Source organism: Gallinula chloropus (genome assembly GCF_964237585.1).
Source record: "Gallinula chloropus genome assembly, chromosome: 26".
Taxonomy (NCBI): Eukaryota; Metazoa; Chordata; class Aves; order Gruiformes; family Rallidae; genus Gallinula; species Gallinula chloropus.
The window spans coordinates 4,100,145-4,158,326 of NC_140111.1; the positions used below are offsets into that span (position 1 = coordinate 4,100,145).

General features: G+C 56.3%; 8 protein-coding genes across 8 annotated transcripts; all 8 read left to right on the forward strand.

The window, feature by feature from the left end:
* Positions 1-1,217: 1,217 nt before the first annotated feature.
* Positions 1,218-2,447, forward strand: LOC311201100 (feather keratin Cos1-2-like; the record flags this gene model as incomplete). Its single annotated transcript, XM_084275403.1, has 2 exons — positions 1,218-1,507; positions 2,399-2,447. The coding sequence occupies 2 exons, from the start codon at positions 1,218-1,220 to the stop codon at positions 2,445-2,447; spliced, it is 339 nt and encodes a 112-aa protein (XP_084131529.1).
* Positions 2,448-7,706: 5,259 nt separating this feature from the next.
* On the forward strand, positions 7,707-13,973 carry LOC311201028 (feather keratin Cos1-1/Cos1-3/Cos2-1-like; the record flags this gene model as incomplete). Its single annotated transcript, XM_084275332.1, has 2 exons — positions 7,707-7,752; positions 13,666-13,973. The coding sequence occupies exon 2, from the start codon at positions 13,668-13,670 to the stop codon at positions 13,971-13,973; it is 306 nt and encodes a 101-aa protein (XP_084131458.1). The 5' UTR covers positions 7,707-7,752; positions 13,666-13,667.
* On the forward strand, positions 8,151-8,459 carry LOC311201027 (feather keratin Cos2-3-like; the record flags this gene model as incomplete). Its single annotated transcript, XM_084275331.1, has 1 exon — positions 8,151-8,459. The coding sequence occupies one exon, from the start codon at positions 8,151-8,153 to the stop codon at positions 8,457-8,459; it is 309 nt and encodes a 102-aa protein (XP_084131457.1).
* Positions 13,974-21,131: 7,158 nt separating the features above from the next.
* On the forward strand, positions 21,132-21,437 carry LOC311201101 (feather keratin Cos1-2-like; the record flags this gene model as incomplete). The annotated part of the gene is made up of 1 exon (XM_084275404.1): positions 21,132-21,437. The coding sequence occupies one exon, from the start codon at positions 21,132-21,134 to the stop codon at positions 21,435-21,437; it is 306 nt and encodes a 101-aa protein (XP_084131530.1).
* A 7,495-nt stretch (positions 21,438-28,932) lies between these two features.
* Positions 28,933-29,238, forward strand: LOC311201102 (feather keratin Cos1-2-like; the record flags this gene model as incomplete). Its single annotated transcript, XM_084275405.1, has 1 exon — positions 28,933-29,238. One exon carries the CDS (start codon positions 28,933-28,935, stop codon positions 29,236-29,238), a length of 306 nt encoding a protein of 101 aa, XP_084131531.1.
* Positions 29,239-36,325: 7,087 nt separating this feature from the next.
* Positions 36,326-36,631, forward strand: LOC311201103 (feather keratin Cos1-2-like; the record flags this gene model as incomplete). The annotated part of the gene is made up of 1 exon (XM_084275406.1): positions 36,326-36,631. The coding sequence occupies one exon, from the start codon at positions 36,326-36,328 to the stop codon at positions 36,629-36,631; it is 306 nt and encodes a 101-aa protein (XP_084131532.1).
* Positions 36,632-43,022: 6,391 nt separating this feature from the next.
* LOC311201253 (feather keratin Cos2-3-like) lies at positions 43,023-43,331 on the forward strand (the record flags this gene model as incomplete). The annotated part of the gene is made up of 1 exon (XM_084275608.1): positions 43,023-43,331. The coding sequence occupies one exon, from the start codon at positions 43,023-43,025 to the stop codon at positions 43,329-43,331; it is 309 nt and encodes a 102-aa protein (XP_084131734.1).
* A 4,696-nt stretch (positions 43,332-48,027) lies between these two features.
* On the forward strand, positions 48,028-48,333 carry LOC311201104 (feather keratin Cos1-1/Cos1-3/Cos2-1-like; the record flags this gene model as incomplete). The annotated part of the gene is made up of 1 exon (XM_084275407.1): positions 48,028-48,333. One exon carries the CDS (start codon positions 48,028-48,030, stop codon positions 48,331-48,333), a length of 306 nt encoding a protein of 101 aa, XP_084131533.1.
* Positions 48,334-58,182: the final 9,849 nt, after the last annotated feature.

The following is a 58,182-nucleotide window of genomic DNA, read 5'->3' on the forward strand; positions in this document are numbered from 1 at the left end:
TGACCCATATGCAGGACCTTGCATTTGGTCTTCTTGGTCTCTTTTGGAGAAGGACTGTCTCCTGTGGGTCGGACCACACGGTGCATCAGGGGAAGAGTGTGTGGAATGAATGTTCCCATGGCCAAGAAGGAAACCAACTTGTGAGCAACTAATTGAAACCCCAATTCCCCAGTCCCTGCCCTTCCCCGTGCCACAGTGGGGTGGAAGAAGGGAGTGAAATCCTGACTAGATTGAAGTCTGCTAAGAAGGGAGAGGTGGGGGAAGGTAATTTAAGATCTGTTCGTGCTTCTCATTATCTGCCTCTGGTGTCACTGGGTGTGTAATAAATTAGAGAGTTTTCTTTCCATCACTCTGTGCTGAGTCTGTTTTGCCCATGACGTTGATTTCAGGATGATCTCTCCCTGTCCTTACATTGACTTCTAAGCTTCCCAATGTCTATTTTCACTCCTGTCCAGATGAAAAGGGGAGTGACAGAGCAACTTTGGTGGGTGTCTGTTTTCAAGCCAGGGTCAAACCAACACAGGCTGCTGTTCAGTGTTTAGTATCTCAGGTCTGGGAGTGATGGCCAGGTTGGGGCAGTGTTGGCAACAGCTCAGCTGAATCTTCTGCCCACACTGCTGCATTCCTGCCCTAGAAACCTGCAAATGAAAAGGCAGCAGTGCTGGAAAATACAGCCCAGCCCGTACCATCAGTAGCGATGGTTTGCATGCAAGAGGAGATGGTCAGAAAATTGGTACCTCTGCAAAGGGGCCTCATGTCCTGAGGCAATGCAGGACAGGTATAAAAGCCAGCACAAGTCCCTGCTCTCTCACACAGCTCTCTTGCCTCCTTCTCTTTGGGAAACAGGTGAGTGCTGAGCCCCTTCTCCTCTTCTTCCAGAGGGAGATGTCCAATGGATGGGCATCTTAGATGATCTTGGCTCTGGCCTTCCCTGTGCTTTGGATCTTCATGTCATGACAAAGTAGAGAGAAGGTTCCTGGGACAGAGACTGGATTGGGGCTGAGGAAGGGTTTGATTACAGATTGGGAGGGACCCTCTGTAAGCCAGGCTGCTCTTTATAGGATGATGTGGACCATGTGGCTTCTGGTGGAGTTTCCAGCTCCCCAGGACCGCTTGGGTCCTTTCTGAGACAGAAAAACCCCAGGCTGCTCCTCACTCACCCTGGTGCTCTGCTTTCTCCCTGCTTCTCTCCCAGGTGCAGCTCCAGCCTTAGAAACATGTCCTGCTATAGACAGTGCCTGCCTTGCCGGCCCTGCGGCCCGACCCCGCTGGCCAACAGCTGCAATGAGCCCTGTGTCAGGCAGTGCCAGAGCTCCACTGTGGCCATCGAGCCCCCTGCTGTGGTGGTGACCCTGCCCGGCCCCATCCTCAGCTCCTTCCCACAGAACACCGTCGTGGGCTCCTCCACCTCCGCTGCTGTTGGCAGCATCCTCAGCTGTGATGGAGTGCCCATCAGCTCTGGGGGCTTGGACCTCTCCTGCATCACCAGCCGCTACGGTGGCAGAAGGTGCCTCCCCTGCTAAAGATGCTGGAAAAACCCCACAGAAACACTTTAAGGAACTCAGAAGATGATGATGGACACAGGATCGATCTTTAGGATGTTGTTCCAGGGTAGCTGAATGGCTATGCTTCTCTCTCCTGCTTCCTTGTCTGCTTCTGCTCCACTTGGGATTAAGGATCCCTAGACCAGCCTGGTGGGGACGATGTCTTCTGTCTCTTTGGGTCGTAGATAAACAGCATGCAGGAATGTCCCCACAGGCAGGGATTCTTGGGTACCCCCTGGGACTCCCTGCACTGCTGTCCTCCACTTGGAGTGACTTTGTTTCCCTCTTCTGGTTCATTAAAGTTCTGCTGCATTCAAGCCTGGTCTCCTTGTGTTCATTCCCTCCATGGACACTCACTTCGCTGCTCTTTGTTGCTCTGGGGTGGAAGGGGGTGAGGGCACAAGGACACCCTTCTCCATTCCCAGAGGAATTTTGGCCACTGTCACTTGCAGCCAAGGAACAAATCTGTGGATGTTCTGCTGCCAGTTACCATCAGGCCTTTCCTTGCTATATCTCTACATACCTAGGGTAGCAGCCCCATGAGCTCTTGGCGAAAAGTGTTCACCTCATTATGGCTAGATATGTACTGCAGTGGCGGGGGCGTGGAGGGGGGGGTGTCTGTTGGGCTGCTTGATATGTAATAATACTGGATATAGTGATATAGATCTAGTTGAAGAGACAATTAATTGATACAGCTTTAATCTAAGGAGAATTTGTGCTTTTTAGGAATAGAAAGTATTTGCTTTACACAATGGCAGCAGTGGTAAAGCAGGGAACACTCTCACAAAACATAAAACCTGCTTCATTAAACCCAGTGTAGTGTGGGTAATGGGTTCGTGGTCATCTTCACCCAGGTGGCTCTACCACTGCATGGCCACTTTGCATCAAGAAACCCACTGCTGATCCTGAGCCAGCACCCACTCCAGTGGACACGTCAAAAATCACCAAAGGGCTGGAGAACCTGTCTTGTGAGAAGAGAAGGCTCAGGGCAGACCTCATCACAGTATTAGAGTACTTAAAGGGTGGCTAGAGAGAGGACAGAGGCACAGTACATATTTCAACTACCTGTGCCCATGTCAAAAGCCATGGACACTAGACCATGTCATGGAGCAGAGTGGAAGGGGAAGGCAAGGCTGTAAGTTATCCTCAGGCATTGTTGTTTCCCATCCCTGCACCTCACACCCTTTGGAGCCATCCTCTTGCTGATGCCCACTGATTGTCCTGTAACCAGAGATGTCAACCTCAGGTTCAATGGAGACAGCACCACTGCAGCGACTCCCACCCTCTCCTTCCTTCCTCCACCTCTTTCCTTGAGCAGACTGGGAGAATTGCCACAAAAGGAAGGAGGACTCGAAGACCCAGGTTTGGATGCAACACAACTTTAATGAGTATAAAGGAGAAAGGGAGGTGGTTCACAGGGAGCAACAGCCCCTAAGATGCAGTCGAGCTCCTGCAGGGTGTTGTCTGTCTGCCCGCCCTGCCGAGGGAGGGAGGCCAACAGGTGCCTGCAAGGGCAGGGTTGAAAGATGGAGACAGCACAGGAAATAGAGAGAGGAGAGTGGAAGAAGGAAACAGCTCTACATTTAATGCCCTGAATCTCTATCTCCTCCCCAGCACCACGTTCTCAGGCCACGGGAGGTTCTTGCCAGGGGAGGCTGCCTGCAGCTTTAGCAGGGTTGGCATCTGTTGCCACAGTAGCGGCTGGTGATGCAGGAGAGGTCGAAGCCCCCAGAGCAGATGGGCACTCCATCACAGCTGAGGATGCTGCCAACAGCAGCGGAGGTGGAGGAGCCCACGATGGTGTTCTGTGGGAAGGAGCTGAGGATGGGGCCGGGCAGGGTCACCACCACAGCAGGGGGCTCGATGACCACGGTGGAGCTCTGGCACTGCCTGCAACAGGCCTCATTGCAGCTGCTGGCCAGAGGGGTCGGGCCGCAGGGCTGGCAAGGAGGGCAGCAGGGCTGGCAAGGAGGGCAGCAAGGCTGGCAGGGCTCACAGCAGGGACGGCACTTCTCGGAGCAGGACATGGCTCTGGGTCAGAGGATCACCTGGGAGAAAGGGTCAGGAGAGGGAGCAAACCAAGACACATAAGAAGCAGCACTGCACCCAACCACCAGGGAGGCAAGGCACCTGCTTGGCCCAGCATATGCTGCCCAGCTCAAGTCCCAGGAGCCACCTCAACTAAGGCCCAGCCCCTCTCTGGGCAAGACTCTCTCTCCCCGTCCCTCTCCCATGTGAAGCAGCTCCCAGCCGTGGGCTAGGACACACCGTATCATCGGCGACATACATCCAGGAAAGACCTGATCTTGAAGGAGAAAGGAGAAGGAGAAGGAGAAGGAGAAGGAGAAGGAGAAGGAGAAGGAGAAGGAGAAGGAGAAGGAGAAGGAGAAGGAGAAGGAGAAGGAGAAGGAGAAGGAGAAGGAGAAGGAGAAGGAGAAGGAGAAGGAGAAGGAGAAGGAGAAGAGGCCTCAAACTCACCTGATTCCCAAGGAGAAAGAAGGAGAGAGAAGGCGATGAGAGAGCAGACACTTGGGCTGCCTTTTATAGGAGCCCTGCACTGCCTCAGGCCCACAGGCACCTTTGCGGAAGTAATAATGTTCTGACCAGCTCCTGTCAAATGCAAACCATCCCAGGTAATGGCATGGGCTGTCTCCTGGTTTCCTGCACTGCTGCCTTCTCATTTCCTGCCTTATGCCACGTGCTTTCCCATCTGAAGACTTCTGTGAGTCCCGGCATGAGAGGCCCCAGGGTTACCGGGGCAGAAAGACATCAGCAGAAGCAGAACGCCCAGCTCCAGTGCTGATGGAGCACTGTGAAGGCCATTGCTGGGCCCCTGGGTCCTTCCATTGGCTCGACTGAGGCAAAAGAGTTCAGGAAATGGGCACTGCTCTTGTGCTTCTTGTCCAGATGCCCAAGGACTGCCATTTGAGAGGACATGGCACATCTGTTTATCTTGCTCCCCCCAAGTCTCTCTGATTGTTGCTCATTGTTTCACACAGGTGTTGCTTCCACTGGGAGGGTCTGACCCACTTGAAGCACTACCAGTGCTGTCAGGACAATTTTTTGGGGCTCATTTGCCATGTGCACAGTGGCGCCTGTTTCTCTGCCAGTCAGATTCCTCCCTGATGCCTTCAGTCTGCCCTCCCAAGCTTTCCATCACTCCTATTGATTTCCCTTCCTTCCCAGAGAGCTGGTTCTCAAAGGACAGCAGAGCGTGTCCACTGCTCCAAGAGGGAACCAGGAAGCAGGGGTCACGAAGACAGACAAAACCCATCTGGATACCGTTGTTGACAACGTGCTGAGGCTGAGCCTGCTTGAGCGGGGCATTGGACTGGGGGAACAACAGTTGAAGGAGCACAGCAACAGTTCTGCTCCTCTGGCCTTCAGAATATTTCCCTAGATTTGGCAGCTGGAGGGCATTTGGGTATGTCTGGTAATTCCTGAGTGTGATAGTTTCTCAGTTGCACAATTCCTCATTGCCTAATTGAAATGCCTGAGGGGCTGCTGGTGTTAGTGACACCCTGGAGTTGAGATGCCTGAGGGTGTCCTTGGGAAGGGAGCCAAGCTACCATGAGACAGCCCCTAAGCTGAGCATCCCTCGGGAACGTCTGAGTTCATGAAGGGAACCATGAAATCTCTGTGTCTCACAGGAGGGACCTGAAGCTGTCCCGGTGCCTGGCAAAAAGTGCTCAGCATCCTTGGAAGGGGGGACAGAGGCCAGAGAAGAACCAGCCTGAGCTGGGCTGTAAGGGAACCTGTGCATCACACAGACAAGGCTGGCAGGCCTTTCCAGACAGGCCAGAGGGGCCACGTCACCCTGAAGGCTCTGAGCCCTTTCTGGGGAAGCAGGAGAGCCCTGTGGGACACATCCTGCTGCCCCCCGGCCTTGCACAGCCCGTCTCAGGCTCCACGGGGAGCGCTGCCCGAGAGAGGCCGTTTGCTGCCTGCGGGAGCACCGATCCACAGCATCCGTCACTGCGCAGAGGAGCGGAGCGCAGCCCCGACTGGCGGGAGGAGCTGGTGCTGCCGGGGCCGGGCCCGGCGGGGCGGGGGAAGGGCCGCGGGTCCCGGGCAGGGGCCGGAGCGGCAGCACCGCAGCGGCAGCGCCCCCTGGCGGGCGCGTCCGGACTATGCCCCCGAGCCCGACACACACGCCCGGCCCCGCCCGCGGCGGTTCGTGCCCGGCCGCAGCCCCGGCTCCTCTCCCCGTGTCTCCCACGGCGCAGTAATACACCGCCGCGTCCCTGCGCCGGGGCTGGGAGAGCCGCAGGGTGCTGAAACGCCGGTCTGATGACACCGACAGCTGCCCAGGTGGGTCCTCCAGATCCTTGGAGTCTTTGTGAATGACCGCGAGGAATGTGGGACCTCGACCCGGCAGCTGGCGGTACCAGTAGATGGACTCGCCCATCAGTATGTTGGGGTGGGAGCAGTTGATGGTGATTTTCGTGCCCTCGCTGGTCTCTGCCGACGGCTCCTGCTGCACCTGGGCTCTGCCCACAGCCACTGCCAGGAAGGAGAAAGAGAAGGAAAAACCTCAGAAACTGCTTTCTGCCCAGCCCTGCCTGGTGTTTCCCAGAGGAAATCCCGCACAAGCACCGGCACCGTGCCGACATGAGGAGGAGAAGGGTTTCCAGCCTGGGCAGGAACGAAAGTGCCCAGGAATAGCTGCTGGAGAAAGGAATGTGTGAATGACGGGTGGAAAGGGAGAGATATGAATGAGAAAAGGAAAGAGAGAAAATGAGGCAGCGACAGGAGTAATAGAGACCTGGACAGGAGGACAGGAAGTGGGTAATAAGATTCCAGAAGGAGCAGGAGAGTCAGAGACCATTCCCGGGCACAGCGGTGGTTCCACACCAGCCCCCACCACCCCCGGCAGCCCCACGCACCCAGCAGCACCGCGGCCAGCCCCGCCAGCCCTGCGCCCCGGCCCCGCCGCATCCCGCCAGCCCCGGCTCTCTGCTGCCTGTGGCCGCGGCGCCTCCTCTCCGCCGCCTCCTCTCTCTCCTCACGGCCCCGCTGCCGCCAGCTCCGCCCCGGGGCTGAGCCCTCAGCCACCGGCGGGGCCTGACCGGGCGGGACGGGAGCAGAGCGGCCCGAGGGGTGCGGCGCTGCCCAGCCCTGGGCCCCCGCGCTCCCCGGGACAGAGTGAAGCGGGACAGACCGGCCAGAGCAGAGCTCCCCACAGCGGCACTGGCTGGGCAGGAGTGGGGCCAGAGTCTGCACCCAGCAAGGACACCTCAGCCATGGGGGATGTCCTCTGCCCGGGAAGGAGCCCAAGGGCAGGGGCAGTGCCACGGCCACAGGACCATCAGGCAGGTAGTTTTTCAGGGGAAGCACTTCGCAATCTTACACAACTCCTGTTATTCCCAGGGTTCCTTGGCACATCGGATATGGAAAACAGCATCAGGAGGAAAAGGGCAAGGGGATCTGTATCACGGAGTCACAGAATGAGTGGGGCTGGAAGGGCCCTCTGGAGATCATCTCGCCCAAAATCCCTGCCAGAGCAGGATCACCTCCAAGCAGTTCTGTCCCCTGCCTACAGACCATATACAGGGTCCTCTAGAAAAGACAGGCAGCAGAGAGAGGGCTTCTGTGCCAGTGAATTGGCTCAAGCTGGGCACCACACTCTCAGAAGCTGCATCTCCTGCTCTCTTCAGGTGCACAAGTCTTTCCTCAACAACACTGAACCATTGGACAAGTGGGACAATAGAATAAGATTATGTTAAGCCCATTGGTCATTTTGGTGGCCCTATATAGTGCAGACAGCAATGTTTGGCTGTCTCAAGTCTTTTCAGTTCATTGCAGATTATGAGAGGGCCAGTGTACATGTCTGTGTGTGCGCCAGCTCTTTATCTTGCGTGACCTCTGATGCAGTCTTCCATTACATGCAATGAATCCTCTGCCCACAATGACATTTTCTGGTCCAGAAATCCTTGGGCCTCTCATCCTGTCCCACAAAATGTGGGGAATTCACTGGGGAATGTGCCTGGCATGAGGCAGGACATGGACAGACAGCAGCTCAGGAAGCCAGAGCACAGCCCAGAGCATTACCTGGAATGTTTTGCATTCGAGATGAGCGTGTCAGAAAAGAATCCCCTCTCCAAGGGATGCCTCTGGCAGCCTGGGGCAGTAAAGGCCCAGGATAAAAGCCAGCCCAACTCGGCACTCGCTCACCCACTTCTCTTGCCTCCTTCTCCTTGGGAACCAGGTGAGTCTGAAGCCCCTTCTTCTTTCTCTGCTTTCTTAAAAGGGAGGTCTCGCCTATGTGGACTTCTCATCTGACAGCAGCTGTGTCCTGGGCATGACTCTGGGGCTGCTTGTCCAGAGAGGGTAGTGGGGAGGAGGTTAGGCATGGAGGGAAGCTGGGGTGGTACTGAGCTGGCTGCTGGAGTCAGAGTTAGGAAGAGCTGGGTAACAGTTGGTGGGACTTCTTAATCCCAGGCAGGATAAGGCTAAGAAGCCCTCATACATCTCTGCACAGCATCCACCTCCTGGCCCTGCAGTTCTTTGTCTTCCTCATGAAGTGGTGACAGGCTGCTCCTCACCAATTCCCATGTTGTTTTTCCTCGCTGTTTTCTCTCCCAGGTGCAGCTCCTGCCCCAGGACATGTCCTGCTACAGCCAGTGCCAGCCCTGCTGCCAGCCCTGTGGCCCGACCCCGCTGGCCAGCAGCTGCAATGAGCCCTGTTGCAGGCAGTGCCAGAGCTCCACCGTGGTCATCGAGCCCTCCCCTGTGGTGGTGACCCTGCCCGGCCCCATCCTCAGCTCCTTCCCACAAAACACCGTCGTGGGCTCCTCCACCTCCGCTGCTGTTGGCAGCATCCTCAGCTGTGATGGAGTGCCCATCTCCTCTGGGGGCTTTGACCTCTCCTGCATCACCAGCCGCTACTGTGGCAACAGATGCCCCCCCTGCTAAAGCTGCTGGCAGTGACCTCAGACAAGGACCCCCAGGAACTCAGAGCGTGATGCTGCACAGAGGACCAAACTCCGTGCTGCTGCTTTAACCAACGTGACCATTGTTGGCTTGGCCTGCAAGGGCAAGACTGGGACAGCCTGAGCTCTTGGACAACACGGCCAATGTCTACCTTTCCTCTCTTCCCCTCATCCTTTTCACCTCTTTTCTTGTCTTCTGTTCCCTTCCAATCCTGCTGGGAGGACCCCACAAACCAGCCTGGAGGGACCTGCTGGCCTGTCTCCCTTTGCTGGGCAGATGTCCTGTGGGAACTCTGCCATGGCAAAAGGGAAACAGATTCTTGGCACCTCCTGCACTGGGGCCTCCACTCAGAGTGACCTCATGGCACCCTTTAGACTCTTCAATAAATTGCTGCAGCCCTGCCCGTGTCCCTGTGCTGCTCTTTCCAGCTGCGTCCTGACTGCGGAGAGAGAAAGCCACGGCTTGTGGGGAATTAGGTGGGGGCAGAGGGGGACTGTTCATCACTCCTTGAGGTATTGGAGGGTGGGACACGCTGCAGCAACTCTTCTTTCAGGCACTGCCTCCTGACGGGGAGGAAGTCAACCCTACTTACTCCACAGCCAATGCCCATCTGTCTTTGCTTTGCTGCATTTCTGTTCAGAAATCCCTTTTGGACATGGAGCATGTCATATGAACAGGAATCCTGATGAGTGCTGTCCTCAAGAGAGGAACTGTGTGCATGTAGGGAATCCCCATGATGGAGGTCAGCAGTCCAACACCTCCAACATCTGATCATGCATTCCTGTCACTTTTCAGCACAGCATCTGGCATGGCTCACCTGCTGCCAGCTTGTTGGTGGAGGTGTTGTGGTGGTTTGATGCTGGCAGGAGGACAGACACACACAGTACCACCAGAGTTGGATAATGAGAAGTCTGACCAGACCTTAAGACACCACCCCCCAACCCTCCTCCACTGTCTGTTGGCAGCAGACCTCCCTTTAGTCAGGATTTCCCTCCCTTCTCCCATTTCACTGGGACACGGGGCGGGGACAGGGAATGGGAGAATCAGGGGTTTGGTCCATTCCTCATGAGTTGTTTTCCTTCTTAGCTGGGGAGGGGTTGTGTGGGGGTCTCTATCTCTCTCCATGGGCTGAAAGTGCTGCTAGAGGCTTGCTCCAACACGGACCACGGTGTTCTTCATGTGTCTCCACATGCTCCAGAGTGGGGCCTCTCCATGGGCTGCATACGGGGTATCTGCTCTCTACCCTCTTCCATGGGCTGTACAGGAACACCCACTCTACCAGGGTCTTCTCCATAGGCTGCAGGGGAATCCTTCACGCTGGTGCCTGGAGCGACTCTCCCCTGCCATTCTTCACTGGCCTTGGTGTCTGCACAGTTTCTTACACCTTTTTCACTCCTTCTCTGGGGGCAAAAAGTGGCTGCTTGCTGGGTTTTCTCTCCTACATGTGATTGATTCCCAGAGGCATTATGACCATCACTGACAGGCTTGGCCTCAGTCAACAACAACTCTGGTCTTGAGTGGACCGATATTTACTCTCTGGAGCCTGCAGAGAACTTCTAGCTGCTTCTTGCAGAAGCCCCTGGCAACCTCACCAGTGTCAGGAAGGTGCCCTTTCTCATGGAATTGGAGCAATATTCTCTCTGCTACTTCTCTTGCTGTTAGTACATTTGAAAAACCCCAGGGGATTGGCAGCCCCAACCTGAACTGAGCTTTGCCCTCACAAGCTTTCTCTCTGCAAAGGCCAGCAGCACCCTACAGCCCTCCTCCAGTGCTTGACCCTGCTGCCATCAGCTGGGGCCTTGTTTCTCCCTGCTGAGCTCCAGCAGAAGGTCCCTGTTCAGGCAGGCCGAGCCCTGCCCTGCCTTCTTGATTGCCGCCATTTGGACCTGCCTGTTTCTGTGCTACTGGAAGGGGGGGGCTTCAAAAGGGACCGGCATTGCTGGAACCTTCGAGAGAAAAGAGGTGCCGAGCGCAGGACCCAACTGCCGGGAGGTGCTGCCAGGGTGAATGTCTCCACTCCCCGGCCGCAGCGGCGGCGCCCCCTGGCGGGCCCAGCCGGGCTGTGCCCCCGAGCCCGACACACACGCCCGGCCCCGCCCGCGGCGGTTCGTGCCCGGCCGCAGCCCCGGCTCCTCTCCCCGTGTCTCTCACGGCGCAGTAATACACCGCCGCGTCCCTGCGCCGGGGCTGGGAGAGACACAACTTGCTCGACCGTTGGTTTGCTGCAACCAAAAGCTTCCCAGGCGGGTCCTTCAAGGTTTTGGAATCTTTAATGCCGCTCACGAGTAATTCAGGAGCTCGGCCCGGGAGCTGACGGTACCACTGGATGTTATAGGCCTGTATGCTGGTGTGTGAGCAGTTCATGGTGATTTCGGTGCCCTCGGTGGTCTCTGCCGACGGCTCCTGCTGCACCTGGGCTCTGCCCACAGCGGCTGCCAGAAAGAAGAAAGAGAAGGAAAAACCTCAGAAACTGCTTTCTGCCCAGCCCTGCCTGGTGTTTCCCAGAGGAAATCCCGCACAAGCACCGGCACCGGCACTGTGCCGACATGAGGAGGAGAAGGGTTTCCAGCCTGGGCAGGAACGAAAGTGCCCAGGAATAGCTGCTGGAGACAGGAATGTGTGAATGACGGGTGGAAAGGGGGGAGATAGGGATGAGAAAAGGAAAGAGAGAAAATGAGGCAGAGAAAGGAATGAATGGATTAATAGAGCCCGGGATGGGCGGACAAAAGCGAGAAAATAAGATCCGAGAAGGAGCAGGAGAGTCAGAGACCGTTTCCGGGCACAGCGCTGGTCCAAGGTCCGGATCCCGCCACCCCAGCAGCCCCACGCACCCAGCAGCACCGCGGCCAGCCCCGCTAGCCCTGCGCCCCGGCCCCGCCGCATCCCGCCAGCCCCGGCTCTCTGCTGCCTGTGGCCGCGGCGCCTCCTCTCCGCCGCCTCCTCTCTCTCCTCACGGCCCCGCTGCCGACAGCTCCGCCCCGGGGCTGAGCCCTGCGCCGCCGGAGGGGTCGGGCCGTGCGGGACGGGAGCGGAGCGGCCCGAGGGGTGCGGCGCTGCCCAGCCCTGGGCCCCCCGCACTCCCCGGCACAGAGCGAAGCGGGACGAGCCGTCGGTGTGGATGGAGCTCGGGAAAGCCGGCCAGAGGAAGGGGACGGGTACTGCTGCTGCTGCCCGGGGACAAGGCACCCCAAACCCACAGCGACCTCCGGGACACCTCGGGTGCTGCTGCCGCCCTTGCAGCCATCGTACAAGTCAACACAAGTTCACACACACACAGAGGCGGTGAGGATGCAGATGAAACAGGTCATAGCCATGAACCACACTGTCATGGACTCATACAATGGTTTGGATGATCCACATCAAATCCCTGTGCCATGGGCTCACAAATCTTCCAGTTTGCCCAAAGGCCCATCCAACCTGGCAACACCCCCTACTCAGGGAACAGTTTCTTCCTAAACTTCATCTTAATCTCCCTGCTTTCACCTTAAAGATCTTAACCCTTCTCCTCTCAAAACATCCTCGGTCAAAAAGACCCTCTCCCACTTCAGCAACTAGAAGGCTGTTCTAAGATCTCTCTGGAGTCTTCCCTTTTCCAGGCTGAGCAACCCCACTCTCTCTTAAACTCTCCTCACAGGAGAGGTCTGCAATCCTCCTTATCATCTTCATTGCCCTCCTCTGGACTTTCTCCACCAGATCCACGTCTTTTTGTTGTTGGGGTCACCAAAGCCAGACACAATAGTCCAGGAAAGCTCTCATGGGAGTAGTGTAGAGGGGCAGAATCACCTCCCTAGACCTGCTAGTTATGTGCCTGCCGCTCTTTTACAAAACACGGTTGGTGTTCTGGGTGGGAGACGTCAACCAAGACCACCAAGTCCTTCTCCTCAGGGCTGCTCACAAGCCATTCTCCACCCAGCCTGGAGTTGTGCTTGGCATTTCCCTGACCCATATGCAGGACCTTGCATTTGGTCTTCTTGGTCTTTCTCTGTGAAGGACTGTGGAGGGGACCACACGATGCATCAGGGGAAGAGTGTGTGGAATGAATGTCCCCATGGCCAAGAAGGAAACCAACTTGTGAGGAACTGACCGAAACCCCAATTCCCCAATCCTTGCCCCTCCCCATGCTACAGTGGGGAGAGGAAGAGAGTGAAATCCTGACTACAGTGAAGTCTGCTAAGAAGGGAGAGGTGAGGGGAAGGTACTTTAAGATCTGTTCGTGCTTCTCATTACCCGACTCTGGTGTTGCTGGACATGTAATAAATTAGAGAGGTTTCTTTCCATCACTCTCTGCTGAGTCTGTTTTGCCCGTGACGTTGATTTCAGGATGATCTCTCCCTGTCCTTACATTTACTCCTAAGCTTCCCAATATCTATTTTCACTCCTGTCCAGATGAAAAGGGGAGTGACAGAGCAACTTTGATGGGTGTCTGGTGTCAAGTCAGGTCAAACCAACACAGGCTGCTGTTCAGTGTTTAGCATCTCAGGTCTGGGAGTGATGGCCAGGTTGGGGCAGTGTTGGCAACAGTTTAGCTGAACCTTCTGCCCACACTGCTGCATTCCTGCCCTAGAAACCCCGGGGCATTTCCTCCCCATGCTCAGAACAAGCCGTCCCTGGGAAATGGGCCTGGCACAGAGCTGCAAATGAAAAGGCAGCAGTGCTGGAAAATACAGCCCAGCCCATAACATCAGCGGCGATGGTTTGCATGCAAGAGGAGCTGGTCAGAAAATTGGTACCTCTGCAAAGGGGCCTCATGTCCTGTGGCAATGCAGGGCAGCTATAAAAGCCAGCACAAGTCCCTGCTCTCTCACAGAGCTCTCTTGCCTCCTTCTCTTTGGGAAACAGGTGAGTGCTGAGCCCCTTCTCCTCTTCTTCCAGAGGGAGATTTCCAACGGATGGGCATCTCAGATGCTCTTGGTTCTGGCCTTCCCTGTGCTTTGGATCTTCTTGTCATGACAAAGTAGAGAGAAGGTTCCTGGGACAGAGACTGGATTGGGGCTGAGGAAGAGTTTAATTACAGATTGGGAGGGACCCTCTGTGAGCCAGGCTGCTCTTTATAGGATGATGTAGACCATGTGGCTCCCTAGGACCCCTCGGCTTCTTTGTCAGACAGAAAAACCCCAGGCTGCTCCTCACTCACCCTTGTGCTGTGCTTCCTCCCTGCTTCTCTCCCAGGTGAAGCTCCAGCCCCAAGACATGTCCTGCTACAGCCCGTGCCAGCCCTGCCGGCCCTGCGGCCCGACCCCGCTGGCCAACAGCTGCAATGAGCCCTGTGTCAGGCAGTGCCAGAGCTCCACTGTGGTCATCGAGCCCCCTGCTGTGGTGGTGACCCTGCCTGGCCCCATCCTCAGCTCCTTCCCACAGAACACCGTCGTGGGCTCCTCCACCTCCGCTGCTGTTGGCAGCATCCTCAGCTGTGATGGAGTGCCCATCAACTCTGGGGGCTTTGACCTCTCCTGCATCACCAGCCGCTACGGTGGCAGAAGGTGCCTCCCCTGCTAAAGATGCTGGAAAAACCCCACAGAAACACTTTAAGGAACTCAGAAGATGATGATGGACACAGGATCGATCTTTAGGATGTTGTATCGAGGGTAGCTGAATGGCTATGCTTCTCTCTCCTGCTTCCTTGTCTGCTTCTGCTCCACTTGGGATTAAGGATCCCTAGACCAGCCTGGTGGGGACGATGTCTTCTGCCTCTTTGGTTTATAGACAAACACCATGCAGGCATGTCCCCACAGGCAGGGATTCTTGGGTACCCCTGGGACTCCCTGCACTGCTGTCCTCCACTTGGAGTGACTTTGTTTCCCTCTTCTGGTTCATTAAAGTTCTGCTGCATTCAAGCCTTGTCTCTGTGTGTTCATTCCCTCCATGGACACTCCTGTGTTGCTCTGGGGTTGAAGGGGGTGAGGGCACAAGGACACGCTTCTCCATTCCCAGGGGAATGGGATGTTGGGACAGCCTTCAGTGGCTCCCATTTTGAGCACTGTCACTTAGAGCCAAGGAAAGAATCCGTGGATGTTCTGCTGCCAGTTACCATCAGGCCTTGCCTTGCTGTAGTTAGAGGCAATTAATTAATATAGCTTTAATATAAGGAGAATTTGTGTTTTTTAGGAATAGAAAGTATTTGCTTTACAGAATGGCTGCAGTGGTAAAGCAGGGAACACTCTCACAAAACATAAAACCTGCTTCCTTCAACCCAGTGTAGTGTGGGTAATGGGGTCGTGGTCATCTTCACCCCGGTGGCTCTACCACTGCATGGCCACTTTGCATCAAGAAACCCACTGCTGAACCTGAGCCAGCACTCACTCCAGTGTACACGTCAAAGATGACCAAAGGGCTGGAGTACCTGTCCTATGAGAAGAGAAGGCTCCGGGCAGACCTCATCACAGTATTACAGTACTTAAAGGGTGGCTAGAGAGAGGACAGCTGCTCTTCTGAATCTTCAGCGGCCCATGGGGCTGCTGAGATCACAGGCAGTGCGGGCACCACTGTGTAGCCTGAGTGAGGCTGATGCCAGCACTACCATGTGAATTCCCTCAGCCCTGCATGTCTGGCCAGCAGCTGGGCTGGGCTAGGCACTGGAACACTGTGTGAGGTACCTATTTCAACTACATGAGCAGGTCATGGAGCAGATTGGAAGGCAGAGGGGAGGCTGTGAGTTCTCCTCAGGCATTGTTCTTTCCAGCCCTGCACCTCCCACTTTTTGGAGCCATCCTCTCGCTGATGCCCACTGGTTGTCCTGTAACCAGGGATGTCAATCTCAGGTTCAAGGGAGACAGCACCACTGCATCAAGTCCCACCCTCTCCTTCGTTCTTCCATTTCTTTCCCTGAGCAGACTGGGAGAATTGCCACAAAAGGAAGGAGGACTTGAAGACCCAGGTTTGGATGCAACACAACTTTAATTAGTGTAAAGAAGAAAGGGGGGTGGCTCACAGGGAGCACCAGGCACAGCCCCTAAGAAGCGGTCGAGCTCCTGCAGGGTGTTCCCAGCCCTGCCTAGGAAGGGAGGCCAAGAGGTGCCTGCAAGGGCAGGGTTGAAAGATGGAGACAGCACAGGAAATAGAGAGAGGAATATGGAAGAAGGAAACAGCTCTACGTTCAATGCCCTGAATCTCTATCCCCTCCCCAGCACCACGTTCTCAGGCCACGGGAGGTTCTTGCCAGGGGAGGCCGCCTGCAGCTTTAGCAGGGTTGGCATCTGTTGCCACAGTAGCGGCTGGTGATGCAGGAGAGGTCAAAGCCCCCAGAGCAGATGGGCACTCCATCACAGCTGAGGATGCTGCCAACAGCAGCGGAGGTGGAGGAGCCCACGATGGTGTTCTGTGGGAAGGAGCTGAGGATGGGGCCGGGCAGGGTCACCACCACAGCAGGGGGCTCGATGACCACGGTGGAGCTCTGGCACTGCCTGCAACAGGCCTCATTGCAGCTGCTGGCCAGAGGGGTCGGGCCACAGGGCTGGCAAGGAGGGCAGCAGGGCTGGCAAGGAGGGCAGCAAGGCTGGCAGGGCTCACAGCAGGGACGGCACTTCTCGGAGCAGGACATGGCTCTGGGTCAGAGGATCACCTGGGAGAAAGGGTCAGGGGAGGGAGCAAACCCAGACACATGAGAAGCAGCACTGCACCCAACCACCAGGGAGGCAAGGCACCGGCTTGGCCCAGCATATGCTGCCCAGCTCAAGTCCCAGGAGCCACCTCAACTAAGGCCCAGCCCCTCTCTGTGCAAGACTCTCTCTCCCCGTCCCTCTCCCATGTGAAGCAGCTCCCAGCCGTGGACTAGGACACACCGTATCATCGGCGACATACATCCAGGAAAGACCTGATCTTGAAGGAGAAGGAGAAGAGCCCTCAAACTCACCTGATTCCCAAGGAGAAAGAAGGAGAGAGAAGGCGATGAGAGAGCAGACACTTGGGCTGCCTTTTATAGGAGCCCTGCACTGCCTCAGGCCCACAGGCACCTTTGCGGAAGTACTAATGTTCTGACCAGCTCCTGTCAAATGCAAACCATCCCAGGTAATGGCATGGGCTGTCTCCTGGTTTCCTGCACTGCTGCCTTCTCATTTCCTGGCTTATACCACGTGCTTTCCCATCTGAAGGTCTCTGTGAGTCCCGGCATGAGAGGCCCCAGGGTTACCGGGGCAGAAAGACGTCAGCAGAAGCAGAACGCCCAGCTCCAGTGCTGATGGAGCACTGTGAAGGACATTTCTGGGCCCCTGGGTCATTCCATTGGCTCGACTGAGAGAAAAGAGCTCAGGAAATGGGCACTGCTCTTGTGCTTCTTGTCCTGATGTCCAAGGACTGCCATTTGAGAGGACATGGCACATCTGTTTATCTTGCTCCCCCCAAGTCTTTTCAGGACAATTTTCATGGACTCATTTGCCATGTGCACAGTGGCGCCTCTTTCTTTGCCAGTCAGATTTCTCCCTGATGCCTTCAGTCTGCCCTCCCAAGCTTTCCATCACTCCTATTGATTTCCCTTCCTTCCCAGGCAGCTGGTCCTCAAGGGACAACAGAGCGTGTCCACTGCTCCAAGGGGCACCAGGAAGCAGGGGTCACGAAGACAGACAAAACCCATCTGGACCACATTGTTGACAATGTGCTGAGGCTGAGCCTGCTTGACAGGGGCATTGGACTGGGGGAACAACCGTTGAATGAGCACAGCAACAGTTCTGCTCCTCTGGCCTTCAGAATATTTCCCTAGATTTGGCAGCTGGAGGGCATTTGGGCATTTCTGGTAATTGTGTGATGGTTTCCTTGTTGCACAATTCCTCATTGCCTAATTGAAATGCCTGAGGGGCTGGTGGAGTTAGTGACACCCTGGGCTTGAGATGTTTGTGGGTGTCCTTGGGAAGGGAGCCAAGCTATGATGAGACAGCCACTACGCTGAGCATCCTTTGGGAAAGTCTGAGTTCATGAAGGGAACCATGAAATCTCTGTGTTTCACAGGAGGGACCTGAAGATGTCCCTGTGCCTGGGAAAAAGAGCTCAGCATCCTTGTGAAGCGGGGACAGAGAACTGAGCAGAACCAGCCTGAGCTGGGCTGGAAGGGAACACGTGCCCACTGAGATGCATGGCAGAGACAAGGGTGGCAGGCCTTTCCAGACAGGCCACAGGGGCCACGTCACCCCGAAGGCTCTGAGCCCTTTCCGGGGAAGCAGGAGAGCCCTGTGGGACACATCCTGCTGCCCCCCGGCCTTGCACGGCCCGTCTCAGGCTCCACGGGGAGCGTTGCCCAAGAGAGGCTGTTTGCTGCCTGCGGGAGCACCGATCCGCAGCAGCCGTCACTGCGCAGAGGAGCCGAGCGCAGCCCCGACTGGCTGGAGGAGCTGGTGCTGCCGGGGCCGGGCCCGGCGGGGCGGGGGAAGGGCCGCGGGTCCCGGGCAGGGGCCGGAGCGGCAGCACCGCAGCTACAGCGCCCCCTGGCGGACCCAGCCGGGCTGTGCCCCTGAGCCCGACACACACGCCCGGCCCCGCCCGCGGCGGTTCGTGCCCGGCCGCAGCCCCGGCTCCTCTCCCCGTGTCTCCCACGGCGCAGTAATACACCGCCGCGTCCCTGCGCCGGGGCTGGGAGAGACGCAGGGTGCTGGACCGACGGTCTGCCGACACCGACAGCTTCCCAGGCGGGTCCTCCAGATCCTTGGAGTCTTTCAGTGCGCTCACAAGGAACTCGGGGCCTCGGCCCGGGAGCTGCCGGTACCAGTGGATGAAGTCGCTGCCCTGTACGTGGGGGTGCGAGCAGTTGATGGTGATTTCAGTGCCCTCGGTGGTCTCTGCCCACGGCTCCTGCTGCACCTGGGCTCTGCCCACAGCCGCTGCCAGGAAGGAGAAAGAGAAGGAAAAACCTCAGAAACTGCTTTCTGCCCAGCCCTGCCTGGTGTTTCCCAGAGGAAATCCCGCACAAGCACCGGCACCGTGCCGAGAAGAGGAGGAGAAGGGTTTCCAGCCTGGACAGGAACGAAAGTGCAAGGAATAGTTGATAGAGAGAGGAGTAATGGTTCGAAAGCTGGAGATACGGAGGAGAAAAGGGAAAGAGGAATATAGAAAGAAAGTAATGGAGTAGTATTGAGTAGCAAGGGAGAATGGGGTCGTGGTGGGGAATAAAATCCGAGAAGGAGCAGGAGGGCCACAGAGTATTCCCATACACAGGGTGGTCCCACACTACCCCCGCCACCCCTGGCAGCCCCACGCACCCAGCAGCACCGCGGCCAGCCCCGCCAGCCCTGCGCCCCGGCCCCGTCGCATCCTGCCAGCCCCGGCTCTCTGCTGCCTGTGGCCGTGGCGCCTCCTCTCCGCCGCCTCCTCTCTCTCCTCACGGCCCCGCTGCCGACAGCTCCGCCCCGGGGCTGAGCCCTGCGCCGCTGGCGGGGCCGGGCCGGGCGGGCCGGGAGCGGAGCGGCCCGAGGGGCGCAGCGCTGCCCAGCCCTGGGCCTCCCGCACTCCCCATCACAGAGCGAAGCGGGAGGAGCCGTCGGTGTGGCCGGAGCTTGGGAATGCCGGCCAGAGGAACGGGGCGGGTGCTGCTCCTGCTGCCTGGGGACAAGGCACCCCAAACCCACAGTGACCCCCGGGACACCTCGGGTGCTGCTGCCCCCTTGCAGCCATTGCACAAGTGATCACAAGTTCACACACACACAGAGGAGTTGAGGATGCAGATGAAACAGGTCATAGCCATGAACCCCACTGCCATGGACTCATACAATGGTTTGGATGATCTCCATCAAATCCCTGTGCCATGGGAACAGAAACATTCCAGTTTGTTCCACAGCCCATCCAACCTGGCAACACCACCTTCTCAGGGAACAGTTTCTTCCTAAACCTCATCTTGATCTCCCTGCTTTCACCTTAAAGATCTTAACCCTTCTCCTCTCAATACATGCTCTAGCAAAAAGACCCTCTCCCACTTCAGCTACTAGAAGGCTCTTCTAAGAACTCCCTGGAGTCTTCCCTTTTCCAGGCTGAGCAACCCCAACTCTCTCAACTCATCCTCACTGTGGAGGTGCTCAATCTTCCTTATCACCTTCATTGCCCTCCCCTGAACTTCCTCCACCAGCTCCAGGTCTTTTTGATGTTGGGGGCACCAAAGACAGACACAATACTCCAGGAGTGGTCTCATGGGAGTGGTGTAGAGGGGCAGAATGACCTCCCTAGACCTGCTGGTCATGTCTCTCCTGCTGTGTGGAACAGGACCAGGTTGGTGCTCTGGGCTACAGGCTGCACTGCTGACTTATAGTTTACATTTCATCAATTAGAACACTGCAATAGGCTGCCCAGGGAGGTGCTGAAGTCTCCTTCTCTGGAGATTTTCAAAACTTGTCTGGATGCCTATCTGTGCAATATGAGCTCAGGAGCCTGCTTTGGCAGGGTGGTTGGGCCCGATGATCTCTTGAGGTCCATTCCAACCCCTACAATTCTGTGATTCTGTGAACCAAGACCACCAAGTCCTTCTCCTCAGGGCTGCTCACAAGCCATTCTCCACACAGCCTGGAGTTGTGCTTGGGATTGCCCTGACCCATATGCAGGACCTTGCATTTGGTCTTCTTGGTCTTTCTATGTGATGGACTGTCTCCTGTGGCTGGGACCACACGGTGCAGCAGGGGAAAGGTGTGTGGAATGAATGTCCCCATGGCCAAGAAGGAAACCAACTTGTGAGGAACTGACTGAAACCCCCATTCCCCAGTCCCTGCCCCTCCCCATGCAACAGTGGGGGGGAAGAAGGGAGTGAAGTCATGAGAGGAATGAGGTCTGCTAAGAAGGGAGAGGTGGGGGAAGGTACTTTAAGATCTGGTCGTGCTCCTTATTTCCCACTCTGGTGTCACTGGGTGTGTAGTAAATTAGAGAGTTTTCTTTCCATCACTCTGTGTTGAACCTGTTTTAACCATGATGTTGATTACGGGATGATCTCTCCCTGTCCTTATCTCCACTCCTAAGCCTCTGGGAGTCTGCCCTCAAGCCAGGGTCAAACCAACACAGGCTGCTGTTCAATGTTTAGCATCTCAGGTCTGGGAGTGATAGCCAGGTTGGGGCAGTGTTGGCAACAGTTCAGCTGAATCTACTGCTCACACTGCTGCATTCCTGCCCTAGAAACCTGCAAATGAAAAGGCAGCAGTGCTGGAAAATACAGCCCAGCCTGTAGCATCAGCAGCGATGGTTTGCATGCAAGAGGAGCTGGTCAGAAAATTGGTACCTCTGCAAAGGGGCCTCATGTCCTGTGGCAATGCAGGGCAGCTATAAAAGCCAGCACAAGTCCCTGCTCTCTCACACAGCTCTCTTGCCTCCTACTCTTTGGGAACCAGGTGAGTGCTGAGCCCCTTCTCCTCTTCTTCCAGAGGGAGATGTCCAATGGATGGGCATCTCAGATGCTCTTGGCTCTGGCCTTCCCTCTGCTTTGGATCTTCATGTAATGACAAAGTAGAGAGAAGGTTCCTGGGACAGAGACTGGATTGAGGCTGAGGAAGGGTTTGATTACAGATTGGGAGGGACCCTCTGTGAGCCAGGCTGCTCTTTATAGGATGATGTAGACCATTTGCTCCCGGTGGAGTTTCCAGCTCCCCTGGACCCCTTGGCTTCTTTGTGAAATGGAAAAATACAAGGCTGCTCCTCACCCACCCTGGTGCTGTGCTTCCTCCCTGCTTCTCTTGCAGGTGCAGCTCCAGCCTTAGAAACATGTCCTGCTACAGACAGTGCCTGCCTTGCCGGCCCTGCGGCCCGACCCCGCTGGCCAACAGCTGCAATGAGCCCTGTGTCAGGCAGTGCCAGAGCTCCACTGTGGCCATCGAGCCCCCTGCTGTTGTGGTGACCCTGCCCGGCCCCATCCTCAGCTCCTTCCCACAGAACACCGTCGTGGGCTCCTCCACCTCCGCTGCTGTTGGCAGCATCCTCAGCTGTGATGGAGTGCCCATCAACTCTGGGGGCTTGGACCTCTCCTGCATCACCAGCCGCTACGGTGGCAGAAGGTGCCTCCCCTGCTAAAGATGCTGGAAAAACCCCACAGAAACACTTTAAGGAACTCAGAAGATGATGATGGACACAGGATCGATCTTTAGGATGTTGTTTCCAGGGTAGCTGAATGGCTATGCTTCTCTCTCCTGCTTCCTTGTCTGCTTCTGTTTCACTTCAGATTAAGGTCGCCTAGACCAGCCTGGTGGGGACGATGTGTTCTGCCTCTTTGGTTTGTAGACAAACAGCATGCAGGAATGTCCTCACAGGCAGGGATTCTTGGGTACCCCTGGGACTCCCTGCACTGCTGTCCTCCACTTGGAGTGACTTTATTTCCCTCTTCTGGTTCATTAAAGTTCTGCTGCATTCAAGCCTGGTCTCCTTGTGTTCATTCCCTCCATGGACACTTCCTGTGGTGCCAAAGGTAAAGAGTGTTGTTCTGGGGTGGAAGGGGGTGAGGGCACAAGGACACCCTTCTCCATTCCCAGAGGAATGGGAGGTTGGCACAGCCTTCAGTGGCTCCTCTTTTGGACACTGGCACTTGGAACTAAGGAACAAATCTGTGGATGTTCTGCTGCCAGTCACCATCAGGCTTTGCCTTGCTGTGTCTCTGCCTACAACTGCCTGAAAAGTAGGAGGCCTTGAAGGCTCAGCAGCCCCATGAGCTCTTCAGGAAAGGTGTTCATCTCACTAGGGATGGATATGTACCGGGGTGGTGGGGGTGGGGGTGGGGGCTGTTGGGCTGCTTGATATGTAATAATACTGGATAGATTGATATAGATGTAGTTGAAGAGGCAATTAATTAATATAGCTTTAATCTAAGGAGAATTTGTGTTTTTGAGAATAGAAAGTATTTGCTTTACAGAATGGCAGCAGTGGTAAAGCAGGGAACACTCTCACAAAACATAAAACCTGCTTCCTTAAACCCAGTGTAGTGTGGGTAATGGGGTCGTGGTTATCTTCACCCTGGTGGCTCTACCACTGCATGGCCACTTAGCACCAAGAAACCCACTGCTGATCCTGAGCCAGCACCCACACCAGTGGACATGTCAAAGATGAGCAAAGGGCTGGAGTACCTGTCTTATGAGAAGAAAAGGCTCAGGGCAGACCTCATCACAGTATTAGAGTACTTAAAGGGTGGCTGGAGAGAGGACAGAGGATCAGTGCTGTTCTGAATCTGCAGTGGCCCATGGGGCTGCTGAGATCACAGGCAGTGCGGGCACCACTGTGTAGCCTGTGTGAGGCTGATGCCAGCACTAACATGTGAATTCCCTCAGCCCTGCATGTCTGGCCAGCATCTGGGCTGGGCTAGGCACTGGAACACTGGGTGAGGTACCTATTTCAACTACCTGTACCCATGTCTACAAGCCATGGACACTAGACCAGGTCATGGAGCAGAGAGGAAGGCAGAGGGGAGGCTGTGAGTTCTCCTCAGGCATTGTTCTTTCCATCCCTGCACCTCCCACTCTTTGGAGCCATCCTCTCACTGATGCCCACTGGTTGTCCTGTAACCAGGGATGTCAGCCTCAGGTTCAAGGGAGACAGACAGTACCATTGCAGCGAGTCCTAACTTCTGCTTCCTTCCTCCACCTCTTTCTCTGAGCAGACTGGGAAAATTGCCATAAAAGGAAGGAGGACTCGAAGACCCAGGTTTGGATGCAATACAACTTTAATGAGTGTAAAGGAGAAAGAGGGGTGGCTCACAGGGAGCACCAGCAACAGCCCCTAAGATGCAGTCGAGCTCCTGCAGGGTGTTGTCTGTCTGCAGGCCCTTCTGAAGGAGGGAGGCCAACAGGTGACTGCAAGGGCAGGGTGAAAGATGGAGACAGCACAGGAAATGAAGAGAGAGGAGAGTGGAAGAAGGAAACAGCTCTACGTTCAATGCCCTGAATCTCTATCTCCTCCCCAGCATCACGTTCTCAGGCCATGGGAGGTTCTTGCCAGGGGAGGCTGCCTGCAGCTTTAGCAGGGTTGGCATCTGTTGCCACAGTAGCGGCTGGTGATGCAGGAGAGGTCAAAGCCCCCAGAGCAGATGGGCACTCCATCACAGCTGAGGATGCTGCCAACAGCAGCGGAGGTGGAGGAGCCCACGATGGTATTCTGTGGGAAGGAGCTGAGGATGGGGCCAGGCAGGGTCACCACCACAGCAGGGGGCTCGATGACCACAGTGGAGCTCTGGCACTGCCTGCAACAGGCCTCATTGCAGCTGCTGGCCAGAGGGGTCGGGCCACAGGGCTGGCAAGGAGGGCAGCAGGGCTGGCAAGGAGGGCAGCAAGGCTGGCAGGGCTCGCAGCAGGGACGGCACTTCTCGGAGCAGGACATGGCTCTGGGTCAGAGGATCACCTGGGAGAAAGGGTCAGGGGAGGGAGCAAACCAAGACACATGAGAAGCAGCACTGCACCCAACCACTAGGGAGGCAAGGCACCTGCTTGGCCCAGCATATGCTGCCCAGCTCAAGTCCCAGGAGCCACCTCAACTAAGGCCCAGCCCCTCTCTGTGCAAGACTCTCTCTCCCCGTCCCTCTCCCATGTGAAGCAGCTCCCAGCCGTGGGCTAGGACACACTGTATCATCGGCAACATACATCCAGGAAAGACCTGATCTTGAAGGAGAAGGAGAAGGAGAAGGAGAAGGAGAAGGAGAAGGAGAAGGAGAAGGAGAAGGAGAAGGAGAAGGAGAAGGAGAAGAGGCCTCAAACTCACCTGATTCCCAAGGAGAAAGAAGGAGAGAGAAGGCGATGAGAGAGCAGACACTTGGGCTGCCTTTTATAGGAGCCCTGCACTGCCTCAGGCCCACAGGCACCTTTGCGGAAGTAATAATGTTCTGACCAGCTCCTGTCAAATGCAAACCATCCCAGGTAATGGCATGGGCTGTCTCCTGGTTTCCTGCACTGCTGCCTTCTCATTTCCTGCCTTATGCCACGTGCTTTCCCATCTGAAGACTTCTGTGTGTCCCGGGATGAGAGGCCCCAGGATTACTGGGGAAGAAAGACGTCAGCAGAAGCAGAACACCCATCTCCAGTGCTGATGGAGAACTGTGAAGGACATTTCTGGGCCCCTGGGTCATTCCATTGGCTCGATTGAGGCAAAAGAGTTCAGGAAATGGGCACTGCTCTTGTGCTTCTTGTCCAGATGCCCAAGGACTGTCATTTGAGAGGACATGGCACATCTGTTTATCTTGCTCCCCCCAAGTCTCTCTCATGGTTGCTCATTATTTCACACAGGTGTTGCTTCCACTGGGAGGGTCTGACCCTCTTGCAGCACTAACAGTGCTGTCAGGACAGCCTCTTTCTCTGCCAGTCAGATTCCTCCCTGATGCCTTCAGTCTGCCCTCCCAAGCTTTCCATCACTCTTGTTGATTTCCCTTCCTTCCCAGACAGCTGGTCCTCAAGGGACAGCAGAGCGTGTCCACTGCTCCAGGGGCACCAGGAAGCAGGGGGCATGAAGACAGACAAAACCCCTCTGACCAGAGTTGTCAAGAATGTGCTGAGGCTGAGCCTGCTTGAGCGGGGCCCTGGACTCGGGAAACAACAGTTGAAGGAGCACAGCAACAGTTCTGCTCCTCTGGCCTTCAGAATATTTCCCTAGATTTGGCAGCTGGAGGGCATTTGGGCATTTCTGGTAATTGTGTGATGGTTTCCTTGTTGCACAATTCCTCATTGCCTAATTGAAATGCCTGAGGGGCTGGTGGAGTTAGTGACGCCCTGGGCTTGAGATGTTTGTGGGTGTCCTTGGGAAGGGAGCCAAGCTATGATGAGACAGCCCCTACGCTGAGCATCCCTTGGAAGCGTCTGAGTTCATGAAGGGAACCATGAAATCTCTGTGTCTCACAGGAGGGACCTGAAGATGTCCCTGTGCCTGGGAAAAAGAGCTCAGCATCCTTGGGAAGGGGGGACAGAGGCCAGAGCAGAACCAGCCTGAGCTGGGCTGGAAGGGAACCTGTGCATCACACAGACAAGGCTGGCAGGCCTTTCCAGACAGGCCAGAGGCTCCACGTCACCCCGAAGGCTCTGAGCCCTTTCTGGAGAAGCAGGAGAGCCCTGTGGGACACATCCTGCTGCCCCCCGGCCTTGCACGGCCCGTCTCAGGCTCCACAGGGAGCGTTGCCCAAGAGAGGCTGTTTGCTGCCTGCGGGAGCACCGATCCGCAGCAGCCGTCACTGCGCAGAGGAGCCGAGCGCAGCCCCGACTGGCGGGAGGAGCTGGTGCTGACGGGGCCGGGCCCGGCGGGGCGGGGGAAGAGCCGCGGGTCCCGGGCAGGGGCCGGAGCGGCAGCGCCCCCTGGCGGGCCCGGCCGGGCTGTGCCCCCGAGCCCGACACACACGCCCGGCCCCGCCCGCGGCGGTTCGTGCCCGGCCGCAGCCCCGGCTCCTCTCCCCGTGTCTCCCACGGCGCAGTAATACACCGCCGCGTCCCTGCGCCGGGGCTGGGAGAGACGCAGGGTGCTGGACCGACGGTCTGCCGACACCCACACATTCCCAGGCGGGTCCAGCAGTGATTTATCTCCAGGGTATCCGGTTACAATGTGTTGCAGCGTCTGATCTGAAAGCTGACGGTACCACTGGATGTTATAGGCCTGTATGCTGGGGTTCGAGCAGTTGATGGTGATTTCGGTGCCCTCGGTGGTCTCTGCCCACGGCTCCTGCTGCACCTGGGCTCTGCCCACAGCTGCTGACAGGAAAGGGAAAGAGAAGGAAAAAACCTCAGAAACTGCTTTCTGCCCAGCCCTGCCTGGTGTTTCCCAGAGGAAATCCCGCACAAGCACCGGCACCGTGCCGACATGAGGAGGAGAAGGGTTTCCAGCCTGGGCAGGAATAAAAGTGCCCAGGAATAGAGGAATGTGTGCGTGACGGGTGGAAGGGGGGAGATATGGATGAGAAAAGGAAAGACAGAAAATGAGGCAGAGAAAGGAATGAATGGAGTAATAGAGACCTGGACAGGAGGACAGGAAGTGGGTAATAAGATCCGAGAAGGAGCAGGAGAGACAGAGACCGTTCTCGGGCACAGTGGTCGTTCCACACCAGCCCCTCCCCACCCCCGGCAGCCCCACACACCCAGCAGCACCGCGGCCAGCCCCGCCAGCCCTGCGCCCCGGTCCCGCCGCATCCCGCCAGCCCCGGCTCTCTGCTGCCTGTGGCCGCGGCGCCTCCTCTCCGCCGCCTCCTCTCTCTCCTCACGGCCCCGCTGCCGCCAGCTCCGCCCCGGGGCTGAGCTCTGCGCTGCCGGAGGGGCCGGGCCGGGCGGGCCGGGAGCGGAGCGGCCCGAGGGGTGCGGCGCTGCCCAGCCCTGGGCCCCCCGCACTCCCCGGCGCAGAGCGAAGCGGGACGAGCCACCGGCGCGGCCGGATCTCGGGAAAGCCGGCCAGAGGAACGGGGCGGGTGCTGCTGCTGCTGCTGCCTGGGGACAAGGCACCCAAAACCCAGAGCGACCCCCGGGACACCCCGGGTGCTGCTGCCGCCCTTGCAGCCATCACACAAGTCAACACAAGTTCACACACACACAGAGGCGGTGAGGATGCAGATGAAACAGGTCATAGCCATGAACCCCACTGTCATGGTCTCATACAATGGTTTGGATGATCTCCATCAAATCCCTGTGCCATGGACTCACAAACCTTCCAGTTTGTTCCAAAGCCCATCCAACCTGCCAACACCACCTACTCAGGGAACAGTTTCTTCCTAAACCTCATCTTAATCTCCCTGCTTTCACCTTAAAGCTCTTAACCCTTCTCCTCTCAAAACATCCTCGGTCAAAAAGACCCTCTCCCACTTCAGCTACTAGAAGGCTGTTCTAAGATCTCCCTGGAGTCTTCCCTTTTCCAGGCTGAGCAACCCCAACTCTCTCAACCCATCCTCAAAGGGGTGGTGCTCAATCTTCCTTATCACCTTCATTGCCCTCCTCTGAACTTCCTCAATAAGCTCCAGGTCTTTTAATATTGGGGGCACCAAAGACAGACACAATACTCCAGGAGGGGTCTCATGGGTGTGGTGTAGAAGAGTAGAATGACCTCCCTAGACCTGCTGGTCATGTCTCTCCTGCTGTGTGGAACAGGACAGGGTTGGTGCTCTGGGCTACAGGCATACACTGCTGACTTATGGTTAACATTTCATCAACCAGAGCACTGCAATAGGCTGCCCAGAGAGGTGGTGAAGTCTCCTTCTCTGGAGATTTTCAAAACCTGTCTGGATGCCTATCTGTGCAATATGAGCTCAGGAGCCTGCTTTGGCAGGGGGGTTGTGCCCGATGATCTCTTGAGGTCCATTCCAACCCCTACAATTCTGTGATTCTGTGAACCAAGACCACCAAGTCTTTCTCCTCAGGGCTGCTCACAAGCCATTCTCCACACAGCCTGGAGTTGTGCTTGGGATTGCCCTGACCCATATGCAGGACCTTGCATTTGGTCTTCTTGGTCTTTCTATGTGATGGACTGTCTCCTGTGGCTGGGACCACACGGTGCAGCAGGGGAAGAGTGTGTGGAATGAATGTCCCCATGGCCAAGAAGGAAACCAACTTGTGAGGAACTGACTGAAACCCCCATTCCCCAGTCCCAGCCCCTCCCCATGCCACAGTGAGGGGAAAGAAAGGAGTGAAATCCTGACTAGAGTGAAGTCGGCTAAGAAGGGAGAGGTGGGGGAAGGTACTTTAAGATCTTCTCGTGCTTCTCATTACCTGACTCTGGTGTCACTGGGTGTGTAATAAATTAGAGAGTTTTCTTTCCATCACTCTGTGTTGAGCCTGTTTTAACCATGATGTTGATTACGGGATGATCTCTCCCTGTCCTTATCTCCACTCCTAAGCCTCTGGGAGTCTGCCCTCAAGCCAGGGTCAAACCAACACAGGCTGCTGTTCAGTGTTTAGCATCTCAGGTCTGGGAGTGATGGCCAGGTTGTGGCAGTGTTGGCAAAAGTTCAGCTGAATCTTCTACCCACACTGCTGCATTCCTGCCCTAGAAACCTGCAAATGAAAAGGCAGCAGTGCTGGAAAATACAGCCCAGCCCGTACCATCAGCAGCGATGGTTTGCATGCAAGAGAAGCTGGTCAGAAAATTGGTACCTCTGCAAAGGGGCCTCATGTCCTGTGGCAATGCAGGGCAGCTATAAAAGCCAGCACAAGTCCCTGCTCTCTCACATAGCTCTCTTGCCTCCTTCTCTTTGGGAACCAGGTGAGTGCTGAGCCCCTTCTCCTCTTCTTCCAGAGGGAGATGTCCAATGGATGGGCATCTCAGATGCTCTTGGCTCTGGCCTTCCCTGTGCTTTGGATCTTCTTGTCATGACAAAGTAGAGAGAAGGTTCCTGGGACAGAGACTGGATTGGGGCTGAGGAAGGGTTTGATTACAGATTGGGAGGGACCCTCTGTGAGCCAGGCTGCTCTTTATAGGATGATGTAGACCATTTGCTCCCGGTGGAGTTTCCAGCTCCCCTGGACCCCTTGGCTTCTTTGTGAAATGGAAAAAAACCAGGCTGCTCTTCACCCACCCTTGTGCTGTGCTTCCTCCCTGCTTCTCTTGCAGGTGCAGCTCCAGCCTTAGAAACATGTCCTGCTACAGACAGTGCCTACCCTGCCGGCCCTGCGGCCCGACCCCGCTGGCCAACAGCTGCAATGAGCCCTGTGTCAGGCAGTGCCAGAGCTCCACTGTGGCCATCGAGCCCCCTGCTGTGGTGGTGACCCTGCCCGGCCCCATCCTCAGCTCCTTCCCTCAGAACACCGTCGTGGGCTCCTCCACCTCCGCTGCTGTTGGCAGCATCCTCAGCTGTGATGGAGTGCCCATCTGCTCTGGGGGCTTGGACCTCTCCTGCATCACCAGCCGCTACGGTGGCAGAAGGTGCCTCCCCTGCTAAAGATGCTGGAAAAACCCCACAGAAACACTTTAAGGAACTCAGAAGATGATGATGGACTCAGGATCGATCTTTAGGATATTGCTTCCAGGGTAGCTGAATGGCTATGCTTCTCTCCCCTGCTTCCTTGCCAGCTTCTGTTTCACTTCAGATTAAGGTCCCCTAGACCAGCCTGGTGGGGACGATGTCTTCTGCCTCTTTGGTTTATAGACAAACAGCACGCAGGAATTTCCCACGGGCAGGGATTCTTGGGTACCCCTGGGACTCCCTGCACTGCTGTCCTCCACTTGGAGTGACTTTATTTCCCTCTTCTGGTTCATTAAAGTTCTGCTGCATTCAAGCCTTGTCTCCCTGTGTTCATTACCTCCATGGACTCTCTCTGTGCTGCCAAAGGTAAAGAGTGTTGCTCTGGGGTGGAAGGGGGTGAGGGCACAAGGACACCCTTCTCCATTCCCAGAGGAATGGGAGGTTGGGACAGCCTTCAGTGGCTCCTCTTTTGGGCACTGGCACCTGGAGCCAAGGAACAAATCTGTGGATGTTCTGCTGCCAGTTACCATCAGGCATTGCCTTGCTGTAGTTGAAGAGGCAATTAATTAATATAGCTTTAATCTAAGGAGAATTTGTGTTTTTGAGAATAGTAAGTATTTGCTTTACAGAATGGCAGCAGTGGTAAAGCAGGGAACACTCTCACAAAAAATAAAACCTGCTTCCTTCAACCCAGTCTGGTGGGGGTAATGGGGTCGTGGTCATCTTCACCCCGGTGGCTCTACCACTGCATGGCCACTTTGCATCAAGAAACCCACTGCTGATCCTGTACCAGCACTCACTCCAGTGGACACGTCAAAGATGACCAAAGGGCTGGAGTACCTGTCCTATGAGAAGAGAAGGCTCAGGGCAGACCTCATCACAGTATTACAGTACTTAAAGGGTGGCTGGAGAGAGGACAGAGGCTCTTCTGAATCTACAGTGGGACATGGGGCTGCTGAGTTCACAGGCAGTGCGGGCTCCACTGTGTAGCCTGAGTGAGGCTGATGCCAGTACTACCATGTGAATTCCCTCAGCCCTGCATGACTGGCCAGCAGCTGGTCTGGGCTAGGCACTGGAACACTGTGTGAGGTACCTATTTCAACGACATGTGCCCATGTCTACAAGCCATGGACCCTAGACCAGGTCATGGAGCAGAGTGGAAGGCAGAGGGGAGGCTGTGAGTTCTCCTCAGGCATTGTTCTTTCCATCCCTGCACCTCCCACTCTTTGGAGCCATCCTCTCGCTGATGCCCACTGGTTGTCCTGTAACCAGGGATGTCAACCTCAGGTTCAAGGGAGACAGCAGCACTGCATCGAGTCCCACCCTCTCCTTCCTTCCTCCACCTCTTTCCCTGAGCAGACTGGGAGAATTGCCACAAAAAGAAGGAGGACTCGAAGACCCAGGTTTGGATGCAACACAACTTTAATGAGTGTAAAGAAGAAAAGGAGGTGACTCACAGGGAGCACCAGGCACAGCCCCTAAGAAGCGGTCGAGCTCCTGCAGGGTGTTCCCAGCCCTGCCTAGGAAGGGAGGCCAACAGGTGCCTGCAAGGGCAGGGTTGAAAGATGGAGACAGCACAGGAAATGAAGAGAGAGGAGAGTGGAAGAAGGAAACAGCTCTACGTTCAATGCCCTGAATCTCTATCTCCTCCCCAGCACCACGTTCTCAGGCCATGAGAGGTTCTTGCCAGGGGAGGCGGCCTGCAGCTTTAGCAGGGTTGGCATCTGTTGCCACAGTAGCGGCTGGTGATGCAGGAGAGGTCAAAGCCCCCAGAGCAGATGGGCACTCCATCACAGCTGAGGATGCTGCCAACAGCAGCGGAGGTGGAGGAGCCCACGATGGTGTTCTGTGGGAAGGAGCTGAGGATGGGGCCAGGCAGGGTCACCACCACGGGGGAGGGCTCGATGACCACGGTGGAGCTCTGGCACTGCCTGCAACAGGCCTCATTGCAGCTGCTGGCCAGCGGGGTCGGGCCGCAGGGCTGGCAAGGAGGGCAGCAGGGCTGGCAAGGAGGGCAGCAAGGCTGGCAAGGAGGGCAGCAAGGCTGGCAGGGCTCGCAGCAGGGACGGCACTTCTCGGAGCAGGACATGGCTCTGGGTCAGAGGATCACCTGGGAGAAAGGGTCAGGGGAGGGAGCAAACCCAGACACATAAGAAGCAGCACTGCACCCAACCACCAGGGAGGCAAGGCACCTGCTTGGCCCAGCATATATGCTGCCCAGCTCAAGTCCCAGGAGCCACCTCAACTAAGGCCCAGCCCCTCCCTGGGCAAGACTCTCTCTCCCCGTCCCTCTCCCATGTGAAGCAGCTCACAGCTGTGGGCTAGGACACACCGTATCATCGGCGACATACATCCAGGAAAGACCTGATCTTGAAGGAGAATGAGAAGGAGAAGAGGCCTCAAACTCACCTGATTCCCAAGGAGAAAGAAGGAGAGAGAAGGCGATGAGAGAGCAGACACTTGGGCTGCCTTTTATAGGAGCCCTGCACTGCCTCAGGCCCACAGGCACCTTTGCGGAAGTAATAATGTTCTGACCAGCTCCTGTCAAATGCAAACCATCCCAGGTAATGGCATGGGCTGTCTCCTGGTTTCCTGCACTGCTGCCTTCTCATTTCCTGGCTTATGCCACGTGCTTTCCCATCTGAAGGCTTCTGTGAGTCCCAGGATGAGAGGCCCCAGGGTTACCGGGGCAGAAAGACGTCAGCAGAAGCAGAATGCCCAGCTCCAGTGCTGATGGAGCACTGTGAAGGACATTGCTGGGCCCCTGGGTAGTTCCATTGGCTCGAATGAGGCAAAGCAGCTCAGGAAACGGGCACTGTTCTTGTTCTTCTTGTCCAGATGCCCAAGGACTGCCATTTGAGAGGACATGGCACATGTGTTTATCTTGCTCCCCCCAAGTCTCTCTGATTGTTGCTCATTGTTTCACACAGGTGTTGCTTCCACTGGGAGGGTTTGACCCTCTTGCAGCACTAACAGTGCTGTCAGGACAATTTTCCTGGGCTCATTTGCCATGTGCACAGTGGCGCCTCTTTCTCTGCCAGTCAGATTCCTCCCTGATGCCTTCAGTCTGCCCTCCCAAGCTTTCAATCACTCCTGTTGATTTCCCTTCCTTCCCAGACAGCTGGTCCTCAAGGGACAGCAGAGCGTGTCCACTGTTCCAAGGGGCACCAGGAAGCAGGGGGCATGAAGACAGACAAAACCCCTCTGACCAGAATTGTCAAGAATGTGCTGAGGCTGAGCCTGCTTGAGCGGGGTATAGGACTGGGGGAACAACAGTTGAAGGAGCACAGCAACAGTTCTGCTCCTCTGGCCTTCAGAATATTTCCCTAGATTGCGCATCTGGAGGGCATTTGGGCATTTCTGGTAATTCCTGAGTGTGATAGTTTCTCAGTTGCACAATTGCTCATTGCCTAAAGGAAATGCCTGAGGGGCTGCTGGTGTTAGTGACACCCTGGGGTGGAGATGTCTGTGGGTGTCCTTGGGAAGGGAAAACACTGGCTGGGAGCTGCTGGATGTTTGCACAAGGGAAACAAGCTACAATGAGACAGCCCCTACACTGAGCATCCTTTGGGAACGTCTGATTTAATGAAGGGAACCATGAAATCTCTGTGTCTCACAGGAAGGACCTGAAGATGTCCCTGTGCCTGGGAAAAAGTGCTCAGCATCCTTGAGAAGGGGGACAGAGGCCAGAGCAGAACCAGCCTGAGCTGGGCTCGAAGGGAACCTGTGCATCGCAGAGACTAGGCTGGCAGGCCTTTCCAGACAGGCCAGAGGGGCCACATCACCCCGAAGGCTCTGAGCCCTTTCTGGGGAAGCAGGAGAGCCCTGTGGGACACATCCTGCTGCCCCCCGGCCTTGCACGGCCCGTCTCAGGCTCCACGGAGAGCCCCTCCCGGGCAGCACCGCAGCTACAGCGCCCCCTGGCGGGCGCGGACGGGCTGTGCCCCTGAGCCCGACACACACGCCCGGCCCCGCCCGCGGCGGTTCGTGCCCGGCCGCAGCCCCAGCTCCTCTCCCCGTGTCTCCCACGGCGCAGTAATACACCGCCGCGTCCCTGCGCCGGGGCCAGGAGAGCCGCAGGGTGCTGGACCGCCAGTCTGACGACACCCACACATTCCCAGGCGGGTCCAGCAGTGATTTATCTCCAGGGTATCCTGTTACAATGTGTTGCAGCGTCTGATCTGAAAGCTGACGGAACCACTGGATGTTATAGGCCCCTATATTGGGGTTTGAGCAGTTGATGGTGATTTCGGTGCCCTCGGTGGTCTCTGCCCACGGCTCCTGCTGCACCTGGGTTCTGCCAACAGCCGCTGCCAGGAAGGAGAAAGAGAAGGAAAAACCTCAGAAACTGCTTTCTGCCCAGCCCTGCCTGGTGTTTCCCAGAGGAAATCCCGCACAAGCACCGGCACCGTGACGACATGAGGAGGAGAAGGGTTTCCCGCCTGGGCAGGAACGAAAGTGCTCAGGAAGAGCTGCTGGTGATAGCAATGTTTGAATGAAGGGTGGAAGGGGGGAGTTACGGATGAGAAAAGGAAAGACAAGAAAAGAAAAGAAAATGAGGCAGAGAAAGAAACAAATGGAGTAATAGAGACCTGGATGGGACAAAAAGAGTGGGGAAATAGGATCCGAGAAGGAGAAGGAGAGACAGAGACCGTTCCCGGGCACAGCACAGGTCCCAGATCCGGACCCCGCCACCGCCCGGCAGCCCCACGCACCCAGCAGCACCGCGGCCAGCCCCGCCAGCCCTGCGCCCCGGCCCCGCCGCATCCCGCCAGCCCCGGCTCTCTGCTGCCTGTGGCCGCGGCGCCTCCTCTCCGCCGCCTCCTCTCTCTCCTCACGGCCCCGCTGCCGACAGCTCCGCCCCGGGGCTGAGCCCTGCGCTGCCAATAGGGCCGGGCCGGGCGGGCCGGGAATGGAGCTGCCCGAGTTGCGGCTCTGCCCAGCCCTGGGCCCCCCGCAATCCCTCGGGACACCTCGGTTGCTGCTGCCCCCTTGCAGCCATCGCACACGTCAACACAAGTTCACACACACACAGAGGAGTTGCGGATGCAGATGAAACAGGTCATAGCCATGAACCCCACTGTCATGGACTCATACAATGGTTTGGATGATCTCCATCAAATCCCTGTGCCATGGACTCACAAACCTTCCAGTTTGTTCCAAAGCCCATCCAACCTGCCAACACCACCTACTCAGGGAACAGTTTCTTCCTAAACCTCATCTTAATCTCCCTGCTTTCACCTTAAAGCTCTTAACCCTTCTCCTCTCAATACATGCTCTGGCAAAAAGACCCTCTCCCACTTCAGCTACTAGAAGGCTGTTCTAAGATCTCTCTGGAGTCTTCCCTTTTCCAGGCTGAGCAACCCCAACTGTCTCAACCCATTCTCAAAGGGGTGGTGCTCAATCTTCCTTATCACCTTCATTGCCCTCCTCTGAACTTCCTCCACCAGCTCCAGGTGTTTTTGATGTTGGGGGCACCAAAGACAGACACAATACTCCAGGAGGGGTCTCATGGGTGTGGTGTAGAAGAGTAGAATGACCTCCCTAGACCTGCTGGTCACGTCTCTGCTGTTGTGGTGCAGGACAGGGTTGGTGCTCTGGGCTACAGGCTGCACTGCTGACTTATGGTTAATATTTCATCAACCAGAGCACTGCAATAGGCTGCCCAGAGAGGTGGTGAATTCTCCTCCTCTGGAGATATTCAAGACTTGTCTGGATGCCTATCTGTGCAATATGAGCTCAGGAGCCTGCTTTGGCAGGGTGGTTGGGCCCGATGATCTCTTGAGGTCCCTTCCAACCCCTGTGATTCTGTGATTCTGTGAACCAAGACCACCAAGTCCTTCTCCTCAGGGCTGCTCACAAGCCATTCTCCACACAGCCTGGAGTTGTGCTTGGGATTGCCCTGACCCATATGCAGGACCTTGCATTTGGTCTTCTTGGTCTTTCTATGTGATGGACTGTCTCCTGTGGCTGGGACCACACGGTGCAGCAGGGGAAAGGTGTGTGGAATGAATGTCCCCATGGCCAAGAAGGAAACCAACTTGTGAGGAACTGACTGAAACCCCCATTCCCCAGTCCCAGCCCCTCCCCATGCAACAGTGGGGGGGAAGAAGGGAGTGAAGTCATGAGAGGAATGAGGTCTGCTAAGAAGGGAGAGGTGGGGGAAGGTACTTTAAGATCTGGTCGTGCTCCTTATTTCCCACTCTGGTGTCACTGGGTGTGTAGTAAATTAGAGAGTTTTCTTTCCATCACTCTGTGTTGAGCCTGTTTTAACCATGATGTTGATTACGGGATGATCTCTCCCTGTCCTTATCTCCACTCCTAAGCCTCTGGGAGTCTGCCCTCAAGCCAGGGTCAAACCAACACAGGCTGCTGTTCAGTGTTTAGCATCTCAGGTCTGGGAGTGATAGCCAGGTTGGGGCAGTGTTGGCAACAGTTCAGCTGAATCTACTGCTCACACTGCTGCATTCCTGCCCTAGAAACCTGCAAATGAAAAGGCAGCAGTGCTGGAAAAAACAGCCCAGCCTGTAGCATCAGCAGCGATGGTTTGCATGCAAGAGGAGCTGGTCAGAAAATTGGTACCTCTGCAAAGGGGCCTCATGTCCTGTGGCAATGCAGGGCAGCTATAAAAGCCAGCACAAGTCCCTGCTCTCTCACACAGCTCTCTTGCCTCCTTCTCTTTGGGAACCAGGTGAGTGCTGAGCCCCTTCTCCTCTTCTTCCAGAGGGAGATGTCCAATGGATGGGCATCTCAGATGCTCTTGGCTCTGGCCTTCCCTGTGCTTTGGATCTTCTTGTCATGACAAAGTAGAGAGAAGGTTCCTGGGACAGAGACTGGATTGGGGCTGAGGAAGGGTTTGATTACAGATTGGGAGGGACCCTCTGTGAGCCAGGCTGCTCTTTATAGGATGATGAAGACCATGTGGCTCCTGGCAGAGTTTCCAGCTCCCCTGGACCCCTTGGCTTCTTTGTGAGACAGAAAAACCCTCAGGCTGCTCCTCAAACACCCTGGTGCTGTGCTTCCTCCCTGCTTCTCTTGCAGGTGCAGCTCCAGCCTTAGAAACATGTCCTGCTACAGACAGTGCCTACCCTGCCGGCCCTGCGGCCCGACCCCGCTGGCCAACAGCTGCAATGAGCCCTGTGTCAGGCAGTGCCAGAGCTCCACTGTGGCCATCGAGCCCCCTGCTGTTGTGGTGACCCTGCCCGGCCCCATCCTCAGCTCCTTCCCACAGAACACCGTCGTGGGCTCCTCCACCTCCGCTGCTGTTGGCAGCATCCTCAGCTGTGATGGAGTGCCCATCAACTCTGGGGGCTTGGACCTCTCCTGCATCACCAGCCGCTACGGTGGCAGAAGGTGCCTCCCCTGCTAAAGATGCTGGAAAAACCCCACAGAAACACTTTAAGGAACTCAGAAGACGATGATGGACTCAGGATCAATCTTTAGGATGTTGTTTCCAGGGTAGCAGAATGGCTATGCTTCTCTCTCCTGCTTCCTTGTCTGCTTCTGCTCCATTTGGGATTAAGGTCCCCTAGACCAGCCTGGTGGGGACGATGTCTTCTGCCTCTTTGGTTTATAGACAAACACCATGCAGGCATGTCCCCACAGGCAGGGATTCTTGGGTACCCCTGGGACTCCCTGCACTGCTGTCCTCCACTTGGAGTGACTTTGTTTCCCTCTTCTGGTTCATTAAAGTTCTGCTGTATTCAAGCCTGGTCTCCTTGTGTTCATTCCCTCCATGGACACTCCCTTCGCTGCTCTGTGTTGCTCTGGGGTGGAAGGGGGTGAGGGCACAAGGACACCCTTCTCCATTCCCAGAGGAATGGGAGGTTGGGACAGCCTTCAGTGGCTCCTCTTTTGGGCACTGTCACCTGGAGCCAAGGAACAAACCTGTGTATGTTCTGCTGCCAGTTACCATCAGGCATTGCCTTGCTGTAGTTGAAGAGGCAATTAATTAATATAGCTTTAACCTAAGGAGAATCTGTGTTTTTGAAAATAGAAAGTATTTGCTTTACAGAATGGCAGCAGTGGTAAAGCAGGGAACACTCTCACAAAACATAAAACCTGCTTCCTTCAACCCAGTGTAGTGTGGGTAATGGGGTCGTGGTCATCTTCACCCCGGTGGCTCTACCACTGCATGGCCACTTTGCATCAAGAAACCCACTGCTGATCCTGAGCCACCACCCACTCCAGTGGACACGTCAAAGATAACCAAAGGGCTGGAGTACCTGTCCTATGAGAAGAGAAGGCTCAGGGCAGACCTCATCACAGTATTACAGTACTTAAAGGTAGGCTAGAGAGGGGACAGATGCTCTTCAAAATCTGCAGTGGCCCATGCGGCTGCTGAGATCACAGGCAGTGCGGGCTCCACTGTGTAGCCTGAGTGAAGCTGATGCCAGTACTAACATGTGAATTCCCTCAGCCCTGCATTTCTGGCCAGCAGCTGGTCTGGGCTAGGCAGTGGAACACTGGGTGAGGTACCTATTTCAACTACATGTGCCCATGTGTACAAGCCATGGACACTAGACCAGGTCATGGAGCAGAGTGGAAGGCAGAGGGGAGGCTGTGAGTTCTCCTCAGGCATTGTTCTTTCCCATCCCTGCACCTTCCACCCTTTGGAGCCATCCTCTTGCTGACACCCACTGGTCGTTGAGCAGCCAGGGATGTCAACCTCAGGTTCAAGGGAGACAGCACCATTGCATCAAGTCCCACCCTCTCCTTCCTTCCTCCACCTCTTTCCTTGAGCAGACTGGGAGAATTGCCACAAAAGGAAGGAGGACTCGAAGACCCAGGTTTGGATGCAACACAACTTTAATGAGTGTAAAGAAGAAAGGGAGTTGACTCACAGGGAGAACCAGGCACAGCCCTTAAGATGTGGTCGAGCTCCTGCAGGGTGTTGTCTGTCTGCCCGCCCTGCCGAGGGAGGGAGGTAAACAGGTGCCTGCAAGGGCAGGGTTGAAAGATGGAGACAGCACAGGAAATAGAGAGAGGAAATTGGAAGAAGGAAACAGCTCTACGTTCAATGCCCTGAATCTCTATCTCCTCCCCAGCACCACGTTCTCAGGCCATGAGAGGTTCTTGCCAGGGGAGGCAGCCTGCAGCTTTAGCAGGGTTGGCATCTGTTGCCACAGTAGCGGCTGGTGATGCAGGAGAGGTCAAAGCCCCCAGAGCAGATGGGCACTCCATCACAGCTGAGGATGCTGCCAACAGCAGCGGAGGTGGAGGAGCCCACGATGGTGTTCTGTGGGAAGGAGCTGAGGATGGGACCAGGCAGGGTCACCACCACAGCAGGGGGCTCGATGACCACGGTGGAGCTCTGGCACTGCCTGCAACAGGCCTCATTGCAGCTGCTGGCCAGCGGGGTCGGGCCGCAGGGCTGGCAAGGAGGGCAGCAGGGCTGGCAAGGAGGGCAGCAAGGCTGGCAGGGCTCGCAGCAGGGACGGCACTTCTCGGAGCAGGACATGGCTCTGGGTCAGAGGATCACCTGGGAGAAAGGGTCAGGGGAGGGAGCAAACCCAGACACATGAGAAGCAGCACTGCACCCAACCACCAGGGAGGCAAGGCACCGGCTTGGCCCAGCATATGCTGCCCAGCTCAAGTCCCAGGAGCCACCTCAACTAAGGCCCAGCCCCTCTCTGGGCAAGACTCTCTCTCCCCGTCCCTCTCCCATGTGAAGCAGCTCCCAGCCGTGGGCTAGGACACACCGTATCATCGGCAACATACATCCAGGAAAGACCTGATCTTGAAGGAGAATGAGAAGGAGAAGAGGCCTCAAACTCACCTGATTCCCAAGGAGAAAGAAGGAGAGAGAAGGCGATGAGAGAGCAGACACTTGGGCTGCCTTTTATAGGAGCCCTGCACTGCCTCAGGCCCACAGGCACCTTTGCGGAAGTAATAATGTTCTGACCAGCTCCTGTCAAATGCAAACCATCCCAGGTAATGGCATGGGCTGTCTCCTGGTTTCCTGCACTGCTGCCTTCTCATTTCCTGGCTTATGCCACGTGCTTTCCCATCTGAAGGCTTCTGTGAGTCCCGGGATGAGAGGCCCCATGGTTACCAGGGCATAAAGACATCAGCAGAAGCAGAATGCCCAGCTCCAGTGCTGATGGAGCACTGTGAAGGCCATTGCTGGGCCCCTGGGTCGTTCCATTGGCTCAATTGTGGCAAAAGAGCTCAGGAAATGGGCACTGCTCTTATTCTTCTTGTCCAGATGCCCAAGGACTGCCATTTGAGAGGACATGGCACATCTGTTTATCTTGCTCCCCCCAAGTCTCTCTGATGGTGGCTCACTGTTTCACACAGGTGTTGCTTCCACTGGGATGGTCTAACACCCTTCCATCACTCCTATTGATTTCCCTTCCTTCCCAGAGAGCTGGGCCTCAAGGGACAGCAGAGCGTGTCCACTGCTCCAAGGGTCACCAGGAAGCAGGGGTCACGAAGACAGACAAAAACATCTGGACACCGTTGTTGACAACGTACTGAGGCTGAGCCTGCTTGAGAGGGGCATTGGACTGAGGGAACAACAGTTGAAGGAGCACAGCAACAGTTCTGCTCCTCTGGCCTTCATAATATTTCCCTAGATTTAGCAGCTTGAGGGCATTTGGACATATCTGGTAATTCCTGAGTGTGATGGTTTCTCAGTTGCACAATTCCTCATTGCCTAATTGAAATGCCTGAGGGGCTGCTGGTGTTAGTGACACCCTGGGGTTGAGATGTCTGTGGGTGTCCTTGGGAAGGGAGCCAAGCTATGATGAGACAGCCCCTACGCTGAGCATCCCTTGGGAATGTCTGAGTTCATGAAGGGAACCATGAAATCTCTGTGTCTCACAGGAGGGACCTGAAGATGTCCCTGTGCCTGGGAAAAAGTGCTCAGCATCCTTGGGAAGGGGGGACAGAGGCCCGAGCAGAACCAGCCTGAGCTGGGCTCGAAGGGAACCTGTGCATCACACAGACAAGGCTGGCAGGCCTTTCCAGACAGGCCAGAAGTGCCACATCACCCCGAAGGCTCTGAGCCCTTTCTGGGGAAGCAGGAGAGCCCTGTGGGACACATCCTGCTGCCCCCCGGCCTTGCACGGCCCGTCTCAGGCTCCACGGGGAGCGCTGCCCGAGAGAGGCTGTTTGCTGCCTGCGGGAGCACCGATCCGCAGCAGCCGTCACTGCGCAGAGGAGCCGAGCGCAGCCCCGACTGGCGGGAGGAGCTGGTGCTGCCGGGGCCGGGCCCGGCGGGGCGGGGGAAGGGCCGCGGGTCCCGGGCAGGGGCCGGAGCGGCAGCACCGCAGCGGCAGCGCCCCCTGGCGGGCGCGTCTGGGCTGTGCCCCTGAGCCCGACACACACGCCCGGCCCCGCCCGCGGCGGTTCGTGCCCGGCCGCAGCCCCGGCTCCTCTCCCCGTGTCTCCCACGGCGCAGTAATACACCGCCGCGTCCCTGCGCCGGGGCTGGGAGAGCCGCAGGGTGCTGGACCGATGGTCTGCTGCCATCCACAGCTTCCCCGGCGGGTCCTCCAGATCCTTGGAACCTTGGTTAACCAATGTGAGGAATGTGGGACCTTGGTCCGGCAGCTGGCTGTACCAGTAGATGGACTCATATGGTTTTATATTGGGGTGGGAGCAGTTAATTGTGATTTCGGTGCCCTCGGTGGTCTCTGCCGACGGCTCCTGCTGTACCTGGGCTCTGCCAACAGCCGCTGCCAGGAAGGAGAAAGAGAAGGAAAAACCTCAGAAACTGCTTTCTGCCCAGCCCTGCCTGGTGTTTCCCAGAGGAAATCCCGCACAAGCACCGGCACCGTGCCGACATGAGGAGGAGAAGGGTTTCCAGCCTGGGCAGGAACCAAAGTGCCCAGGAATAGCTGCTGGAGACAGGAATGTGTGAATGACGGCTGGAAGGGGGGAGATAGGGATGAGAAAAGGAAGAGAGAAAATGAGGCAGCGAAAGATACGAATGGAGTAATGGAGACCGGGACAGGAGGACAAGAGGGGGGAAATAAGATCCGAGAAGGAGCAGGAGAGACAGAGACCGTTCCCGGGCACAGCGGGGGTCCCACAGCAGCCCCCTCCACCCCCGGCAGCCCCACACACCCAGCAGCACCGCGGCCAGCCCCGCCAGCCCTGCGCCCCGGCCCCGCCGCATCCCGCCAGCCCCGGCTCTCTGCTGCCTGTGGCCGCGGCGCCTCCTCTCCGCCGCCTCCTCTCTCTCCTCACGGCCCCTCTGCCGCCAGCTCCGCCCCGGGGCTGAGGCCTGCGCTGCCGCTGGCGGGGCCGGGCCGGGCGGGCCGGGAGCGGAGCAGCTCGAGGGTTGCTGCGCTGCCCAGCCCTGGGCCCCCTGCGTTCAATATATTGCTTTCTCCCCGTAAACAACAACCAAGTGCTGAAGGGCACTTCTCGAGGAGGGGCTGGTGGGAGCAGGAGAAGTGGAACGGGGATGTCCCCTGCTTGGGAAGGAGCCCAAGGGCAGGGGCAGTGCCACGGCCACAGGCCCATCAGGCAGGCAGTTTCTCAGGGGAAGAGCTTCCCACTCTTACACAACTCCTATTATTCCCAGGGTTCCTTGGCACATCGGACACGGAAAACAGCAGTGGGAGGGAAAGGGCAAGGGGTTCTGTATCATGGAGTCACAGAATGAGTGGGGCTGGAAGGGCCCTCTGGAGATCATCTCGCCCAAAATCCCTGCCAGAGCAGGATCACCTCCAAGCAGTTCTGTCCCCTGCCTACAGACCATCTACAGGGTCCTCTAGAAAAGACAGGCAGCAGAGAGAGGGCTTCTGTGCCAGTGAATTGGCTCAAGCTGGGCACCACACTCTCAGAAGTTGCATCTCCTGCTCTCTTCAGGTGCACAAGTCTTTCCTCAACAACACTGAACCATTGGACAAGTGGGACAATAGAATAAGGTTCTGTTAAGCCCGTGGTCTGTGTGGTGGCCCTGTATAGTGCAGACTGCTCTGTTTTGCTGTCTTGAGTCTTCTCATTTCATTCCAGATGACGAAAGTCTTTGTGTGTGCCAGCTCTTTATCTTGCGTGACCTCTGATGCAGTCTTCCATTACATGCAATGAATCCTCTGCTCACAATGACATTTTCTGGTCCAGAAATCCTTGGGCCTCTCATCCTGTTCCTCAAAATGTGGGGAATTCACTGGGGAATGTGCCTGGCATGAGGCAGGACATGGACAGACAGCAGTTCAGGAAGCCAGAGCACAGCCCAGAGCATTCCCTGGGATGTTTTGCAATCAAGATGAGCGTGTCAGAAAAGAATGCCCTCTCCAAGGGATGCCTCTGGCAGCCTGGGGCAGTAAAGGCCCAGGATAAAAGCCAGCCCAACTCGGCACTCGCTCACCCGCTTCTCTTGCCTCCTTCTCCTTGGGAACCAGGTGAGTCTGAAGCCCCTTCTTCTTTCTCTGCTTTCTTAAAAGGGAGGTCTCGCCTATGTGGACTTCTCATCTGACAGCAGCTGTGTCCTGGCTATGACTCCTGGGGCTGCCCATCAGGAGAGAGGGTAGTGGGGAGGAGGTTAGGCATGGAGGGAAGCTGCGGTGGTACTGAGCTGGCTGCAGGAGTCAGAGCTAGGAAGAGGTGGGTAACAGCTGGTGGGACTTCTTAATCCCAGGCAGGATAATGCCAAGAATCCCTTACACATCTCTGCACAGCATCCACCTCCCAGCCCAGCATGTTCTTTGTCTTCCTCATGAAGTGGTGACAGGCTGCTCCTCACCAATTCCCATGTTGTTTTTCCTCCCTGTTGTCTCTCCCAGGTGCAGCTCCTGCCCCAGGACATGTCCTGCTACAGCCAGTGCCAGCCCTGCTGCCAGCCCTGCGGCCCGACCCCGCTGGCCAGCAGCTGCAATGAGCCCTGTTGCAGGCAGTGCCAGAGCTCCACCGTGGTCATCGAGCCCCCTGCTGTGGTGGTGACCCTGCCCGGCCCCATCCTCAGCTCCTTCCCACAAAACACCGTCGTGGGCTCCTCCACCTCCGCTGCTGTTGGCAGCATCCTCAGCTGTGATGGAGTGCCCATCTCCTCTGGGGGCTTTGACCTCTCCTGCATCACCAGCCGCTACTGTGGCAACAGATGCCCCCCCTGCTAAAGCTGCTGGCAGTGACCTCAGACAAGGACCCCCAGGAACTCAGAGCGTGATGCTGCACAGAGGACCAAACTCCGTGCTGCTGCTTTAACCAACGTGATCATCGTTGGCTTGGCCTGCAAGGGCAAGACTGGGACAGCCTGAGCTCTTGGACAACACGGCCAATGTCTACCTTTCCTCTCTTCCCCTCATCTTTTTCACCTCTTTTCTTGTCTTCTGTTCCCTTCCAATCCTGCTGGGAGGACCCCACAAACCAGCCTGGAGGGACCTGCTGGCCTGTCTCCCTTTGCTGGGCAGATGTCCTGTGGGAACTCTGCCATGGGAAAGGGGGAACAGATTCTTGGCAACTCCTGCACTGGGGCCTCCACTCAGAATGACCTCATGGCGCCCTTTAGACTCTTCAATAAATTGCTGCAGCCCTGCCCATGTCCCTGTGCTGCTCTTTCCAGCTGCGTCCTGACTGCGGAGAGAGAAAGCCACGGCTTTGGGGTGAACTAGGTGTGGCCAGAGGGGGACTGTTCATCACTCCTTGAGGTATTGGAGGGTGGGACACACTGCAGCAACTCTTCTTTCAGGCACTGCCTCCTGAAGCGTAGGAAGTCAACCCTACTTACTCCACAGCCAATGCCCATCTGTCTTTGCCTTGCTGCGTTTCTGCTCAGACATCCCCTTCTCCTGTGGAGGAGTGTGGAGATGAACTCCTGACTCCCTGTGGTACCTGTGGAACGCCTGCAAAACCTTGTTCCAGGTGTTGGACAGCCTGTAGCTGGAGGACTCATTTGTAGGGGGCACAGGCAGCTTTTACAAAGTGCCCAGAGGTGAAGGCCCTTCCAGTGGTGGTTCTGGCAGGAAGGTTTTTCATTCCCCACTGGGGAGGAGGCCCCGTGTGTGCAGAGCGGGAGAAACCACCTACTGAGCGTTCCATTGGCTGTGCCAGTGGGGCAGCTCGGAAGGGAGAGACAAGCACGGCACGGTCCCTGTGGCAGGGCCGAGGGCTGTCCGGCTGCCCGTGGGCAGGAGGCTCTCTGCTGCCCGCCTCCCTGTGAGGAACAGAAAGACGCTGCTCCTGGCCGGGAGCCCGCGGGGCCGGCGGCTGCAGTGGCTCCTTCCCGGGCCCCGCCGGGCACCGCCAATGCTCCGGCCGCCACTGCTGCTGGCAGCGAGTCAGGAAGCTTGTGCCTGAGGCCGGGTGGGTGTGTGGGGCTGAGCGGGCATGAGGGGCGTGAGGAGGTTTCTGCCCAGATGGGGATTCCAGATCCCCAAAGGTCCCGGGGCTGCGGAGGGTGCCGAGGCTGCGGGGGAGGCCTCAGGGCAGCGCCTGTGCCCGGCGGGGCGGTGGAAGGGCTGCGGGTCGCGGGCAGGGGCCGGGCAGTGCCAGGCGGCCCCTGCGAGCGCAGCTACAGCGCCCCCTGGCGGACCCGGCCGGGCTGTGCCCCCGAGCCCGACACACACGCCCGGCCCCGCCCGCGGCGGTTCGTGCCCGGCCGCAGCCCCGGCTCCTCTCCCCGTGTCTCTCACGGCGCAGTAATACACCGCCGCGTCCCTGCGCCGGGGCTGGGAGAGCTGCAGGGTGCTGAACCGACGGTCTGACGACACCCACAGCTTCCCAGGCGGGTCCAGCAGTGATTTATCTCCAGAGAATCCTGTTACAATGTGTTGCAGCGTCTGATCTGACAGCTGACGGAACCACTGGATGTTGTCGGCCTGTATGCTGGGGTTCGAGCAGTTCATGGTGATTTCGGTGCCCTCGGTGGTCTCTACCCACGGCTCCTGCTGCACCTGGGCTCTGCCCACAGCCGCTGCCAGGAAGGAGAAAGAGAAGGAAAACCCTCAGAAACTGCTTTCTGCCCAGCCCTGCCTGGTGTTTCCCAGAGGAAATCCCGCACAAGCACCGGCACCGTGCCGACATGAGGAGGAGAAGGGTTTCCAGCCTGGGCAGGAACAAAAGTGACCAGGAATAGCTGCTGGTGATAGGAGCATGTGAATGACGGGTGGAAGGGGGGGAATATGAATGAGAAAAGGAAGAGAGAAAATAAGGCAGAGAAAGAAAAGAATGGAGTAATTAGAGACCTGGACGGGAGGACTTGAGGGGGGAAATAAGATTCCAGAAGGAGCAGGAGAGTCAGAGACCGTTTCCGGGCACTGCGCTTTTCCCAGATCCGGACCCCGCACCCCCGGCAGCCCCACGCACCCAGCAGCACCGCGGCCAGCCCCGCCAGCCCTGCGCCCCGGTCCCACCGCATCCCGCCAGCCCCGGCTCTCTGCTGCCTGTGGCCGCGGCGCCTCCTCTCCGCCGCCTCCTCTCTCTCCTCACGGCCCCGCTGCCGACAGCTCCGCCCCGGGGCTGAGCCCTGCGCCGCCGGCGGGGCCGGGCTGGGTGGACCGGGAGCGGAGCGGCCCGAGGGGTGCGGCGCTGCCCAGCCCTGGGCCCCCCGCACTCCCCGGCGCAGAGCGAAGAGGGACGAGCCGCCGGTGCAGCCAGAGCTTGGGAAAGCCGGCCAGAGGAACGGGACGGGTGCTGCTGCTGCTGCCCGGGGACAAGGCACCTCAAACCCACAGCGACCCCCGGGACACCCCAGGTGCTGCTGCCGCCCTTGCGGTCAACACAAGTTCACACACACACAGAGGCGGTGAGGATGCAGATGAAACAGGTCATAGCCATGAACCCCACTGTCATGGACTCATACAATGGTTTGGATGATCTACATCAAATCCCTGTGCCATGGACTCACAAACCTTCCAGTAAGCCCAAAGGCCCATCCAACCTGCCAACACCACCTACTCAGGGAACAGTTTCTTCCTAAACCTCATCTTAATCTCCCTGCTTTCACCTTAAAGCTCTTAACACTTCTCCTCTCAATACATGCTCTGGCAAAAAGACCCTCTCCCACTTCAGCAACTAGAAGGCTGTTCTAAGATCTCTCTGGAGTCTTCCCTTTTCCAGGCTGAGCAACCCCAACTGTCTCAACCCACCCTCAAAGGGGTGGTGCTCAATCTTCCTTATCATCTTCATTGCCCTCCTCTGAACTTCCTCCACCAGCTCCAGGTGTTTTTGATGTTGGGGGCACCAAAGACAGACACAATACTCCAGGAGTGGTCTCATGGGAGTGGTGTACAGGGGCAGAATCACCTCCCTAGACCTGCTGATCACATCTGTACTGCTGTCGTACAGGACAGGGTTGGTGCTCTGGGCTATAGGCATGCACTGCTGACTTATGGTTAACATTTCATCAACCAGAGCACTGCAATAGGCTGCTCAGGGAAGTGGTGAATTCTCCTTCTCTGGAGATACTCAAGACTTGTCTGGATGCCTATCTGTGCAATAAGAGCTGGGGAGCTGCTTTGGGCTGCTCACAATCCACTCTCCATCCAGCCTGGAGTTGTGCTTGGCATTGCCCTGACCCACATGCAGGACCTTGCATTTGGTCTCCTTGGTCTTTCTTTGTGAAGGACTGTCTCCTGTGGGTGGGACCACATAGTGCATCAGGGAAGCTGTGTGGAATGAATGTCCCCATGGCTAAGAAGGAAACCAACTTGTGAGGAACTGACTGAAACTCCCATTCCCCAGTCCCGGCCCCTCCCCGTGCCACAGTGGGGGGGGAAGAAGGGAGTTAAATCATGACTGGAGTGAAGTCTGCTAAGAAGGGAGAGGTGAGGGGAAGGTACTTTAAGATCTGGTCGTGCTTCTCATTACCTGACACTGGTGTCACTGGATGTGTAACAAATTAGAGAGTTTTCTTTCCATCACTCTGTGCTGAGTCTGTTTTGCCCGTGACGTTGAATTCAGGATGATCTCTCCCTGTCCTTACATTGGCTCCTAAGCCTCTCAATATATATTTTCACCCCTGTCCAGGTGAAAAGGGGAGTGACAGAGAAACTTTGGTGGGTGTCTGGTGTCAAGTCAGGGTCAAACCACCACATACTGCTAATCAGTGTGTAGCATCTCAGGTCTTGGAGTGATGGCCAGGTTGGGGCAGTGTTGGCAACAGTTCAGCTGAATCTTCCGCACACCCTGCTGCATTCCTGCCCTAGAAACCCCGGGGCATTTCCTCCCCATGCTCAGAACAAGCCCTCCCTGGGGAATGGGCCTGGCACAGAGCAGCAAATGAAAAGGCAGAAGTGCTGGAAAATACAGCCCAGCCCGTAGCATCAGCGGCGATGGTTTGCATGCAAGAGGAGCTGGTCAGAAAATTGGTACCTCTGCAAAAGGGCCTCATGTCCTGCAGCAATGCAGGGCAGGTATAAAAGCCAGCACAAGTCCTTGCTCCCTCATACACTTCTCCTGCCTCCTTCTCTTTGGGAAACAGGTGAGTCTGAAACCACTTCATCTTCCTTTACTACAGTGAGATCTCTCTCAGCAAACCCTTCAGCTGATGTTGCCACTTTCCTGTGCTATGGTTTGAAGTGCCTGGTCATCATATATGGAAGCAGGATGAAGGTCTGCTTAGAGTCTGGGATGTGACTGTGCTGTCTTTTTCTTTATGAAATAGAAGAGAGATTCTTTGTGTCATCTACTTCTTTTAGGTCCTTGGCCAGATCAGGTAATTAAGATGTGTGTGATTCCTGGCATAGTCTCTAGCTTTCCACTTATTGGTGGTCTTGACTCCTTTGCAGCAGGGTAGCCAGGCTGTTCCTCACTAATTCTTGTGCTGTGCTTCCTCACTGCTTCTCTCCCAGGTGCAGCTCCAGCCTTAGAAACATGTCCTGCTACAGCCCGTGCCAGCCCTGCCGGCCCTGCGGCCCGACCCCGCTGGCCAACAGCTGCAATGAGCCCTGTGTCAGGCAGTGCCAGAGCTCCACCGTGGTCATCGAGCCCCCTGCTGTGGTGGTGACCCTGCCCGGCCCCATCCTCAGCTCCTTCCCGCAGAACACCGTCGTGGGCTCCTCCACCTCCGCTGCTGTTGGCAGCATCCTCAGCTGTGATGGAGTGCCCATCAACTCTGGGGGCTTGGACCTCTCCTGCATCACCAGCCGCTACGGTGGCAGAAGGTGCCTCCCCTGCTAAAGATGCTGGAAAAACCCCACAGAAACACTTTAAGGAACTCAGAAGATGATGATGGACTCAGGATCGATCTTTAGGATATTGCTTCCAGGGTAGCTGAATGGCTGTGCTTCTCTCTCCTGCTTCCTTGCCTGCTTCTGTTTCACTTCAGATTAAGGTCCCCTAGACCAGCCTGGTGGGGACGATGTCTTCTGCCTCTTTGGTTTATAGACAAACACCATGCAGGCATGTCCCCACAGGCAGGGATTCTTGGGTACCCCTGGGACTCCCTGCACTGCTGTCCTCCACTTGGAGTGACTTTGTTTCCCTCTTCTGGTTCATTAAAGTTCTGCTGCATTCAAGCCTGCTCTCCCTGTGTTCATTCCCTACAAGGACACTCCCTGTGCTGGCAAAGGTGAAGAGTGTTGCTCTGGGGTGGAAGGGGGTGAGGGCACAAGGACACCCTTCTCCATTCCCAGAGGAATGGGAGGTTGGCACAGCCTTCAGTGGCTCCTCTTTTGGGCACTGGCACCTGGAGCCAAGGAACAAATCCGTGGATGTTCTGCTGCCAGTTACCATCAGGCCTTGCCTTGCTGTAGTTGAAGAGGCAATTAATCAATATAGCTTTAATATAAGGAGAATTTGTGTTTTTGAGAATAGAAAGTATTTGCTTTACAAAATGGCAGCAGTGGTAAAGCAGGGAACACTCTCACAAAACATAAAACCTGCTTCCTTAAACCCAGTGTAGTGTGGGTAATGGGTTCGTGGTCATCTTCACCCCGGTGGCTCTACCACTGCATGGCCACTTTGCATCAAGAAACCCACTGCTGAACCTGAGCCAGCACTCACTCCAGTGGACACGTCAAAGATGAGCAAAGGGCTGGAGTAACTGTCTTATGAGAAGAGAAGGCTCAGGGCAGACCTCATCACAGAATTACAGTACTTAAAGGGTGGCTGGAGAGACAACAGAGGCTCTCCTGAATCTGCAGTGGGCCATGGGGCTGCTGAGTTCACAGGCAGTGCGGGCACCACTGTGTAGCCTGAGTGAGGCTGATGCCAGTACTACCATGTGAATTCCCTCAGCCCTGCATGACTGGCCAGCAGCTGGTCTGGGCTAGGCCCTGGAACACTGTGTGAGGTACCTATTTCAACTACGTGTACCCATGTGTACAAGCCATGGACCCTAGACCAGGTCATGGAGCAGAGTGGAAGGCAGAGGGGAGGCTGTGAGTTCTCCTCAGGCATTGTTCTTTCCCATCCCTGCACCTGTCACCCTTTGGAAACATCCTCTCACTGACACCCACTGATTGTGGAGCAGACAGGGATGTCAGCCTCAGGTTCAAGGGAGACAGCAGCACTGCATCAAGTCCCACCCTCTCCTTCCTTCCTCCACGTCTTTCCCTGAGCAGACTGTGAGAATTGCCACAGAAAGAAAGGAGGACTCAGAAACCCAGGTTTGGATGCAACACAACTTTAATGAGTGTAAAGGAGAAAGGGAGGTGGTTCACAGGGAGCACCAGCAACAGCCCCTAAGATGCGGTCGAGCTCCTGCAGGGTGTTGTCGGTCTGCCCGCCCTGCCTAGGAAGGGAGGAAAACAGGTGCCTGCAAGGGCAGGGTTGAAAGATGGAGACAGCACAGGAAATGAAGAGATGAGGGTCGAAGAAGGAAACAGCTCTACGTTCAATGCCCTGAATCTCTATCCCCTCCCCAGCACCACGTTCTCAGGCCATGGGAGGTTCTTGCCAGGGGAGGCCGCCTGCAGCTTTAGCAGGGTTGGCATCTGTTGCCACAGTAGCGGCTGGTGATGCAGGAGAGGTCAAAGCTCCCAGAGCAGATGGGCACTCCATCACAGCTGAGGATGCTGCCAACAGCAGCGGAGGTGGAGGAGCCCACAATGGTGTTCTGTGGGAAGGAGCTGAGGATGGGGCCGGGCAGGGTCACCACCACAGCAGGGGGCTCGATGACCACGGTGGAGCTCTGGCACTGCCTGCAACAGGCCTCATTGCAGCTGCTGGCCAGAGGGGTCGGGCCGCAGGGCTGGCAAGGAGGGCAGCAGGGCTGGCAAGGAGGGCAGCAAGGCTGGCAGGGCTCGCAGCAGGGACGGCACTTCTCGGAGCAGGACATGGCTCTGGGTCAGAGAATCACCTGGGAGAAAGGGTCAGGGGAGGGAGCAAACCCAGACACATGAGAAGCAGCACTGCACCCAACCACCAGGGAGGCAAGGCACCGGCTTGGCCCAGCATATGCTGCCCAGCTCAAGTCCCAGGAGCCACCTCAACTAAGGCCCAGCCCCTCTCTGGGCAAGACTCTCTCTCCCCGTCCCTCTCCCATGTGAAGCAGCTCCCAGCCGTGGGCTAGGACACACCGTATCATCGGCAACATACATCCAGGAAAGACCTGATCTTGAATGAGAAGGAGAAGGAGAAGAGGCCTCAAACTCACCTGATTCCCAAGGAGAAAGAAGGAGAGAGAAGGCGATGAGAGAGCAGACACTTGGGCTGCCTTTTATAGGAGCCCTGCACTGCCTCAGGCCCACAGGCACCTTTGCGGAAGTAATAATGTTCTGACCAGCTCCTGTCAAATGCAAACCATCCCAGGTAATGGCATGGGCTGTCTCCTGGTTTCCTGCACTGCTGCCTTCTCATTTCCTGGCTATGCCACGTGCTTTCCCATCTGAAGGCTTCTGTGAGTCCCGGGATGAGAGGCCCCAGGATTACTGGGGCATAAAGACGTCAGCAGAAGCAGAACGCCCAGCTCCAGTGCTGATGGAGCACTGTGAAGGACATTGCTGGGACACTGAGCCGTTCCATTGGCTCTCCTGTGGCAAAAGAGCTCAGGAAATGGGCACTGCTCTTGTTCTTCTTGTCCAAATGCCCAAGGACTGCCATTTGAGAGGACATGGCACATCTGTTTATCTTGCTCCCCCCAAGTCTCTCTCATGGTTGCTCATTGTTTCACACAGGTGTTGCTTCCACTGGGAGGGTCTGACCCTCTTGCAGCACTAACAGTGCTGTCAGGACAATTTTTTGGGGCTCATTTGCCATGTGCACAGTGGCGCCTCTTTCTCTGCCAGTCAGATTCCTCCCTGATGCCTTCAGTCTGCCCTCCCAAGCTTTCCATCACTCCTATTGATTTCCCTTCCTTCCCAGACAGCTGGTCCTCAAGGGACAGCAGAGCGTGTCCACTGCTCCAAGGGTCACCAGGAAGCAGGGGGCAAGAAGACAGACAAAACCCATCTGGACACCGTTGTTGACAACGTGCTGAGGCTGAGCCTGCTTGAGAGGGGCATTGGACTGGGGGAACAACAGTTGAAGGAGCACAGCAACAGTTCTGCTCCTCTGGCCTTCAGAATATTTCCCTAGATTGGGCAGCTGGAGGGCATTTGGGCCTCTCCCATATTCAATGGACCCTATAGGCTGTTGCCAAGCCCAGAGAGGTTGGCAACATTCTCCTGAGAGCAGCTGAAGGTAAAAGAGAGCTGAGAAACTGAAGTGCAGCCTGTATGCCTGGGAAGGCCACTGCCACTGACTGCTGCCATGAGCCATGACGGAAGAGGAGGACAGGGCACATACTCCCAAGAGTGAGTCCTGACCCGCCCTGGGGGACAAGCCAAGGATTTCAGGGCTGGGAGCAGCTGGGGCTCTTCCTGTCAGCAGGATGATAAAAACCCACATGGCAGTGCCCCAGGCTGACATCACCTGCCTCCACTGGACCCCTTGGCACTTAGTCCATGCCTTCTGCCCACACTGAGGCACGCTGGTCCCAGAACTCCTGGGGCTTCTCATCCCAGCTCTCAGAAGAACCACCCAAAAGGAAATGGGCATGACATAACCAGGAAATACAAAGGCAGTAGAGAGGGAAACAGCAACTCATCCTTCAGATGTTTCCGCTCACGAGGAGCGTCCTGGGAAATTGTTGCTTCTGCAGCAGGGCCTTTGGGCCTCAGGCAGTGTAGAGGCCAGTATAAAAGCCAGACCAACAGGCTGCTCTCTCAACCACTTCTGTCCCCACCTTCTCCTTGGAAAACAGGTGAGTTGGACGCCCCTTTTCCCCTACACCTCCTCATCTAGGACGGAGTCTTGTCTTCAAGGACTCCTCAGCTGCTTGCTGCTGCTTGCTCTTTGGTCAGTCTTCTGTGACTGTGAGGATGGGAGAGAGGGGAGGAGAGAGGGTCTGTCATGGAGATAGGGTGGGACTGGGCTGAGGTAGCTTCTTGGCTACAGGCTGGGCAGGAAGATCTCTGGGCCTGGCTGCTCTTCAGGGAGGCATTTGCTGAGAGGTTCCTGTGCTTTGCTTCCTCCCTGACCTCTCTCTCACAGGTGCACCCCCTGGCCCAAGACATGTCCTGCTCCGACAAGTGCCTGCCTTGCCAGCCCTGCTGCCAGCCCTGCGGCCCGACCCCTCTGGCCAGCAGCTGCAATGAGGCCTGTTGCAGGCAGTGCCAGCCTTCTGTTGTGGTCATCGAGCCCTCCCCTGTGGTGGTGACCCTGCCCGGCCCCATCCTCAGCTCCTACCCACAGAACACCGCTGTGGGCTCCTCCACCTCTGCTGCTGTTGGCAGCATCCTCAGCTGCAATGGAGTGCCCATCTGCTCTGGGGGCTTGGACCTCTCCTGCATCACCAGCCGCTACTGTGGCAGCAGAAGGTGCCCCCCTTGCTAAAGCCACAGTTTTCTGCACAGACATGGAGGCCTGTGGACCCAGAAGATGATGATGCCTGACTGAATGACACAAAGCCATTGCTTTGTGAGGAGCTGGACATGCCTCTCCCCTCCAGCAAAGCTTTCTGCCCTTTGGGAGGCACCAGCCTGGGTTCTCTGAAAACATCCTCCATGCCTCTCATTCCCTTCCTCCACTCTCTCCACCCTTTGCCTTTCTTGTTTTCCACTTCCGTGGACCATGATGCCCACCAAAGGCAGATTGGGAGCACCTTCCCTTTCCTCTTTCTCTGTTGACCACCGAGTCTTTGCTGCCCAATTGGATCCTTCTAATTATTCCTCCTTTCAGAATGTCTTGTTTCTCTCCATGGACTCAATAAACGCTGCTGCATCATATCCTCAGGCTCTGTATGGTCCTTTGCTCTTCAGATTCTTTCTAAACTTTCTATGGATAAAGCAGATATGCTGGGAGGGAACAAATGAGTGAGTGAGTGAGTAAGTGAGTGAGCATATGGACCCTGTCTTATTCTTAGAATTTTTGGAGGTGATGTGGTATGGCTTTGTCATTTTCTGGGGTAGGAAGGGGGTCTGCACGGGTGGCACCATGGAACTTTCTGAGCAGCCAGGGATCAGGTTAGAAAGTTAAAGCACTGACACAAGTAAATCTGACCAAGAAAAGGTTTTACAGATAAATGAATGAGAATACTATAACGAGGGATAATGTGGGCCCTTTCCAGAATGGAAAAGGCAACCTGGCTACCCAGGATATGGAGGAGGCTGAGATATTCAAAGACTTTTTGCCTGAGTCTTCACTGGAAAGAGCTCTAGCCACACGGCCCAATTCATGGAAAGCAAAGGCAGGGACTGGGAGTGTGAGGAACTGCCCACTGTAGGAGATCGAGTTTGAGAACACCTAAGGAACCTGAAGGAACAAAAGCCCATGGGACCTGATGGTAGGGGCTTGGAACTAGATGATCTGTAGGTCCCTTCCAACTGGTGAAGAGTCTCTCTCCCTGTTTTCCCGCAGCACAGTCCATCCATAGCAAAGGACACTGCCTTTGAAAGCTGGTGGGGTAAATAACCTCCCAAGGTCACCTGCAGCACTGGGGTCCTCCCATGAAGACAGAACAAGGGGGAATCAGCAGCTGTGGAGCATCCTGTGAGGCCAAGAGGGTTATTTTTCAGCAGACATGCACCAGGGGAAGGGATGAGGGTTGCTGGCTGTGGAGTAGCCAGAGACGTTTTTCTAAGTGGCAAGGGACAGGGACTGAAACACGCCCACACAGTGTCCTGCCCTACTCTGGGGGTTTGCCCCTGACTGGAGGCAAGACACACACCAGTCTCTCTCTCACTCCCCTTTTCAGGAACATGGGTGAAAATAATATATATTGAGAGGCTTAGAAGTGGAGGTAGGATGGGGAGAGATCATTCCACAGTCAGCATCATGTGCAGAACAGAACCCACATGGAATGAAAAAAGAAAACCAACTCATTTATCACACTACACTACACACACTGCTTGGACTCCACTTTAGTAGTTATTTCCCCAGGTGTCGCAGGGGGAGATGGGGATGGAGGTTTCCATCTGATGCTCACAAGATGTTTTTGTTCTTAGGTAGGGCGTGGGGGCATTCCTCACACTCCTCCGCTGCTCCAGCCTGGGGTCTCACTGACAGGAGAGCCCTCTTTTTTCTTTTAAATATGAAGCACAGAGGTGCTGTAACCATCTTGCATGGGCTTGGCCATGGTCAGTGGCGGGTTCGGCTTTGAATTGGCTCATATTTACTCTGTGGGGCCTAGGAAAGCTTGTAGGGGGTTCTGGCAGAAGCCAGCCCTGCAGCACCCCCTTCCTCCACCAGAAACTGACAAAGCTAAACCACACAACCTCCAACAATTCTAAGAATAAGAGAGTGTCCACATTCTCACTCACTCACACACTCACTCACTCACTCACTCACTCACTCACCCAAACATTTATCCCCTCCCAGCATATCTGCTTTATCTATAGAAAGTTCAGAAAGCATCTGAAGAGCAAAGGACCATACAGAGCCTGAGGGTACGATGCAGCAGTGTTTATTGAGTCCATGGAGAGAAACAAGACATTCTGAAAGGAGGAATAATTAGAAGGATCCAATAGGGCAGAAAAGACTCAGTGGCTCAGGGCTCCGTGTCTGTGCAGACAACTGTGGCTTTAGCAGGGGAGGCACCTTCTGCTGCCACAGTAGCGGCTGGTGATGCAGGAGAGGTCCAAGCCCCCAGAGCAGATGGGCACTCCGTTGCAGCTGAGGATGCTGCCAACAGCAGCGGAGGTGGAGGAGCCCACAGCGGTGTTCTGTGGGTAGGAGCTGAGGATGGGGCCGGGCAGGGTCACCACCACAGGGGAGGGCTCGATGACCACAACAGAAGGCTGGCACTGCCTGCAACAGGCCTCATTGCAGCTGCTGGCCAGAGGGGTCGGGCCGCAGGGCTGGCAGCAGGGCTGGCAGGGCAGGCACTTGTCAGAGCAGGACATGTCTTGGGCCAGAGGGTGCACCTGGGAGAGAGAGGTCAGGGAGGAAACAAAGCACAGGAACCTCTGAGCAACAGCCTGTAACCCCAGAAAAAGGAAGCCAAGGTCCCTCCTGGCTCAAGAGGTAGAGACTGTGCAGGAGGGAACATAGGCTACATTGCCTGACCCCTGTCAGATTCCCTGAAGAGCAGCCAGGCCCAGAGATCCTCCTGCCCAGCCTGTAGCCAAGAAGCTACCTCAGCCCAGTCCCAGCCTATCTCCATGACAGACCCTCTCTCCTCCCCTCTCTCCCATCCTCACAGTCACAGAAGACTGACCAAAGAGCAAGCAGCAGCAAGCAGCTGAGGAGTCCTTGAAGACAAGACTCCGTCCTAGATGAGGAGGTGTAGGGGAAAAGGGGCGTCCAACTCACCTGTTTTCCAAGGAGAAGGTGGGGACAGAAGTGGTTGAGAGAGCAGCCTGTTGGTCTGGCTTTTATACTGGCCTCTACACTGCCTGAGGCCCAAAGGCCCTGCTGCAGAAGCAACAATTTCCCAGGACGCTCCTCGTGAGCGGAAACATCTGAAGGATGAGTTGCTGTTTCCCTCTCTACTGCCTTTGTATTTCCTGGTTATGTCATGCCCATTTCCTTTTGGGTGGTTCTTCTGAGAGCTGGGATGAGAAGCCCCAGGAGTTCTGGGACCAGCGTGCCTCAGTGTGGGCAGAAGGCATGGACTAAGTGCCAAGGGGTCCAGTGGAGGCAGGTGATGTCAGCCTGGGGCACTGCCATGTGGGTTTTTATCATCCTGCTGACAGGAAGAGCCCCAGCTGCTCCCAGCCCTGAAATCCTTGGCTTGTCCCCCAGGGCGGGTCAGGACTCACTCTTGGGAGTATGTGCCCTGTCCTCCTCTTCCGTCATGGCTCATGGCAGCAGTCAGTGGCAGTGGCCTTCCCAGGCATACAGGCTGCACTTCAGTTTCTCAGCTCTCTTTTACCTTCAGCTGCTCTCAGGAGAATGTTGCCAACCTCTCTGGGCTTGGCAACAGCCTATAGGGTCCATTGAATATGGGAGAGGCCCAAATGCCCTCCAGCTGCCCAATCTAGGGAAATATTCTGAAGGCCAGAGGAGCAGAACTGTTGCTGTGCTCCTTCAACTGTTGTTCCCCCAGTCCAATGACTCTCTCAAGCAGGCTCAGCCTCAGCACGTTGTCAACAACGGTGTCCAGATGGGTTTTGTCTGTCTTCTTGACCCCTGCTTCCTGGTGCCCCATGGAGCAGTGGACACGCTCTGCTGTCCCTTGAGGACCAGCTGTCTGGGAAGGAAGGGAAATCAACAGGAGTGATGGAAAGCTTGGGGGGGCAGACTGAAGGCATCAGGGAGGAATCTGACTGGCAGAGAAAGAGGCGCCACTGTGCACATGGCAAATGAGCCCCAAAAAATTGTCCTGACAGCACTGTTAGTGCTGCAAGAGGGTCAGACCCTCCCAGTGGAAGCAACACCTGTGTGAAACAATGAGCAACCATGAGAGAGACTTGGGGGGAGCAAGATAAACAGATGTGCCATGTCCTCTCAAATGACAGTCCTTGGGCATCTGGACAAGAAGCACAAGAGCAGTGCCCATTTCCTGAACCCTTTTGCCACAATTGAGCCAATGGAACGACTCAGTGTCCCAGCAATGTCCTTCACAGTGCTCCATCAGCACTGGAGCTGGGCGTTCTGCTTCTGCTGACGTCTTTATGCCCCAGTAATCCTGGGGCCTCTCATCCCGGGACTCACAGAGACCTTCAGATGGAAAAGCACGTGGCATAAGCCAGGAAATGAGAAGGCAGCAGTGCAGGAAACCAGGAGACAGCCCATGCCATTACCTGGGATGGTTTGCATTTGACAGGAGCTGGTCAGAACATTATTACTTCCGCAAAGGTGCCTGTGGGCCTGAGGCAGTGCAGGGCTCCTATAAAAGGCAGCCCAAGTGTCTGCTCTCTCATCGCCTTCTCTCTCCTTCTTTCTCCTTGGGAATCAGGTGAGTTTGAGGGCTCCTCTCCTTCTCCTTCTCCTCCTTCAAGATCAGGTCTTTCCTGGATGTACGTCGCCGATGATACGGTGTGTCCTAGCCCACGGCTGGGAGCTGCTTCACATGGGAGAGGGACAGGGATTGAGTCTTGCCCAGAGAGGGGCTGGGCCTTAGTTGAGGTGGCTCCTGGGACTTGAGCTGGGCAGCATATGCTGGGCCAAGCCGGTGCCTTGCCTCCCTGGTGGTTGGGTGCAGTGCTGCTTCTCATGTGTCTGGGTTTGCTCCCTCCCCTGACCCTTTCTCCCAGGTGATCCTCTGACCCAGAGCCATGTCCTGCTCCGAGAAGTGCCGTCCCTGCTGCGAGCCCTGCCAGCCTTGCTGCCCTCCTTGCCAGCCCTGCTGCCCTCCTTGCCAGCCCTGCGGCCCGACCCCGCTGGCCAGCAGCTGCAATGAGGCCTGTTGCAGGCAGTGTCAGAGCTCCACCGTGGTCATCGAGCCCTCCCCCGTGGTGGTGACCCTGCCCGGCCCCATCCTCAGCTCCTTCCCACAGAACACCATCGTGGGCTCCTCCACCTCCGCTGCTGTTGGCAGCATCCTCAGCTGTGATGGAGTGCCCATCTGCTCTGGGGGCTTTGACCTCTCCTGCATCACCAGCCGCTACTGTGGCAACAGATGCCAACCCTGCTAAAGCAGCAGGCTGCCTCCCCTGGCAAGAA